This window comes from Haemorhous mexicanus, chromosome W (assembly GCF_027477595.1).
Source record: "Haemorhous mexicanus isolate bHaeMex1 chromosome W, bHaeMex1.pri, whole genome shotgun sequence".
In the NCBI taxonomy this organism is placed as follows: domain Eukaryota; kingdom Metazoa; phylum Chordata; class Aves; order Passeriformes; family Fringillidae; genus Haemorhous; species Haemorhous mexicanus.
In genome coordinates, this window is record NC_082380.1 from 2,818,033 (window position 1) to 2,890,121 (window position 72,089).

The 72,089-nt window shown below is 43.7% G+C and overlaps 1 protein-coding gene and 1 long non-coding RNA gene across 3 annotated transcripts; one reads left to right on the forward strand and one right to left on the reverse strand.

Moving 5' to 3' along the window:
- Positions 1 to 13,139: 13,139 nt before the first annotated feature.
- Positions 13,140 to 42,991, reverse strand: LOC132341453 (mothers against decapentaplegic homolog 7-like). The gene is made up of 4 exons (XM_059873039.1): positions 42,280 to 42,991; positions 41,702 to 41,755; positions 36,514 to 36,585; positions 13,140 to 14,980 (listed from the first exon to the last, which is right to left on the reverse strand). The coding sequence occupies exons 1-4, from the start codon at positions 42,788 to 42,790 to the stop codon at positions 14,442 to 14,444; spliced, it is 1,176 nt and encodes a 391-aa protein (XP_059729022.1). The 5' UTR covers positions 42,791 to 42,991; the 3' UTR covers positions 13,140 to 14,441.
- Positions 42,992 to 43,907: 916 nt separating this feature from the next.
- LOC132341454 (uncharacterized) lies at positions 43,908 to 48,051 on the forward strand. 2 transcript variants are annotated; one of them, XR_009490218.1, is made up of 2 exons: positions 43,908 to 44,395; positions 45,375 to 48,051. It is a non-coding gene; the product is annotated as an uncharacterized LOC132341454 (long non-coding RNA). The 2 variants fall into 2 exon arrangements; XR_009490217.1 differs by having other exon boundaries at positions 47,772 to 48,051.
- The last annotated feature ends 24,038 nt before the right edge of the window (positions 48,052 to 72,089 follow it).

The following is a 72,089-nucleotide window of genomic DNA, read 5'->3' on the forward strand; positions in this document are numbered from 1 at the left end:
TTTTTTTCTCATTTTAGCTGCTGGAGGGGAATTCATAACATGGGGATGAAAATTTCGAGTTTAAGGTTATCCCCTATTGAGAGAGATTTATATTTACTAATCCTAGAAATCTTATCTACTAACAACTTTTCCTTATCACGTGGTAAACTTTCCAAGACTAACCTAAAAAAATTTATAAAATGGATACTTTCTCAGTTTCCTGATACTAACACAGAAATAATTACAGAAAATTCTTTTTGGGATATGATTGGGAAAACAATATATAACTTACAGACTAACCAGGATTTTTCTGTAATGATATATATGCCTCCTTTTCATGTTATAACCAAAGCGGTGGAAAAATCTCACAAAAAGAACTTTGATTGCATAACAGAGGTAGAGGCTCTTTTACATGCTAATGAACCTGATAACCATCTAAATTCTTCTGCGAAAGCTGTCTTACAAACTTCTCCCCAGCGCGCGAATTCCTTGCTTTTTCCCTCGATGGCGAAACAAACCAGCTCTACCTCTCCGGGGGAGGCTGAACCTCTAGCTTCCTCAACCGGGGTTCAGCTCGCTGTTGCGGGGGCCCCTGTTTTCTCTCCTGTTTTTATCTCGGCCCCCCAGACATCTGCCCCTCCTTCCCTCGCGCCAGAGCCCACTCCTCCACCTCCCCCCCCCCCCTCCCCCCCCCCGTCGCCCCTCTTCCTGTTTCCCCCACTCCCGGCCCCGCTCCTCTCCCTTCCCTCTCGGTTTCGGCGTTACCGATTCAAAGCCCGGTTTCATCCGTTCCCGCTCCTGGAAATGCGAGTTCCCTTCCTGCTTCCAGCCTTTTCATGGGACAACCTTCGGGGCACAGCCATGTATTCCAGCGGTCGCATACCAATTTGGCTGCACCTCCGCCCCCGCCCCCGTCTGCTTCTTGTCCCCACTCTCATGTTACCCAGCCCTCCTCCCATTCTCAATGCAACCCCTGCGTTATCTCTGGGACCCCTCATGGTGTCACCCCCCCCCCTCATGTCTGTGTTTGCTGTGATGCTACTCCAGTTTCAATGACTCCTGCCAATACGCCTAGTGCTTCCTCACAAAATACAAAGCTTTTGAATAAACCCGCTCCAAAATGCTACAAAAAGCACAGGCTACGGTCTGCCCGCCCTAACTCCTTATTGGAGAATAACAGCAGTTCTAGTGATTCGGACTCTGATTCTTTATAAATTGATCCTTGGGCTTTAATTAAAATAGAGGCGACCAAGGCAGGCGATTGGCAGATGGCAGAAAAGATAAACGCCTTTCAGGTGGAATACAGACAGGGGAGGAATGGAGGGGAGTCTGCAATTAAGACGTGGAGACCTAACTCAAATAAGGAACTTGTACAATTAAGAAATATAGCTAAAGAATATGGCAGAGGCTCTCATATTTTTAGAAATTTCTTAGAAGCTATGTTCTCAGCACATGTTTTGCTTCCACACGATATTAAACACATATCGCATTGCCTGCTTTCGCCAGCTGAATACATGTTATGGGAAAGGCATTGGAAAAAACAATTAAAAACATTATCGGACTCTTATTCAGCAGATGCTGATAAAACAAATTTTACGGTAGAACAGCTGGCTGGGGAAGGCGAGTTACAGAAACCAGCTGACCAGCTTGAAACATTGAATAACGATGCTCTCCAAGATGTGGCACTCGCAGCAAAACCTCTCTGTTAATTATCAATGATGAATCTATCCCTACGTTGCATTTTTCTACTATTAAGCAAGGAGCAGATGAAAGCTTTATCAAATTTGTGGACAGACTTAAAGACGCTTTGGAAAAACAGAGAGTCCAGAGGCAAGAAAGGAACTCTTATGTAAGCTTGCCATGAGTAACTCAAATGAAAAATGTAAAACAATCCTGAGGTCTCTACCTATAGATACAGACCCTACCATAGAGCAAATGCTGGAATGTTGTACACGCCACTTGTCCACTGATAATACAGTGGCCCAAGCTGTTGCTAAGGGCAACAGCTAAGGTGTCTCTGGTGCATATGCAGTAATAGCCGCTAAAGAACAGGCTCGATGCCATCACTGTGGTAACATAGGTCATTATATTAAGGATTGTCCAGGAAGGACACCTCGCCGGTATCCTCGTTACACCTATCAAAGACCCCAATAGCAGCACCGCTACCAACAGCGTCCGGGAAACGCCTCGCGCAGCCCGGTGGAGCCCCGGGCTATGACAACAAATCAAAGGCCACCCAGACCCAACCACGCTCCATCCCAAGAGATCCAGGACCACAGGAGGAGGTTCCGACAATCTTCGTGATCCAGATGGGAACCCGTCGCCAAGTGGTAACTGCTTTGTCTATTGACTTTAAAAATGAGAAGGTTTATCATGTTCCCACAGGCAAATATGGACCAAAAGGTAGTCCTTCTGACATCTTAATTATAGGTGATGCTCTCAATAGCCCAAAGGAAATTTTTGTTGTTCCAGAAGTGAAATCTGTGCTCCCAGGACAAGAGATTCTTGTCCGGGTGTGCTGCATGGACTTACCATTTTATCTTTCAAAGGGAACTCCAATCGCGCAAGCCTTTCTACTCCCAAAAAATCACAGGGAACAGGTTCCTCTCAACCCTACAGCAATGTGGGCACAAGTTGTGGGTCCGAGCAAGCCTACCATTGAGTGCGGTCTTAACTACAAAGGGGCGAGGGTCCACCTACCGGGTATGATGGACACCGGTGCTGACGTGACTATCATCGCTCGCTCAGACTGGCCTTCTCACTGGGACCTACAACCCGTCGTAGGCATGATTTCGGGAATTGGTGGGGCTACTGTATCCATGCGAAGCAAGAACAACATCCTCATTGAAGGACCTTAAGGCAATTTGGCAACCATCCGCCCATTTGTGGTAAGGGCTCCTATCACCCTTTGGGGCAGAGATGTTCTATCCCAGTGGGGTGCTACCCTTCACATTCCCACTCTGGATTTTTAATTGGGGCCACTGAGGCACGTGCACTGCCAGAGACTCCTTGCTTAACCTGGAAACGCCATAAACCGATCTGGACCCCTCAGTGGCCCCTCTCTGGTGTAAAGCTGCGTACATTACAAGATCTGGTAAAGGAACAGCTCGACAAAGGCCACATTGTAGAGTCTACCAGCCCTTGGAACTCTCCAGTTTTCGTACTACCTAAACCTGGAACGGGCAGGTGGAGGCTGCTCCAAGACCTTCGCAAGATCAACGAGGTCGTCGAGGACATGGGTTCTCTCCAGCCTGGCCTGCCCTCCCCATCCATGCTGCCCAGAGACTGGTCACTTGCTATCACTGATATTAAGGACTGTTTTTTCAGCATTCCGTTACATCCTAATGATGCTGAAAAATTTGCATTTTCTGTACCTTCTCTCAATAAAGAGGCCCCACTCAAAAGATATCATTGGCGTTTTCTCCCTTAAGGTCTAAAAGTCTCTCCAGCTATATGCCAGTGGTATGTTGCTCACATATTGTCACCAGTTCGGGAATTACTTCCACGGGCTATCATCTACCACTATATGGACGATATTTTAGTTTGTGCAGCCGATAAGGGTTACTTAGAGGAAGCGATCAAAACGACCATCGAAACCATAGTAAAGGCAGGATTTGAGATTCGTGAGGACAAAATTCAGTACACCAGCCCATGGACCTACCTTGGAGTCCAGATCCGGGAAAGGACCATCGTACCCCAGCAGCTCTCCATACGAGACAACCCAAAAACCCTGAGAGACTTACACAGCTTATGCGGATCTATCAACAGGGTTCGTCCTTTGCTGGGTTTAACTACAGAAGATCTTGCTCCTCTGTTCAACCTTCTGCGTGGCAGCAAAGACCTGGACACTCCTTGCACTCTCACAACAGAAGCCCGAGGTTCCATCATCGAGGTCCAGGAAGCCCTATCCTCACGCAAGGCTCATCGCTTCGAGCCCAGCCTGCCTTTCCAGTTTGTTGTCCTGGGAAAAGCACCTCAATTCCATGGACTGATTTTCCAATGGGACTCTCAGCTTCGAGACCTTTGTTGATCCTGGAATGGATTTTTACCAGCAACCAACCTACAAAGACAATTACCACCTAGCAGGAAATCATGGCACATTTAATAAAAAAGGCTAGAACTCGCCTCTGCTCTCTTGCAGGGTGTGACTTCAACTGCATTTACTTGCCAATAACCATTGAGGACTTGGAGGATTTGCTCCAAACCAATGAAAGTCTCCAGTTTGCCCTAGACAATTATACAGGCCAAATTTCAGTTCAGTTCCTAAAACACAAACTTTTTAATGAATCTTTTCATTTGACCCCAAAATCAGTTCGAAGTAAGGAACCTCTCAAAGCTCTAACCATCTTTACAGATGGTTCAGGGTCATCCCACAAGTCTGTTATGACGTGGATGGACCCCCCAATCACAAAAATGGGAGTCTGACATACAAATAGTGGAGGGATCTCCACAAATTGCGGAGTTAGCAGCTGTTGTCAGAACCTTTGAAAGATTCAAAGATGAACCTTTTAACCTGGTTACAGATTCAGCCTATGTTGCTGGTATAGCTATGAGAGCAGAACATGCTCTTCTCAAAGAGGTTTCCAATCCAATATTGTACCAATTGATGCCTAAATTAATATACTTAATTTCTCACAGAAAGCAACCTTACCATATAATGCATGTGAGGTCCCACACCGACCTCCCAGGTTTCACTGCAGATGGGAACAGGAGAGCGGATACATTAGCCATGGCAGTGCAAACTGCTAATGTTCCTAACATCTTTGCCCAGGCAAAGTTGTCACATGCATTTTTTCATCAAAATGTACCTGCCCTTGTTAGAATGTTCAAACTTTCAAAAGATCAAGCTAAAGCTATTGTTGCTACATGTCCGAACTGTCAAAGATATCAGATACCATCTATGGGGATGGGGTCAATCCCCGAGGTCTGAACAGTTGCCAGTTGTGGCAGACAGATGTGACTCATTTTACACCTTTTGGAAGGTCAAAATACGTGCATGTATCGGTCTACACGTTTTCAGGAGCAGTATTTGCCTCATCGCATCTAGGAGAAACGGCACAGCACACAATAAAACATTTTCTCCTTGCCTTTGCCACCCTAGGGGTACCAAAGGAGATCAAAACAGATAATGGACCTGCCTATACTTCTTGCAAGTTAAAGGACTTTTTCAGTGATTGGGGCATAGCACACAAAACAGGCATACCTGTAAACCCCACAGGACAATCCATCGTGGAAAGGACACACCAAACCTTAAAAAGGGTCCTCAATCAACAGAACTTAGACATGAGTATCAAATCTCCAGTAGAAAGACTTTGCAAGGCTCTCTCTGTCATTAACTTCCTGAACTGTACAGCATCAGAGCCTGACCCGCCAGTATTTCGCCATTTTGCTAATTCTACACAAGCAAAGCTCACTGAGAAACCACCTGTGCTCGTGAAAGACCCTGAAACACACCAAATCTCTGGACCTTTCCAGCTAATTACCTGGGGCAGAGGATATGTGTGTGTGCAACTACCCTCTGGTCCAAGATGGTACCCAGGAAAAAATATAAAACCATACCTAGGCACTGCAAACACGACAAAAGATGACAAGAATTCTCCTGAGACAAACACAGATCCTCCGAAAAATCAAACCAGTTCTGCCTGGAGACGAAGACGTCGCCGAATACCCACAACCAGAAGAACAGACCGCCCCATCATGAGACAGCAGACAAAGAAGATAGCTGAATAACATTCTGCTGCGTTAAACTGTTGATAGCCTGAAAACAAAAGTGTACTCTGAACGATATGTTGTTACCTCTTATATACCTCAATAACCCTATTATCCCCTTTCCTTGACTCTTTTTCAATACCCCTTAATCTTATCCCTCTTCTTTAGCTTAGAAAAAATAAAATGGGGGGGAGGAGGGAAAGGAATAGTGAAAAGAACAAAGGAGTTAGCCCTCCCCTCCCACTATAAAGATAACAAATTTTGCTTATATTCCCTATCAGAAGCCCCAGTCCTGTCTAAAGATGAAAAATATCTCCGTTGGTGCTGTCCTCTCTGCTGCTTGGATGTGCTTCACCCTACCGCGTGCCTTCGGCTGGATTAGTCCACAGCCTAGCCATAATGTTTGGGTAACCTTAGCAAAGACATTAAAACAAGATAACCTGTGTTTATCCATGGGAAGCATTGATAACCCACTTTCCACATGCCTAGTAGGGATTCCCCTTGTAGCAGATGATTGGCCTGTCTATAACTCAGAGCTTCTCCGCATCACAGGTAAGAGACCCAACCTGGCAGATACTTGGGACGAGTGGACAAAAATGCTGCCCAATGCTCTAGATGAACCCCAAGAATTGGATCTGCTGGGGTCCTCCAAGGCCGCATACTGTGTTAAATTTTACTTTAGACGCCCGAAAAACAATTGGCCAGAAATTGACCAGACAAAAAACACATATCGAAAAGACATATCACCAATTAACAAAGCCTATAACTATCCCGACTGGTGTAATTTCACTGCTCGTGTGATATCTGTGTCCTCTCTCCACCCTAAAGTATTACCCAAGGGTACATTTCTCATCTGTGGTGACAGAGTTTGGGCTGGGATCCCCTCCCGACTCCAGGGAGGTCCCTGTACACTTGGAAAACTTTCTACTCTCACTCCAAACATCACACTGTTACATAATTGGAGAAAAGATAGTGAATCAAAATGCCACAAAAGATCCTACACTGAATTTGATGAAAATGGCGATCCCAAACTATACGATTGGAACAAACCCAAAAAGATTGCTGTCTCCCTATTCCTACCCTGGGTAGCTGCAGCTAAAGCCCTCGGTGAAATAAATCACTTTGGGTGCTGGCTCAGTAAACAAGCTAACGCTACATCTGCTGCCCTGAGCGATCTCCTAAAGGAAGAAGAAACCACAAGACATGCTTCTCTCCAGAATCGAGCTGTGATTGACTTCCTGCTGCTTGCCCATGGACGTGGTTGTGAAGACTTTGAAGGGATGTGCTGCTTCAATCTCTCTTCACGGTCGGAATCCATCCATGTGAACATCCAGAAACTGAAAGATCTTGTGAAGGACTTGAAAGTAGAAAAAACCCCAGACTGGGTTAATGACCTTTTTAGTCAATGGGGATTAACTGGATGGGTTGCATCTTTGGTTAAGGGGATGTTGTGGGTTCTCCTTGTAGTTGTTATTGTATTAGCTATGTTTTCATGCCTTGTTCATTGTTTTAAAAGAACCATAGGAAATGTCTTTTTTCTAAAAACAGAAAGTAGAGTTGTAGCAGGCGCAGGGCCGGCTACGGCTCCATGGAGGGATGTTTAGAGATAGGTATTTGCTGAGTCATAGGAATTGAACCAGGAGTCCTCACTCTGGTCCTCCAGGCCTGCTTATCTCTCTGTGACCCCATAGGCTAGTTTCCCTAACCCTTACAATTGGTCAGTTTTCAATCCTCCCTAACCCTATAAAAGAGGCTGTCTTGGCCCATTTCTTTAGAAGAGCAGCTTCAAGACCCTTCGCGAGACCCTCAGAATAAACCATCGTGGAACACTTGGCCGCCTTCTCCTCTCTCTTTCGTCTGCCTTCCAGAAGCCACGGCCAGCCACAGCCCCTACAAGCAAGCTAAGAGCTGAAATCATAAAAGAGCTAATTTTCACTAAGAGCTGACAATCACTAAGCTTGCTAGGGGTCACGGCTGTGCCGCAGTCTGGCCTAGGGCACCCCAGCCTCCATAGGGCTGAGGTATCCGGCCTTGAGACTGCTTGCCTGGGGCGCTTACCCTACGAGGGACCAGCTATCCGGCTAAGAAGCTAGCCCCGGTGGCTTCATTTTATTTTACACATTGCCAGTGAGATACAGAAGACAAAATGAAAATCCTAGGTGGGAACCTCTGGATCATCAGATCATCAAAGATTTATCAGAAGCTGTGAAAACCAATTGCCTTGACTCACCATATTTCAAGCAGCTTCTGAGAGGCATTTTCAACAATTACGACTTAGTGCCTTTTGATTGTAGGTACATTGCCTTGACAATTTTTACAAATTCACAACTCCTGCTGTAGGATTCGAGATGGCAAAGGGCTCTCACTCAACTGAGAAACAAATATGCAAGAGAGCCACACGCAAGTCTCACATTGGCTCAATTAGCAGGAGGTGAATTCCATTATAGACCTGAAGATCAGTCAGCTGAGTTGCCTCGAGACATGAGTGCAGACATCAAAGAGGCAGCACAAAGGGCAATTTTGCAAATTCAACTAATTGGAACTCCAAAAAGTATTTACTCAGAAGTAAAGCAAGGTCTCTCCCAGCCTTTCACTTCATTCATCAATTGTCTCACACAAACAGTAGACTGACAAGTGAGTGATGAAGCAGTAAAGCCACATTTGCTTCGAAGTCTCACTTTTGCAAACGCCAATGCAGAGTGCAAATGTATAATTAGCGCCATGCCTGGTCAACCAACCTATAGCAGGCACAGACCCTGCTAAAGCTCTGTGGAGGGCTGAGGCCTAGAGAGAGAAAATGCCAAGTCATTGTGAAAAAGCCAGAAGCCCCTCTCTTCCGCCTTTCGGACCCCAGTTTATCTCTCTGTAACCCCATAGGTCACTTCTCCTTAACCCCTGCTATTGGACAATTTCTGATCCCCTCTAGCCCTATATAATGGGCTGCTTTAGCCCATTCTGGTCAGAAGAGCTGTCTCTGGAACCCTTCACAGACCCCCCCAATAAAACCATCACTGTGGAACTCCAGGACAAGTCTTCTCCTCTCTCGCGTCTGCTTCCTGGCTAATCTGGGGGCCTTCGCAAGCAAAAGAGCTGAAATCATAAAAGAGCTGATAAATCACTAAAGAGCTGATATCCTTTAGGCTTGCTAAGGTTGCCTTCAGCTAAGAGCGGCTTGGGTACTCGGACAGTCTGTCCCCAAAGGATTAAGCTATCCGGCCCCATGCCGCCTGCTCGGGGGCAAACTAGCCCAACAGGAAGCCGGAATACCAACCAACCATGACTGAAATGATAGAAGCATACAACAAGGTAGGCACACCTCTGCACGTCGCAGCCATTCAAGCAGTCGTTTGGACGGAACAGGTTGGAAAAATTCCTCAAAAGCAGCCCGAAGAATTCTCTAAAATGCTCGAAACACTTAGCCCAGCTCTTCAACAGGCCAATTTCACAGAAGTGATGGCAACAGCATTTGCTGGAGGACCATGCTTCAGATGCAGAAGATAGGGACATGTGAAAAAGAACTGTCCAGAATCAACGAAAAGTGCGAAAGCGCCAGGCCTTTGCCCAAGATGCAAAAAAAGGGAATGCTATGCAGATCAATGTTATTCCAAATATGATATAGATGGAAATCTTTTACTGTGAAAAATGCTTCCCAGGGAGGGAAACCATCATGTAAAGATAAAAATATTACTAATGATTTAATTACCCAAAATATCTCTGAAGACAGAGCATTTGAGAAATGTCAATCAGATCCTATCTGTGGAGTCATCAGCTGATTCCCCAACAGTTCAGAGTTCTAGGGATTGTTAGTATTGAGTTTGTAACTTTTGTTATTTTTGGTTTTTATAGGTAATACTGATAAATAGTGATTGTTGTTAATGTTATTTGAATGCTTTTAAAAGGTTGTCTTAACCCCTTCCTGTTAATAAGTTGATTATATAATGTGAATTCTCAGATTTTTATAAGAATTATTATTAAGGTATTGTTGCAGTATTTGCAGCTGGCTTTTATGTGTTTTACTATCTCTTTGTGTGATCACCTACAAGACATATGTCTCTTCAGGATCCTGCCTTTTTATTTCTTAACTACTCATATGTTTTTGGGTTTTTTTAAAATCCAGAATGCCAGTCTCGTGGTTTTCTTTAGTTATTATTACAGAAGTACTCCAGCAGAGAGTTCAGTTGTAACATTTTTTTTTTGAGTTTCAATTTTGTACTAAGTAATCAGTCTTTCATTCAGCTGCACTTCCTCCACTCTCAGTGTCCAAATCCAAGCTCACAATCCTGACTGTGACCACTTTCAAATCTCTGAAGAAGAGATTTGCTGTGTTTGAAGAATCTCTATCCTGAAAAAAAACTTCTGAGGGATTCAATTACTTAATGGTTTGATTAGTTTTTAACCCTAAGGTTTCTTATTCATAACTGTTATTTTTAAGAGTCTTGTTTAAAAATGTGTTAAGTGATACCTACCAATTAGAGTTCAGGTTCTGGCCAAGCTCTAGCTTTACTTAAATGGAGTAATTGACAGTCAACCCAAATGTTTTCTACATCAAAAAGTATTCAAGTCCTTTTGACTTAGCAATTTGACCATATATGACAGCTGAGCCTATTTTCAGAGACAGTTTGAAGAAACATGAATCCGGACATGATTTCTCCAATTTTCTCTTGTTTTAAGGTTTATCAGCTGTTGCAGACTCTGAGATGACAGTTCAGTGTTGTAATGCTTAGTAATTGTATGATTTCACATGTGTTATTGATTACGTGTATTATCTAATTAATTCCTAATTGCTGTTAGTTTCTTCTTTACTACATGCATTGTTTTGCTCTTGATGCTTTCTCCTGTTCATAACCAAAGAATGTTAGTAATAGCAACTTATGTTGATAGCTTATATTTCTCTATGCAATTTTGCAAAACAGAACTGATCAACGTTTTATTTTCACATCAAAACCCATTCTTCACCTCCAGGATTTTAAGAAAATCCTCCAGTCCCTGCGGGGACATAGATTTGTTTGTGTTTTAACAAGTACGAAGTCCAGGTAAATTTCAGTGAAAAATGAAACTCTATCAAGTGCAAAAAGCCACTAACCACTCCACAAGCAGAGAAGAAGACACACAGATGTGGACTGCAAAGATTCCAACCCTTGTGTTTCGCCCACAGAAGATTGTGGACTTTAGGTTTCTTCATAAGTGCGTAAATCAGTAATGTTGCAAAATTTTTGTTAAATAATAGCTTAAGAGAAATGTGAGGTGTAGTCAAATGTGTGTCTAACAAATAGTTAACAAAGTTATCAATGCAGTATTTATAGTTCAAACAAGAAGGGGAGTTTGAACCAAATTTCTACCTGAGGCTCTTTATGAACCTCAAGAACTGGAAATTCTTGGCTCAGTGAAGATGATTTCTGTAGAGTATTTAGTCTTCCTGGGTCAAAACAAAATAAGGACAAAATAACAGATGTAACCCCAAATCACATTATATATAGAAATGCGACATCTTGGTGCAATTTCACAGCAAAGATGATCACACTGTCCAACAAGGTTCCATTGCAGTTACCTCAAGGAATCTTTTTCATTTATGGGGACAGAATTTGGCCTGCCATCCTGTCCAATGTCAAAGGTGGTCCATGCAGCATTAGGAGACTTTCTTTACTGACACCCAACATGACAATGATAAGAGAACAAAGATCTAGAGGGAAAAGATCTGTCAGTTGATTCAACCCCAATTGTGATGACAATGTTAATTCATGGAAAAAAAGGCCAGAAATTTATAACAGCTCTGCTTCTGCCACAGGCATCTGCAGGAGCGGCCTTGAAGCAATTGGATCAGATAGGATATTGGTTGAGTAAGCACTCTCATGCTACCTTTCTCGCACTGAGCAATTTATTAGCTGATGTTCAAGGTGTGAGGCAGGTGACTCTGCAAAACAAAGCGGCAATTGATTATCTTTTGTTAGTGCACGGACAGAGATGTCAGGAATTTGAAAGAATGTGTTGCATGAATTTGTCTGATCATTCAAAATCTATTCATGAAAGCATACAGCAATTAGAAGATGGAGTGGCCAAACTCAGGAAAGAGAATGAGTCATGGCTAAATGGTGTGTTCAGTTGATTCAATCTTACATCAGCATGGAGAGAATTTTTGAAGATAGGTGTGTACGTACTGATTAGTGTCGCAGTCCTTTTAATATTTGTGCCATGTCTACTTTAGTGTATCTGACAGATGATGGATGAGGCTGTCAAAGGAGTGTTTTTGGTTCAAAGATAAGGGGGAGATGTGGAAACCCAGGGCACCGGGAATATTTCTCTGTCTGCTCTGGGGTGCTCTGACCCCCAGGGGAACACTGACTTTGACCCTCATTCATGGAGAAAGTTTCCTAGACTTCAAGATAGACTAGAATCCACAAAAGTGTGAAATAGATTAGAGAGAGTAGTGTAGGTGTACCACTTGGTGAGAAATTTAGGTTTTGGGATTTTTAGTATGTTGTGGATGGAAGCAAGATGGAGGGCACAGGGTGTCATCCTGGGTTTCTTCTTCATGCTTCGTCTTTCTTCTTCATGGGTTTGGGTGGCATTTTGTAATTGGGCAGAAAAGTCTGCATTGCGGGCTCTTTGGGATCAGTTATTGGGTTAAAGGGGAAAATAATCTAGGTGTCATTTCTTAATAGGATAGTTTACTCTTAAAAGCCCTTGTAACAAGAGATTGTTAGCCATTTTCTGCCTTCTAATGAAAAGCTGCCGAACTCACAGTAGTGAGACTGTTTTACTGCTAAGAAATAATAAACACTTGAGTCTGAACATAAACTGCCATCTCAAGTGCCTTCAATCCAGACACAGAGAAACCGACAACTAGTACCCCCACACTCCCTGACAGAGGCCATGTGCAAGTGGGATGTGGAGCAGTAAACATCTGAAGGCAGGCCAAGGGGGCAAAAGGAAAAACAGCCTTTATTTCCAGTGGCATGGGAGATGAAGGGGGCAAGAAATAGATTAGGAAAACCTAGAGGACTGGCTTTCTACTCTTCTCAGATTTTCCTCTTTGCCTGGTGGCATGGACAACTCATGTTCCAGCACAGAGCAAAAGTTTGGCCTCCCCCAGTACTTCAGGGACTGGGACAGGGCCAAATGGGAGCTGGGTCCATAGCATGGCTGTTCTTTTAAGTTGAAATTATGAGAAACAGGAGTAATAACAAAAATAACCCCAGCAGATTTTGGGCAGCCAGACCCTCCAGACTTGAGCTGATGGGATGCAACCATGCCAAGGACCCCAAAGCCACATGCACCACACCAGCTCAATGGAGACCAAAGCTCAGGATGACCCTATGTGGGTGCTACCCACACCAGAACTGCTGACTGGGGGGGGTGCCCCCACCATCAACCCCATGTGGTACCCACTTTGAGCAGCATGTCTCCTGCCTGCCTCATCCCTGCCACTAAAAAAGACACGGCACAGCCTGGGATCAAGTGTACATTTTTATTTTTTAATGGAACATAAGCTCCTTTAGAAAAAACATTCATCTGGATGATAACACCCATAGAAAAAGCCAGCAATTTCATGCTCTTTTGTTTTTTTTTAAATTTAGCATTTGTTATTTGCATTTATATTAAAGCAAAGTGCGCATTTCTTTTTTTCTCCCATTTATACACATTGCACAATACATAAATAATGGTGCTTATAAAACGTCTTTATATTTACAAGTAATAATATGTTTATATATAACACAAAATGCATTTTTTCTTTAATAAATCTCAGGGGGTCTTAAGGAGTCCTTTTTTTGTGTGTATTTCCAAAGCACTACAGTGCTAAAGTTCCATTGAGAATGCTCTCTTGTTCATTTAAACCTTTATATATAGAAAAATAGCTTATGTTAAGGTCTAAACATGCTCATTGAGCTAAGAAGAGTGTAAAAGTATCATACTAGTGTATGATTTCAAGAAGAAATGAAAGCACAACTGCATTTTCAAATTGAATGTTACTGGGATAGCCTGATCTAAGAAGTTACAACAGACCAACTATTGTGAACACTTTTTCTTTTTTTCTTCCCATTTGTTTTTTATTTGTTTAGTTGGTTTTGCTTTGTTTTGGTTTTTTTAGGCTTAGGCTTCTGTTGCTTTACATCTTAGCTCAAATTATAAAGCACGGTCCATGCAAGAGGTTTCTCTGCTGTTATTTTCTCCCCTTGCATCAATTCATGACCATACAAAATAAAAAAAAAAGCAGTAGAAGAATGAACACAGTGACAAGTTGTCAACTCAGCAACAAGAAAAAATAAAAATTAAAAAGGATGGGTAAAGACCTGGTCTGGAAGATTTTGCACCATTCCTTGGCAAAAATGTGGGGTTAGCACTGCTGGGGAAGAGGTCTTTGTGTCACCATCACCAGGGATGGGAAGGAGGTGCATAAAAAATACAAGTATCTTGTTCTTTTATCCAAGAGAAGGAACTGCAACATATAGCAAGTGGCTTCTGAATCCATTGATCACATAGGATAATCCTTTCAGAGGCATGAAATAATTATCATATGTGAGCCACACCCTTTTCTCACCCTTCTGAGTTATTGGTCATTTATACTTAAAAAAACTAGGTTTATCAAACTACCCCAAAGCACAAAAAAAGTATTTCCAAAGATTTTTGTCAAAACAAAGGGGGGGACATACAAACTAAACAAAACAAAACCAGAAAGTCTGCATGAATTGCAAGCACTCAGAAGGAAATATTAGCAGCAAAGTAATATAAATGCGTTGAGTCCACTCTGTCTTGAGTTATCGGTTATTAAAAATAACCTCCAACCAGCATGGGCAACTGCTGATGAACTGTCTAGTGTAGCATTGGCCCCAGCCTTTCACAAAGCTGATCTGAACCGTAAATCCTGTCCATGGCTGCTGCATGAACTCATGGTCATTTGGTCTCTGCAAGCTGTACGCCTTCTCATAGTCAAAAGCCTTGATGGAAAAACCTGGAAACACTTTGTGAACCAGCAACATCCTGGAGTCGGGGTTGTCCAGTGTGGCTGACTTGATGAAGATGGGGTAACTGCTGCGGTTGTACACCCACACTCCATCCACTTCCCTGGTGAGCTGGATGCCATAGCCAATCTTGCCACGGACCTTCTGCACCAGTTGGCTTTTGTTTTCTGAGTTGAGCTGTCCGAGGCAGAAACCATTCCCCTGAGGTAGATCATAGAAGATATCCAGGGAGGGCTCTTGGACAGAGTACAGCCGACCCACGCGTGTCTTCTCTTCCCAGTATGCCACCACACACCAATGTGACCGATTCCCTGGCTCCTGAAGAACTTGGGAATCTACAGAACAGGAGAAAAAAAGGAAGAAAAAGAGAAATTTAGCACCAAAAGAGGTAATACAACCCAAAAGTGAAACAATGCTGGCAGGTCATTGACTGCCAATGTGTTCATGATGCTCTCCACACACACACCAACACCCATGGCACATCCACCATTTCCAAAAGCAATGTTATTAGGACCATTTGAGTTGACCCAGATTTGGGGAATTCCTGTGCCATTTCAGCACCTAATTCTAGTTATAATTATGAGTCTTAAATCACCATGTCTACCTTCAAAAGTGTCTTGAGACCTACCAGCAGCATCCATGGTGCAGTCACCCTCACTCAAACCATCACCAGGACCACCTTCAGTGGCACTAGGAGAGATGAGATGCTCTAGCCAGCTGCATTTACCAAGACCAAACACCCTAAATGTCCTTATTTTCACTCACCAGATAGTGGATCCACTGTCGCCCTGATTTTTTAAGATTTTCTAAGCCTTCTGATGTTGACATTCTTGTAGTGAAGTTTCTCACACACTTTCTGTAAATAACTCATTGTTTTGCATTCTTTTATGGAGGAGGAGAAATTTGATGGACTGTTGGTTTGTCCAGTGTCATTGGAGAGGTGGCACTGCCACCCTCCAATCCACTGTCACTTTTGGAAAACTATAAATGTCGGAGTCAGAAAATAAACTTCCCTTTTTCTCTTCACCTTGAGAACAGCAGTGTGCGCTTGTGTTCTTTCGTGTCCTAAAGTGACTGATTCACTTCCATAAATAACTATCTACTCGACACAGATGCTGAGAAAAAATGAGGTGCTGCTAAGAAAACCACATTGAAGGTCACCCCATGGGACCAGAGGGGGCAAGGACTCACCTACTCTAGTTCACAGGACTTTTCTCTGCCTGTAGGTAGAGCCTAGGTGGTGGAGAGGATGGAGACATTGGATGACACCCCAACTTGTGGGAAGCACTGAGAGATGGTGGGGACCAAAAATCTCCTACTTCTTAACAAAAATGGCCTAAACCCCCCCGAAATTCATTCATGTAGCTTTTTTTTTTTTACTTCCTTGTACATAGCTATCCTGTGCAAGAAGCAGGGATACAATGTAGCAGGAAAAAGCCAAGGGGGGGGAATGTGAAAGGCCCCTTTTTTTCTCATCAAGGATCCCTAGCAGCCTGACACTGCTCAGACGGTAATTCGTTCCAGCCTTGGTAGTCATGTTAAGACCTGGGAACTATTCTACTCTGTAATTGCATTAAAAAAAAAAAAAAAAATCAAGCTTGGTATGCTAGTGAGTGCTACCAAAATAATCCCCTGCAGCATGGGAGCAGATATGGTAATGGGAATGGTGGGTAACCCAGCACCCCAGAGCTCTTTCTGTGGACCCCCAAACCCCTCTGCCCAACATAAGCAATGGCAGCAACATGTTGGCTGCCCCATTTTCTTTATTTTTTGGTATTAAAAAGCCCATTTCCCCAGTGCAGGCATTTTTCTTCTGTCTCTGAGCTGTGTTTCAAGCCCTGCACCGTGCTTTTAAGAGAACAAAAACAAAACCCAGCCACACACTTTTAGTTTCCTCATTTCTATCCCAGTGGGGGAAATATTTCTCCAGTTGCTGGAGGCAGCTACAAAAAGCGGGCTTTGCTGTGTATGCCCCAAAATAGGGACCGTCCCTCCCGGGTGAAAGTGGGGATGGGAGTTCTGGCAGTGGGGAGGTGGTCCCTGGGACAGCATTCATCAAGGTGCACCCCAGTTTGTCCTTCCATCTCCCCTTTTCAGTGCCTCCCAAGACTTTGTTGCCAATAATTTTATATCCTGCTGAAATCTGGCACCACTCAAGGGAATGAAGGGGGATAAGGTTTGAGTTACTTCTCTCCTAACCCAAATGGGGTGCCTCCAGTTGGTCAAGAACCATGCCCAGCACAGTGTTTCCTCCACCCATTAAGGAGGGTAATGCTCAGGAGATAAAGGAATTTGGGGGAATGCCCCTCAGTCCATAGGGGGGATACTACTGAACACAAGGGGAGAATGCTCCTTTATCTATCCTCATCTTGACCAGCCATCCCTTCCCTCCCTCCAACTGCCTGCTACACATTGAACATACTGAAATTCTTTTAGGTTTTTATTTATTTGGACATAAAAGCATCCCTTTCAGGAGGCAGCGGGGGGGGGGGGAAGCCTTTTTCGCTTGATATTTGTGCTTGTATTAGTGAAGACCACTTAACAAGTAGCTCATTGCTGCTTACAAAGAGGTATTTAATTGTCAGAACATTAAAAAAAACAAACAAAACCCCAAACCACAAAAAAAACCAACTGCCTTGGCAATGAATGAACAGACCTTTATGCAGGGCTGAATGAATTCCGCTAGGTTTTTCAATTATATGGGGTGACCAGACCTCAAGGATGAATCTTAGGTAATCCAGGATATTTTTTTTTAGGAGAAGATACCAGCACACAGTGTAAATATGCCAGAGCCTCTTTCATTTGTGGACTTCAGCTGTTGACTGGATGTCTAGTCAAAAAGACATGAGAATATAAGGGTTGAGTTTGGATAAGTAGGCTCAGGCCTCCCTGCCACCAAAGATGTTTTTCATGGTTGTTTGGACCCCAGCAGAGCTTCCCTGCTCCCACCTGCCTCCGTGATTCTGGCATCCACTGGGAAAAGAGGTGGGAAAAGCCAGTAGCATCATTTGGGCAGCAGAGGCAGGAGAGATGGAAAAAATTATGCAGAGATGCTTCCTACAGTGATGGACATTTTTTTTCCCAAAAGGCTTTTTTAGTGGCAATGAGCATGGATCTGGGCAAATGAAGCAGATAGATGGATTTTGCCCCAAAACATCCCATTGTGTTCCTCCTGTGCAACCTGGAGTCATGGCAGTGACCCACTATCCAACTCCCATCTCTGTCTGCTGCCAACTCTTACAAAAAACCCAGATCCCAGGAAATTCGCAGCCACATCACTCAATGCTTTGGGATTCTTGTTTTAGTTAAAAGCATTGTGTTTTACAAGCTCCCTGGAGCAAACACATCCCTTTCTAAATGCCTGGAAAACTCACAGCAAACAGGGAGTGTTCCCATATACCAGCAAACTGATAATGCTTAATGCTATAAACATCTGCACTATTATTTCATTATTAAGCATCCCTCCATTTGTTGCTGTCACTAGGTTATTAGGATTTTCCATGGTTTCACAGAATCAATTAGGTTGGAAAAGACCTCTGAGATCATCGAGTCCACCCTATAACCGAACACCACCATGTCAACTAGACCATGGCACTAAGTGCCATATCCAATTTTCCCTTAAACACTTCCAAGGATGCTGACTCCATCACCTCCCTGGACAGCCCATTCCAATACCTATCACCCTTACTGTGAATAATTTCATTATAATATCCAACCTAAACATCCCCTGGCACAGCTTGAGACTATGTCCTCTCTTCTGGTTGCTAGTTGCCTGGGAGAAGAGGCTGATGCCCATCTGGCTACAACCTCCTTTCAGGGAGTTGTAGAGAATGATAAGGTTCCCTCTGAGCCTCCTTTTCTCCAGATCAAACACCCCCAGCTTCCTCAGCTGCTCCTCATAGGACTTGTGCTCCAGACCCTTCACCAGCCTTGCTGCACTTCTCCGGACCCACTCTAGCACCTCAATGACTTTTTTGTAGTGAGGGGCCCAAAACTGGACACAGCATTCAAAGTGTGGCATCACCAGTGCCGAGTACAGGGGGACAATCACTTCCCTGGTTCTGCTGACCACACTATCTCTGATACAAGCCAGAAGGCCATTGGCCTTCTTAACCACATGAACACACGCTGGCTCATGTTCAGCCAGCTGTCAACCAGCACCCCCAGGTCCTTTTCTGCTGGGCCACTTCCCAGCCATTCTGCCCCCAGCCTGTAGCCCTGCATGGAACTATTGTGGCTAAAGTGTAGGACATGGCACTTGGGCTTCTTAAACCTCATGCTCTTGGCCTCAGCCCATCTACCCAGGTCCCTCTGCAGGGCCTTCCTACCCTCCAGCAGATTGACACCCTCTTCCAACTTGGTGTCATCCCCAAATTTGCTAATGGTAGATTTGATCCCCTCATCCAGATCATCAATAAAGATATTAAACTGTACTGGACCCAACACTGATCCCTTAGGGGGCACTGCTAGTGACTGGCCACCAATTGGATGTGACACCATTCACCGTCACTTTCTGGGCTTGGCTGTCCAGCCAGTTCTTAATCCAGCGAAGAGTACACCTGTCCAAGTCGAGGGCTGCCAGCTTTTCCAGGAGTATGATATGGGAAACGGCTTTGCTGAAGTCCAGGTAGACAACATCCACAGCCTTCCCTTCATCCACCTGGTCATAAAAGGAGATCAGGTTGGTGAAGCAGGACCTGCCCCTCCTAAATCCACGCTGGCTGAGCCTGTTCCCTTGGTTGTCCTGTAGGTGCTATGTGATCACACTCAGAATGATCTGCTCCATAACCTTGCCTGGCACTGAGGTCAGGCTGACAGGCCTGTAGTTTCCTGGATCCTCCTTCTGGCCCTTCGTATGGATGGACATCACATTGGCCAGCTTCCAGTCATCTGGGACCTCCCTGGTCAGCCAGGACTGATGATAAATTATGAAGACTGGCTTGGTGAGCTCTTCTGCCAGCTCCCTCATCACCCCAGGATGGATCCCATCTTGTCCAATAGACTTGTGAGCATCTAAGTGGCCCAGCAGGTCTCTAACTGCTTCCTCCTGGATTGCAAAGGGTCTATTCTGATCCCCATCCCTCTCTACCAGTTCAGTGGGCTGGTTGTTCTGAGGATAACCAGTCTTACTGTTGAAGACTGAGACAAAGAAGGTGGTAATTACCTCAGCCTTTTCCTCATCTTTGGTAACTATATTTCCCCCTGTGTCCAATAAAGAATGGAGGCTTTCCTTGGCCCTCCTTTTGTTATTAATGTATTTATAAAAACACTTTTTATTATCCTTTACAGAAGAGGCCAGATAAAGTTTTAATTGAGCTTTTGTCTCTCTAATTTTCCTTCTGCATGACCTAATGACATCCTTAAACACTAACACTTCCTGAGTTATCTACCCCTTTTTCCAAAGATGATACACCCTCTTTTTTCCCCCAAGTTCCTGCAAAAGCTCCTTCAGGGCTCTAGCAGGCTCCCCTCAGCATATTGTGCAAGCTTATTTTGAGATGATAAAAAAAAAAAAAGAAAGAAAAAGGAAAGGGACTGAAAGAAAAGTGACTCTGCTCTCAGGAATTTAGGGAATTAGTTGTATTGATCACTCATAATTGGGTCTACAGAGAATGGCCATCCGCAGCAGAGCGCAGTTCTGCACAGAGTGGAGAAATCAAGGCAATAACTTGATGCCCCCAAAGTCTTTGGGGTAACATTGCTTGGAAATTTGGTGCAGATGTTCATCACCAGCGATGCCCCAGCCCAACCACATTATTCAATTTTTTCCCATATGTTTTATACCCTCCTGAATTTTCCTAAATGGCTGACCTGATTTGACCAGTTATTTCCTAATACACCAATCAGTACAAGAGGTTGTGAGGCTTCCTATCACCTGCCTCAACTTTTACGAACATCAAATCCTGCCCAAAATCACTCAATAAAAGGCCACAGTCAGGATTTCTCTAGCGTTGAGCATGCTCATGTTGCCTGTGGGCTTGGAGCATCATCTTGCTCTGGGCAGAGATGCTGCAGAAACTGCTACATCCATACAGAAATCCTGGAGGATGAGACACCAAAGCAATAACCACAAAAAATATTAAAAGCTGCTGAAACCAAAAAAGTCCAGATGAAGGTGTGCGGGAGATTCACACCATGGAAACACCCAAATTTATCAGTAATAGCTCCATGCTTGGTTCTCCCAAGCTGTGGCAGGAGGACACATCTCCCATTAATTGGAAGTGGCAGAAAAATTCTGGTATGGCTTTTCTCCTCGACACATGAACACTTTTAAGATGATGAAACCATGTCATCTGTACTTTTTTTTCCAAGCTCCACCAGTTTTATTAGGAGTTTGGAAAGAAAAAGTTCTTTTTTTTTTTTCATTCAGGAAAAACCAAAGCATTTTATCAAAATGGAATAATAATAATAATAATAATAATAAAAATAAAAAAGCTAACACAGGTCCTGTCCCGTTCTCAGCTCTCAGCCTTGTCCTGGTGCCAAGTTCATGAATGTAGAGGGGAGGTAGGCTGGATATCTTTTGTTTTGCTTGTTTTGTTTTGACATAGCTAAAGGTTTTCCTGTAATCAAGGACCTTGAGAGAAAACATCAAGTTTAGCACACAGTGAGTTATCTCACCTGCTGGGACTACTCCCAGCCAATCAAGTCAAGAGCTGTCTAAATCATCATTGATATCTGCAATAATAACTTGTCACTGAAAATGGGAATAGAACTGTGTTCCTGATAAGGTTTTTAAATGTCTGTAATTGGATCTTTCCTCAGTGATATTAGGATTAGACACAAATTAAATTATCCAATTGCAAAAGTGTTTCAAACTATGAATTTATATATATATATATATATATATATATATATATATATATATATACACATTTATGGATTTTTTTAAGAGCACACCTTTGACCCAAAGCACCTTCTCATGCCTTTCCTAAACTTCTCACCATCTCACCCTCTCTTCTCCATTCCTCTGTGATCCCTAGGGCTGGATTTCCCACCAAACATCAACCCTGACACAACACTCACCATGGTATCATCTACCCATAATTGCTAAAAAATGTCTTCTAATTTTCATAGAACCATTGAATGGTTTGGGTTGAAAGGGACCTTTAAAGGCCATCTAGTCAAACCCCTCTACCATGAGCAAGGACACCTTCCACTAGATCAGGATGCTTAGGTTTTGTGGCACCCTCACCTTGGCCACTTGGGGAGGTGGCATTGCACACACAACCAATAATCCAGCATGAACAGGTAAAGGCAACATATAAATTACTGTAGATTTCCACCAAGAAATCATAGCACCAAAAGTAGATTGGTCTTATGGACCTCTCCTAGAAGGTCCAGGACCCAGATGGGAGCTCCTGGGGCAGCAAGGAGATCATAGCATCCTAGAATGGTTTGGGTTGAAACATAAAAATCATCTAGTTACAACCCCCTGCTATGGGCAGGGACACCTTCCTCTAGACCAGGTTGCTCAAAGCCCCATCCAACCTGGACTTAAACACTTATGGCGAACGGGTGTCTATCATCTCTCTGGGCAACCTGTGCCAGTACCTCACCACCCTCACAATCAAGAATTTCTTCCCAGTATCTAATCTAACCCTGCCTTTTGTCAGTTTAAAGTCATTCCCCCTTGTCCTGTCACTCCATGCCCTTGACTAAAGTCCCTCTTCAGCTCTCTTGTAGCCCCTTTAGGTACTGGAAGGTACTTTAAAGTTTCCCCAGAGCCTTCTCTTCTCCAGACTGAACAACCCCAACTCTCCCAGCCTGTCTTCTTAGGAGAGGTGCTTCAGCCCTCTGATTACCTTCATGGCCTCTTCTGGACTCGCTCCAATAGGTCCATGTCCTTCTTATGTTCCTAGGAGGCAGCTCTCTGCTGGAAAATGAATGCTGTGGGCACCACCAATGAAGAGAAGAACCTATGGTCCTTCCTCCTTTATCCATCAGCACATTGTGCTTAAAAAAAGTTGGTTTGACTGGTGTCAGTACGACGTGTTGTTTAACTGGGGCCAAAGCTGAGAGCAAGCTCAGCACATCTCATGCCCAGTAATCTCTTGGCTGACCTTAAGTGGCATTTGCAAGCCTGAGGCGGAGCCATGACTCCCATCTTCTCTACTTGTTGAGATGGAAGAGAAGGTGACACAAACCCCAGAACTTTTTATGAGTTTTTGCATGCTCTTCTGGACTGTTGTTAGGACAGTTTGTGGCATTCCAGTTGCAGTTTTACCCCTCATGCTACTGGCAAGTGCTGGTTTTGCAGGATCTCAGGAAAAACACCTCCCTGAATTCTTACTCAAAAGCAAACATCAAGGCAAGGAAAACACCAAGCATGATGTGCAACCACACAGCTCATCAAAACAAGGAAAAACAGGCGCAAGAACAGAAATTTTACTTCCTGTCTAGTTTCTCAGATAATTTGCAGGCTATTTGGGTGGGAGAACAAACAAAAAAAAACCCCAAGAAAAATCCTTAAAGACAGATTTCCAGGTATGCTTTAAAAAAACCCAACCAAACAAAAAAAATTCAAATTAAAGAATTTATCCTGCTGCAGAAAAGGATCTTTGTGCCTTTAACAGAGTTTGTGGCAGCCTAGAGATACCACCCATAGCAATATTTGCCCCAAACTTTTTATATCTCCCTACACACAAGGGCTAGACACTGTCACCTCCCAGCTTTTGATGGCTGGGATGGTTTCTGAAAAGCTAATTTAGAGGATGGGATGGTAATTTGTTAAGCTCCTGTTGTTTGCAAAGAAAATAAACCCTTACATACTGCAGGGATGCCACCACCCAAGGTGGCCCATGGGGCGCCTCTTCCACACCAACACAAGAGCCCCCAAAGAGCTGAGGCAGTCAGTCACATCAACATAGAGAGTCTTTAATCTGTGGACTATTGACATGATAGACCATAATATCTCTTTAGGAGCTATTACAGCCCATTGTGTCAATAGGTACTTATGGAGTCCTTAACCTGCAGATTGACAGGCTAGACCATAAATTGGTGTCTATGTCTAACTAGGCAGCTCTTATTACTCATCATAGTAGTCATGCAGGCTAAAGAGACTTAAGATTATTTGTTAAATTTTTTAACAAGTTGTCCACTCAATCATTCAAATGGCTCCTTGCTCCTAGCAAAATCAGTCAACCTTGCACAAAAATAAATGTCCAACTGATTTCCCCCCATGAATTCAGTTGGATGATATTTTCTAAAGACACCAAGATGTTGCCAATGGATTTGTAACCTTGCAAGTCCGATGGAAACAAAGAGGATAAAATGTGGCAGAAGCCAACAGGGGAAGGAGTCTGGGATTTCCTGATATTTCTAGGGAAATATTTCTTTGGTTCAGACTCATGCTAGTGGCAACCTACAAGCTTGGGAGTGCTCTGCTAAGTCCCCTTGTGACCCAACCAAGAACTTCCATCACCTTTACCACAGCTGGGAAACCATCTTGTGAAATCAGGACAAACACAAGGTTGGGTTAGACAGTGAGTAGAGATGACTGATCCTCTCAGGTTCCCACCCCAACTTGGTGGTGCCTTGAGTCAACCTTCTCCCAACCTGGAACCCAGGCCTGACCTTTGAGGGTAAATTTAGGGATAGGATAATATTAGCAAGAAAATAAAGTGAGAAAGGGTCCTTGCAAACATGTTGTCATAGACCTACAAAGCCTCACGAGTTGGCACGAGTATGGCAAATGCCAAGGCTAGCCCAGGAGGAATGTCCAAGATTGAAAAATATGGGGTGATTGATGTCCCCTGCATCAAAGGATGATTAAGAAAGAACCAAAGAGAAACCGCTGATTTCATGGAGTCCACCAAACCAGAAATTTGATTCATAAACATCTTATTAGTCACTGCTACTGTCTAATTATGGTGATTAATCAATTACCACAGCTAAAAACAACCTGAGAAGAGAAGAACCTTTTTTTTTGTGCCAGCCAAGTAAAGCTGGAGCTACAAGGTGAGGCATAGAATACACAGGCACACACCAAAAATGCCTGTCTGCCTGTGTCCAGCGGTTAGAGAGGAGCCAGCTGACTCCAGTTTCCTCCATACCAGGCTTTGGGCCTCATCAGTTATGCAAATTATAGAGTACCATGCTGTCTGAAGGACAAATTTTGACTCAGCCCAGAGGAAAGCCTTAGAGGAAGGGTGGGGGTAAAGTTGCCTGCTAAATCCACTCATAATATTTACAGTAAATGGGCTTCTTTGCTGTTGTTTAGTATACAGTCAGTCTAATTATTTTTGAAGTTTTCATTTAAAGAACCTTCTATATCTGCATCTCCTTTTATTCCCCTCAAAGGTGTGGGAAAACTTTTCCCTTGTTTCAAAAAAGCAGTAGGACAGGAATCCCTTCCCCAAGCCTCAACATGGCAATCAGGTGGGATAAAGGGATTCTTCAAGAGGGGACACCCTTCCAGAGGGTTGCTGCTAGCATCCACAGGGGTTTTTAAGATTCCTGGACCACCCCAATAGGCACAAGGGCATGCAGATCTATGTGGAAAATCCCCAAAACTCCTATTTTGATGCTGAAGCCACAAGATGCCACCAGGTCATGCCAACCCTGGGGTCACAGCCCCCCCTCAACGCAGACATCAAGCTTGGGTTTAGAGCATGAAGACCTTAAAAAGCTTTTGAAATTAAAAATAAAGCTCCACTGTCACAAGGTTGCCTAGTACCCAGTTATGCCCTCGGGAGGGCAGGGATATTGTCCCTAGGTAAGCCACAGCTCTCCTCAGACATATAACTGTGTGGGTGGCAAGTTAAAAACCTTGTAAAGACCTTAATAAAAACTGAAGCAGAGCAGTCTAAGATATCCAAACTGTCATGGTTATAGAGAAAAGGGATGGAGTTTCTAGCACTGTTTAATTCCATAATGCCCACATCATGGTGGCAGCATGGTTTCAGCAGGAAAAAGCCAGGGCAGAAGGGTAGTCATCTTTTTTTGGGCTCAAGGGAGGGGTTTACAGGTTTTGGGGTCAGCCCGGCATACCTAGTCCCTCTCTGCTACCAACAGTCCCTTTCCTGTTTCTCCAAGCCATGTTTTTTTCTGGTTTGGTGTTGAAAGACAGCACTGGTGAGCCCAAGATGCTGCTCTGAGAAAAAGAAAAGGGAGCGAGCAGCAGCAGCATGGAGGTGAGCCCAGCCAAGCTGTGTGGACCCCAAGCTGCAGCAGCTGCCATAGCTGCAGCCAGAGCCCAAGCCATAGACAGAACCACCAAGCGCTCCAGTCCTGCTCCAGCAAAGTCAGGCCCAGGAGAATGGTCTCCTGACCTGTTTCAGAGCCCTGTCAGGTCCCACCAGGTTTTGTCTTGTCCCTGTTTCTTCCATTGTTTTTGGCTAGGGTAAGAAAGCTCAGTAGCAAGCCTACCCAACATTTTGTCTTCCCATACACCACATGGCTCAGCAGAGGGCCAGTCGCCATTTTGCCTTTGTCTGGGAAACCATGCCGGGCGCTGTCTTTGAGAAGCGTTTTTGTTTGTTCAGCGGTGAATACCCTTTTGTGGGTAAAACACTCTTTCTTTTGCACACTCTTTTATTAATATTTTTGTTGCTATTATGATTTTTCAGTAAATTGTGATTTCATCGTATAATCTCTCCTAGTGTTTCCTCCACTATCAGAAGGGGGCAGGGGAAAAAGGGCAGCTTGAGTGGGTTTGATTTTCCCACTGGGTTTTAAACCAAAATACAAACTGATACTTAATACACAGATGTGTGTTAGGATTCCCCCCCAAATGCGTTCCACGCAACACACATGGCATTACTGCCAGTCTTATTTCAATAACAAAAAAAAAAAATCTCTCTGCTCAGTACACCAACCAAGAATTCTTCCCAGAGACTGAAAACAGACATAAAAACCCTCCCACACCAAAAAAAGCCCACCTCCCCCATGCTGCTCCCTGTGAGCAGCTTCCCTCACAGGGATGTAAACACATGGTAAAAGCAGGGTTGGAAAAAAGTTCTTCTCATGCTTGTTGTGCCCTGATCCATAACAATTATGAAAACTGTTTAGCCAGGCTGGCATTTGGAGCATTTACTGCATTCCTGCCAATAAATTCCAGTCATGAATCTGATGAAAAGGTCTCCCTGCCACCCCCTTCCCCCTCCCTCCCTCCCTCCCTCCCTTCCCTTCATTCCTCCTGGCTTTCTTTACAACCTAATATCCTGTTGATGCAGGGCCAGGGCCTACTTAGGGGGGAAAAACACCCAGTGCCAGACTGGAGAAAGCATGCAGACTGAAAAAGTTAATAATTACTTGTTTGCTTTTATAATCTAATCACACCTATTCCTAAAATCAGGCAGTGAAGCACTTTGGTGTACAGGCAGGGTTGCTACCCAGGGATGGACCAATGGACAAATAGCATCAGCCCCTACCCAGGTAGGGAGAAAGGAAGGGATGGACAGACAGAATGGACAGTGTTTGGATGGAGTTCACAAGCTTGACCATGCACACATCCCTCCCCTCACCTCTCGCTTTGCTCTGGATTAAAAACATGTAGCAATTATAGCGAATATTTCATTCATTAACTAATTAACCCTCCTGATGCTCTGTCAGAGCTGGCACCCTCTTTTTGCAGATAGAGGCCGGCAGAGGTTTGCCCTGGGCTATAAATCAGGGCAGGTGGGCAACACACGGATTAAGAAAGAAAAAAAACAACCCAAAAAGCTCTTTGTGGCTCATCCCACCCCACTTTTGGGTGCAGCAGCTGAGGTGTGACCCAGCCATGGACTGTGGCACTGCCAGCCAGGGTGGCACCACCGAGACCCAGCAGCATCCTCCCATGGTGTCCTAGGGTGATGTTATGATGCTTGTATCCCCATTCGTGTGTTCTGTTTATTCTGGATATTATGTTCTGTGCCTTCAAGACTGGCTCTGAAGAGTGAATGCTTTGTTTTGGTTTTCTTATCAGCCTACTCCCCCACGACTGGCGGGACACAGAGACAGGACAGTACATAGTGTGGCTTTTGCTTTTTGCTTGGCTTTTTGCTTTGCTCTTGCTCTTGCTTCTGCTTTGCTCCTGCTTTGCTCTTGCTTTTTGCTTCTGCTCATTAGTTAGTTTAGCTAAGCAGTCCAAATTTTTCCCTGCACTGTTTTTCCTTTCCCTTTTTTGGGACTACTCAAACCTGCTCCGGACTGGGACCTGGGAAACACCAAGAGTTTGCACCTTGTGTCCTGCAGCAGCTGCCCCCAGCACCAGAAGGACTGACAACAGAGCGACCACCCCCAAGAGAGACTTTCTGAATTTGTCATCTTTTTCAGAGTGGTGAAAGAGTGGTGTCATCCGGTATTGTTCATTTTCTGTGCTGGGGTGTGTTTTGCCTGTTAAATAAACAGGTTCTTTCCACTTCTCTCTGAGGAATCTTTCCCGAACCAGTTGGGGGGAGAGGCCATGTGGGTTTGCTTTCTGGAGGGGCCCCCTTTTGGAGGTTTTCCCCCAAATTTGTTCTAAACCAGGACACATGGGGGCAAAGATCAGGTAATTTGGGGTGTCACCAACACCCAGCAGCATCATCCTGTGGAGCCCCAGGGATGTGGGCATCATGAACACCCAGCAACATCATCCTACAGGGACAAAGCCCCAGGAGATCTGGGGCTCAGCACCACCCTTCAGCAAACCCAGCACCAATCACACTGGCTGCTCCAGAAAATAACCTTAGTGCAACATCTCAGGTAAGCCAAGGCTTCGTGCTCTTGACACCCAGGATACATTTTCTATGCTTGGCTGTGACAAAGAACAGGAAAACTACAGGTCACTGTGTATGACTTATGGGTTTGTTCCTTATCGTGAGCTGAAAAGTCTCAGCCTGGCTTACAAAACAAATTAATTCATCAGTTCAAACACAGTGATGTAACTTCAGGGTCCCAACTCCTTTTCCAAATAAAACTCCTGTCATTTTATTCCCACTCAAATGATGATTTTATGGAGTTATTTACTCTGTCTACTTTGCCTGGGAAGGTATTGCCAGAGCCCAGCCACAGGGTCATTGGCAGCTGTCCTGTGTGGGCAAGTAGGACCTCATCTTATGGTTTAATTTCTCAACTATTTTGTCATTTCCCCTGCTTTTCTACTCAAAATCTCACCTTGCACACCAACATGCAGACATACAACCCCTCTCGAATTACTTTGCATCACTGGCAGTGATCCCCAGCAATTTTTAGTATCCATAAATTCAACCCATTGCTTTCCATCACTTAAAATCATTAGATCCAGAGCCAACTTCACTGGTTGTAAAACTGAAGGATGTTTGAACTTCCACCACCTTCCCAACACCTGAATTTCTCCAACACAAAGCAAACTCTTATTGATGCAGATTTGGCAGCTCTACAAACAATATCTATTCAACCTTTATATGTATTATATAGAAATCTATAAAAATATATAATATTTTCAATATACAGTGAATATATTTAATATATTCAACCTATATAAAATATATATAATATATTATATACTGAATATACCTATATATTCTATATAATTATATATATTGAATATATTTATATATATATATATATAGGCTGAATAGATTTTGCTGACTATATAACCATCCATAGTCTCATTCATTATGTACACATACAGGGACATATTTGCAACAAAGCTTAACAGCCCAGGTGCTTCTGAATTATTCATTTAATAGCAATATTTGCCTTTCCACCTGCTCAGGAATTCAGGGAAAAAACAGGAAAGTCCATGGGAGCCAGAACTTTACCCCAAAGATAGCTCACCAAACCTCAGCACTCCACCAGGCATCTTACTTCATCCCCAAGGATGGGGCACAGAGCCGGGTATTCACCACTGCACATGGAGAAGCATCACCAAAAGCCCACTGGGCATTTTACTTCATCCCCAAGGGAGGTTGAGGAAGGACCACAGAGCCAGGTACTCGCCATTGCACATGGAGGAGCATCAATGAGAGCATCATCAGGACTTCCTGCAACCACCCTACAGTGCTTTGGCATTGTCAGCACAACCCAACTGGGGAGCTGAAGCCAGGAAGTTTTTTATACAGAAGTTAAAAGGATAGAAAAGGACTGAGACAGCTCTTACAGGGTGGGGATTTTTTCCCCTTGCAAGTTAAAACCAAGATAATGATACGGTGTGTGGACCAATTTGAAGGGCTGAGCAGCCAAACCAAAATTAGTCTCCCAGCCGAGAGCTTCCTAAGCCTCACAGTTTAGGAAAGAAAGCTGAGAAAAAGCATGAGAAAAAAAAAAAAGATTCCTTGGGAAGCTGGAGTTCACACTCAAGCAAAGGTGATCCTGCTAGTCAAAGATTTTTCTGGCATAATAAAAATAAAATCAAGTGCTGGAGCAGCCTCCCTTGGAAAAGCAAGGCCCATGGGATGTGGTTTTCCTCCTTTTCTTTCTCCTCCTCCCCCAGCATTTTCTTTCACTAATAGCTATATTTTCTTGTATTTTCTTTTTCTCGTCTCTTTTCTCCTAAAAGACTGATGCAATTTCCTGTCTTGTCCCAATGTTTCCTGTTAATTAACAGGGTAAAGGTTATCATCAGGCATTTAAATGACTACCCAAAAGAGGAAGGGAAAAAACACAGGAAAAATAAAGAAAAAAGAAAAAAGAAAGGGGAGAGAAGGACTGTCTATTAGCAAGCACCATGTCACATCCCCAACAGCCCAAAATCCCCTGGAAAAAAAATTTTGGACCCAACAACTTGAGTCCATCAACAAAGACCCCCCCAGGAGTTGCTGCCACAGCAGGTCTGTGTACAGGGGATGTGAGCCCCCACTCTTCCCTGGATGAGAATAGAAAATTCCTGCAATGCTTTCCCAGAAAAGCTCTTTTCTTGCATTAGAAGGAGGATGAGGAGGAAGAGGAGAAGAAATGAAAAAAAAAAAAGAAAATAAAATTAAAAAAATAAATAAAATAAAGTAAAATAAAATGCAGAGAAAGAGGCAGCTGGCAACATCCAAGATGTTGCTTTTATTAAAAGAAGTTAAAAGAATAAAAACCAAACAGAACAAAGTGAATAATCCAAAGCAAGGGAACAGAAATCCTGGGAACTGCTGCACTCCTTCCCTTCCTTGACTTCAGCCCCATGCAGGATCAGGCCACTGTCTCTTCTGTGCCTTCCTGTTCCTCAGCAGCAACTGTGACTCAGCCAGTACCCCGGCAGCATCAAAGCCAAGCCAACAGCCTCGGCACGCTGATGGGGGGTGAAAACAAAGCAATTTAGGCAAAAAAGTGAGGGTGGTTAGAACAGAGACCGTGCCTCAGCAGTTAATATCTCAGTGCTGAAAATAAACTGGAAAGGAAGCTCCTTTGCGACAGTAGGCAGGCGGCCAGGCAGGGGATGGCAGAAGAACCTGGCACCCACCCATTGCCTAGGCCATCACCCTCCTAAAGCACCTGGTTAGGGCTGGGGAGGGAGTACTTACACACCATTTATTCCATGTGCACCCGAAAATGGGGTGTATCTTTTTTAAAGTCAGCATGGAGGTTTATGATCTTGGCTGCTGCAGTTCAACATAGACATTCCCCATGCCAGCAGCAGGGAAATGCATGTGGTTAGTGGTACTGGTTCCTCTAGGGTAAGTAATATCCACTGGCAGACAGTGGAGATGGAAACAATACAGCCCACATCCCTGCCAGCCTGGGGCTGCTTCTCTACAAGTGTTTTTGTCCCATCGAGTTTTAAATGTCCCCAATGATCTAGTTGCCAATGTTCATGGGGACAGCTTTTGCAAGCAGAGTGTGGTCTGGATTGGCACCTAACCTCCAAAATTCACCTTTTTATTCTCATTCCTCTCCAAAAAGTGTCGGGTTGCAGGATAAAACACGAGTGGTCCCCATCATGAAGGACTTCCTAGTGGTAGGGTCTTCTTCTGCATTTTATTGTCAGCTTGTCTCAAAGGACCATTTGGTTGGGAAAATCTATTAGTATCCAGAAAAATGGATTTAATGGAGCTATACAGGGATGGATTGAAACACCCAGCATTTAATGGGGGGCACCACCTCTGCCATCATTTCTGTTTAAAACCCATCATAGAGGAGTATCTAGGAAAGGTTCAAAAGGCCCTAAAGCATTTAAAAAGTAATTATTAAATGGGTCCTATTTGCTTTGGGGGAATTTTAATTGGCGAAGAGCCCGGAGCTGGCAGGAGGATAACCTCAGCATCCCCACAGCAGCACAGGGGTTATTCCAGGGTATTCCTGGGGGGGGGGGTCACTGCAGGGCGAGAACCCCCTTAAAAAAACCTCACAAGGCTGAAGGAGCCAGAGCGGGTCACCAAGCCAAGAGTCCCAGGGTTGGTGCCAAGCTCCCAGCTCCCTCCTCCCTGTCGGCCACAGTCAGATGATGTGCAAGGTAAGTTGAGAGGTTCCTGGTCTAACCCCTGATAATTTTGTCCTTTCCAAGACAGGATGGTGGGTTTTTAGGTAAGCAGGGAGGAGAGGTCATCTCTCCAATGAAGCTGGGAAGGAAAGGCTGCAATGCCCTGTGATGCTCAAAACAAAGCAAACAAACAAACAAACAAACAAACAAAAAAGAAAAAAATTAAAAGTATGCATGCTCAAAAATAAACTAAGAATAAGTGACTTAAAAAAATCCCCAGCAATTGTTTATCCCTGGGACAAATATGCAATCCTAGTTCCACAGGAAGATATCAATTTCAGATTATAATAGAATGCCAATTTGTAAAAAAAGGCATTTCACAGGTGGTTATAAACTCCATACAAAAGGGAGGTGGAAAGAGGGGAAATGGGAAAACACAGGCAGGGCTCTGCCAGAGAAACTGCATGGGATCCTGTTTACATGGGGATATGTAACAAGGAGCCACTTTGGAGCACAAATAGCTCTGGATTTGGGCAAGGTGCTTCTTCCCTAGTGAGCAGATACCAGCAGGGATCAGAGCCATAGTGAAACATTTCTGGCCTGTCTGCAATTTTGAAATGAAATATCATTCAGCCAAGTGATCCCTTAAACCTGATGAGGTCCCACCACCAGTAGAACCAGAGAAGGGAGTGATGCTGATGCTTCTCCAGACTCCAGAGGTCTTTTCCTGTCTTTTTGTTTCAGAAGAGTTGGTAGGGAGAAACTGAGGCTGGGCTTGCTGCAGAAGAGCCCCATGGGTCTCCCAGCCTTGAGCCTTGAAAAGCCTTGCTTGGTCCAGCATCCACCAGGCATTGTCACTCAACATCCACTGGCTCCAGGAGATTGTGGGGAAGTTCCAGAGTCAGGAAAAGTCAACAGGATTGGGCTGAAATCTGGGTAAACTTCAGGGTTTGGTATTTTATGAATAACCCCTAAAGTGGAGGTGGTGAGGACATAAGCCAGCTCATCTTGCTTTCCCTCTGTGATGGCCAGGTCTGGGCTTCTTGGAGAGCTTCACTTTGCCAGCAGATCCAGCAGTATTCATTTATCCTGCAAGAGAGACATCTTCTCACCCACCATGAGCACCATAACCTTCCATCAGCCAAGAGCCATCAGTCTCATGCCATGCATGGGTCAAGAGGAAGGTGTCCAGGGCTGAGTGGAGATCATAGCATGGAGAGCCAGCATTGACACAATTAAGCACCATCAGCTCACTTCTACCCTTGCAACAGAACTTTCTCCTTGGGTCATATGGGAATTCGTCCCCGACTAATCCAATGCCTCCAGACCACAGGCCAGCCACGTCCAGGCTCTCCAAGCATGACTTTACTTGTTTGAAAGAAGAGTCATAACCAAAGACATCTGCCAAGAATGAGTCAGCTTAAAATACAGGAAAAACTTCCCTCTGTCTCCCATTTAGAGAATTTATTTTTATTGACAATGGGATACTTTTGCTTTTTTTTTTAACCACATTGAGGATAGAAAGTACCTGGGCTGAGCACAACCATGTCAGTGGGAGACACCATGAGCGAGGAGTCCTTACCTACCCACAGAGTGACCACCAATGAAAATAAATAAAGGTAAGGATAAGTGGAGCCAGTGCCTCAGGGATAGCAAGGGGTACATCAGCTGGAGAATGGGATGGCTGGGGAAGAGACAGGAGAGATGGGATGAGAAGAGGACACCAGCACAGCATGAAGGACTATCCAATATTGCATTCCTGGGCCAGTAGAACAGAAAATAGGAGGGGGAGGAAAAGAGCAGCTCAGATCAGTTATTGCAAAGGAGAAACACTCCCCATACATACCCCTGGCTTCACTGCTCCCCCTCCCAAATCCTCCAGTGCCTCTGGTGTCCATCAATGAAACTGCTTTCAGCCTCCAGACAGAGATTGAGACCCCAGTAGTGGCTGGATCTCAGACTCCTGGTCATCAAAGGAACTTTGTGGAGAGCTGCAAGGGCACTCTGATCCCCTTTTTAATGCTCCTCTTGTCATCATTCCCTCAACCCCCCCCCCCCCCACCATGTGGTTTCCCTGACAGAATGGCTATGATCCCCAGTCTGGCTGCATTCCCAAATTCTCATTGCTGAGAGCAATCTGCCTCACTAAATCGTGCCCTTCCAGCTTCAAGACATTAGAGGTCTACTGGCCTTGAACATTGCTACTACACCAGCATCCACTGCCCATCACTGGTGGTCAAAGCCTACGGTGGTATAGGAACCCACTACCACCAATCACCCATAATGTCTTCTTCCTCGGCCACCTACTCCAGTTTCCAAATCTACCAAAATTGTCTTTTTTTTTTTGCTTTTATAAAGCCATCCTTTAACCAAGGAGCATCAAGAAGAGTGTACAGCCCTGGTCTGGAGAAGATGAGGGATGCTGGATTCTCCAACCGGCATTATGGATCCCCATCTGCCCAAACTAGATAAGCCCAAGCCAAAGCGCTTGCCACGTACCCTGCCAATAACTCATTAAAGCCCTCTTCAAATACACTCTTCTGCTAACTAAAATATGCAGGAAGGGATAGAAAAAAGCATGAGAAAGTGAGTTTTGGAGTATTGCTGCAAAGTGCATTTATTTTCCTTTCTTGACTGGATCTCTCCAGTTGGGAATTTTCAGCTCTGCACTTCTGCATGCAGAAGGGAGATGTCAGTATATCAAAGCAAATTAAAAAGAAAATTAAAAAGAAAATGCTCGTTCAGCTTTGTTTCAGGGCTTCGGTTGCTAACTGTATTCCTTCATGAGTCAACTCTCCTATCAGCTCCTCATTAAATTAAATGGCTACAATTACATTTGGAGAGGAAAAAAGAGCAGGCAATGATCGCAAATAGTTCTGTTTCCAGACTTGGTGGGAAATGAACATTTCATAAGACCAAAAGAAATGCAATCCAATGAAATTATAAAAATAGAATAAGTTTTAAAAGCATTTTCAGGGCCAAATGTTCTTTCTTTTGGGGAGAAGGCTTTATTGAGGAGCTGGAGGTTCCCTTTCCAGAGGCCTTCGGGAGGTACCCAGAACAAGCCATGTTATTTCCGGCAGCCCAAGCCCCCACTTCCCACCTTCCCTTTGGGAGCAGAGCAGCCAGACAAGATGTTATCAATAGGTTAACCCTTATAGAAAACTCCCTTTTAAAACTGTGTACTTCTTTTGCGTATTTCATGTGCTATCCTGTGGAACGGAACTCTCTCTTTTGCAATGAGTATATTTCAGAAGGAAAAAGGAAAAAAAATCTAACAACATCCTTATTGTATTATTTTGCTTCTTGCCCTTTTTCTTTTTACAGTCTCTTTTTTTTAATTCCTTAAAGCTATAGGCTCCAATAACAACAAAAAAAAAAACCCCTCAAAACCCAAAAGTCTTCTGTATTAAAAAAAATAGTGTCAAGTTTCTCTGTTCCCTCTCCCCCTTCTTTTGATTAGTTCTCATCAGGGCATTTGAGCAAACAATATGCTCTTCTCTCAAATAACAGACAAGGCATATATTAGACCCAAATAAAAACAAACAAGACTCACTTAAAGACATCCACACCAAACGCAATTCCTGAAGAGAGGCAGGGGCAGATGCGTGCATGCAGTCACCAACGACCTATTTCTGAAATTTGTTTCAGGGCAATGAATTAAAATAATAAATAAATCAAGGAGACATCAGCACAAAGAGAAGGACCTTCAAACATCAGTGAGTACATGCAGGTACATGGTTTCAAACACTCTAATCCTGGTAGAGACAGAGCCCATCCACCAACTTGGCCCATCCAGGATGGAACATGAGGTGCTGAAAACATCACACTTTGGACAAGGGGTGGGAGTTGGACTAGATGACCGTTAAAGGTCTGCTCCAACCGAAAGCCCAAGAAGGGTGGGGAAACCACCCTCCAAACCTCCATCCCATAACAGCACCTGGAGGCTAAAGGAAATGGCAAACAGGAAAATTATTAAAACCATAGAGTATCTAAAGTTGGAAGGAATCCCTAAGAATCATTGAGCCCAACTCTTCTGAAATGTCCTCTGCAAAAAATGGGGTCACCTTTCCTTGCCAGGTACCATGAGCCTCACACATTAGATCCAGGATACTGGTTACCCTACCAGGAGCAAAGCTCAAGCACAGCTCTCATCCCAGAGACAAGAGGTGCCACCACCACCAAGTCAGAGACACCTTGATACCACATCCTTCTGCAAGGCACAACTGAACCTGCTCCTATAATCCATGTATCTGAATAAATCATCAGCCAACATCACTTAGCCTTCCCCAACAGGCCTCTTCCTGCCTCAGTACAAAAATTAATGGGGCGTAAGTCTGGAATTCAAAGGAAATATGGGCTTTCGGGGATGGAAAACCTCGCCTGGGATTTCAGCACATCCTCTGCATGAGAGGTATGCGACTGCTACTGAAATGAAACCTAATTTCCCCTTCAAGCATGCCTTTCTCAACAACACACATCCCCAAAACTCCTCAGCATCACTTCGCCTTCTGTTGGGACCCTTGGTCAACTCAACCCACATCCAAGATCAAGAAAAAAAAAGAGATGTCTTACCTGAAAGCCTCCTGGGGGCTAGACAATTAGTTCTCCCTGTTTCAGTGGAGGAAGGCACAGAATCTGGACAATCTGATGGAGCAGAGGCAAAGAAAAAAAACCCCAGTATATAAGCACTTCTTCACAGATTCCCAGCAATGCCATGAGCAGAACACACATTCCAAAGGGCTTAGCAAAAAACAATTACTAATTGTCCAGCACAGAGACTGTAGTTCATCAAGAAGCATCCAGCCTAACTTGTTGCCTCAGTCAAGTCTGTACACTGTGCTTCCTCACCATCCAACGCTGATTATAGACTGGCAAAAATTACAAACTGGCTGCCACCTCTCCGCCCAAGTCACCAGGTAACAAGATCAAGGTTGTCAACATTCTGATGTAAGCAAGCTCCCAAAAATGTTTAAATGCATTAGATACCTAAATGTATAAATGTTTTACGCTTCCAATTTAGTCAACACCTGTAACTCACCAAAATGGGAACTAAAAAGGAAATGTATCATTGCTGCACTTTTGCAGCAAACAGTCTACATTTGCATTTCTGCACTCCATTTTTGTAACCACCAGCTGCCGGTCGATCTTATACCCTGCTGTCACCTCCTAAGACAGATGGGCAACTGGATCTACTCCTCCATGGACCACCAAAGGGCAGAATAAGATTGCCAGCCCTATTAAAAGTTTCTCCTGGTGCATGAATGTAGTTGAGGTCTGTCGCCCTGATTTTTTAAGATTTTCTAAGCCTTCTGATGTTGACATTCTTGTAGTGAACTTTCTCACACACTTTCTGTAAATAACACATTGTTTTGCATTCTTTTATGGAAGAGGAGAAATTTGATAGACTGTTGGTTTGTCCAGTGTCATTGGAGAGGTGGCACTGTCACCCTCCAATCCACTGTCACTTTTGGAAAACTATAAATGTTGGAGTCAGAAAATAAACTTCCCCTTTTTGTTCTTCACCTTGAGAGCAGCGGTGTGCACCTGTGTTCTTTCATGTTCCATAGCGACATCGGTCAAGATTTGGAACTTTGCATCCCAAGCCTGTTCCTCCAGATGAGAACAGCCAGAAGCCAACATCAATCTCCTTGTCCTGCAGGCAAACTTGAACTTTTTGGTCACTACCATGTGTGGGACAAGCTCAAGGACAAACCTAAGAAGGCCTGTGAAATTTACAAAACCTTCTGCTCCTCAGCAAGTTCCCAGAGACTTTGGGTTTTGTCAAATTTGGGCTCCCTAATGACATCACTTTGCTCACAGCTGTCTCAAAGCAAGGGCCACCACCAGGAGTCAAGATAATTTTCTCCCTACTGATAAAGTAATTTTTCAAGATTTCATCCCTGAAATCCAAGTGGACAAGAAATTCCTGTCTGTATAACCTCATTTTATCAGAGTAAAGCCCTAACAGGAATATACAGTTTAACAGGATAAACTTAATCAAACCAAAAACAATAGAGGAGACAGGAAATGGACTTACTTGCAAAATACTGTATACGATGCCTTGTCATGAGAAATATGGGTGGTTAGTTGTGTTGGTTTTTTTTTTTTCCCTTTGTTTTTTAGGGTTTTGAACCCTTTCTATTCCAGGCAGAAGATTCCCCCTGCCCCTCTCCTGGGACGGCTACATCTGCTTGGGCAACAGATGCTTTCTGAATGCAGGCTGGACCACCCTGCTCTGTACTGGGCTCCTGCCCCCAGCTACAGCTTCCTGGAGAGTCCCTGTGGGATAGAGGACATAATTTGTCCTTTCCATGTTGTCTCGTTCTAGGGATCATATGCAACCAGGTCCCCTGTTAGCACATCAAACGGGATGGCAGGAGAGAATCCTATCCCAACTTAAAATGCATAACCCTAGCAACGGGGTGAAGTGCTTTCATGACTTATCAGCTCCTTTCTTGTATCTCATCATCCACAGTCAGTTCTTCTCATCAATGAATTATCTTCTGAAGTTACTTTAGAAGATGCAATATTTCTCACAATATAAAACCATTGCAGAGACATACAATTAATCCTGGTGGCCACCAGCATAACTTTGCAACATGTCCAATAGCTCCTGGAAGCTGCCTAACCTTCAGCTTCCCTGAAATTCAAGGCCACAGGAAGGCATTCAGCTCTTCAATGACATCTCAGTGGGTTTCCTGAACTCTCATACTCCAGCACCACCATGACTAGCCACCCAGGAGCATGATGAACACAGTGATTTGCAGCCCCTTGTCCCACTTAATGATGGTTCAAAATGCCTGCTTGAATTATTTGGAGGCACTGCTGTCCATATCGCTTCCAACACAGCTGGAAGCAGCAGCTCCTGCAGGGACATCAGGGATGCTGAACGCCCACATGCCTTCAGGCTTGCAGGGTGAGACTAGCCCCGTGCAAGCCACTGTCACCCATGCCTGCAAATGTCCCATGTAAGGAAGAGGGGAAGTCCTCTCCTTGATGAACGTCCTCCCCATCCCTGGAAGTGTTCAAGGCCAGGATGGATGGGGCTTTGAGCAACCTGGTCTAGTGAAAGGTGTCTCTGCCCATGGAAGGAGACTTGAAACTAGATGATCTTTAAGGTCCCTTCCAACCCAAACCATTCTAGGATTCTATGAATGAGCAAGCCAGCCTGGACCTCCAACCTTCCCGCAGGTAACCTGGCCATCAAAGGCAGATCTTTCCACTCTGCCAGATCTAGTCTGCCAATGCACAAACTGATGTGGCATTTCACTGCCTGAAGGAGACCCCCAGCTTCCTGTCCATCCCTGCTTTCCTCCAGCCAGTGACACAGCCTGTATCAGCCTCCATCACCTCCAAAAAAACAGTGGAATCCCCATCATAATGGTTCTAATCTAAAAGAGGGGAGATTCAGACTAGATAGAATAAAGAAATTTTTTACAATGAGGGTGGTGAAACACTGGCACAGGTTGCCCAGAGAGGTGGTAGATGTGCCATGCCTGGAAACATTAAAGGTTAGGTTGGATGGGGGTCTGAGCAACCTGGTCAGGTTGAAGATGTCCCAGATCATGGCAAGGGGGTTGGACTGGATGAGCTTTAAAGGTTCCTTCCAACCCAAACCATTCTGTGATTCTATGATCATGGGCACTGGTGACCACTTTAGGAGCCCATATTGGTCCTGGTATTCCTGTCTGTCTGTCCATATCAAACACAAGACATGGCACTAAATACTTAAATATTTTTGTTGCCACTATCACACTTGATGGAAAAGCAAAAGTTTCTTGCTGAATGCATATTCACAGCTCTATCAGCAGATGCAGCTGCCCAAGTCTAAATGGAGAGACCATCCTCCCCCTAAGGTCCCAGGGGAGAAGATGGCTGAGACAGGAAACCCTTGGTCCTCCCCAGAAGAAATGCCAAGAAACCCTGAGCTAGGAAAACCCACCTGCAACAACAGACTTCCAGGCTCCACTTCAGCCTGTTGCAGCCCAGTAAAGAGTTCAGCTGTAAAACAGATTTTTCTTTCAAAAAGGAAAAAAAAGGAGGATTTTTTTTGTGAGTAACCCAGTTGTTCCTGTGTTTCTGATAGGCAGCATTAATCACTTCCTACTGGCCAATAGGAATAACTTTTCCTTTCAAAATGGCACATTCATGTTCTGCAGCTTTTCTGTTTACACACGTTTTGCTACTTTATGTCAACACTTGCTGATTAATAAATATATCACTGGGCTAACTGAAAATGAGGTCCTGGCAGAGGCAGATTGGATGTTTAAACCCTGCTAACAGATTTACCTAACATCTTTTCAGGAAACTAAAATCAAGCTTTAAACCTTATCTCCTGCAGCTCCCAAGCTCTTTATACCCCATGCAAGGATCATTGGTGAGTAGAAGGAAAAGCAATAAAGGCAGAAGAAATAGAAACTTTTGGGGAAGCACTGCAGGGATGCAGGCAAAATAATGCCAATCTCACACAAACCCACAAAATTTCGCAACTTGGCAGACCCTCAAAGTCTATTACAGAGCAACCATTCTGCATACCAGCACATGCTCAGGATGTTGAACCTACTCCAGATATCCTTCTTTCATTCATGACTCTTTATCTCCTGGCTTTTTCATGCTGAAGCAAAATAGTTCATGCTTCGTGACCCAATTTTGAGTTAAACATCTTTGCTTATTTCCACAAGTCATAAAAGGACTTATAAGTGTTTCTTATAAAGTGTGCAGAGGGGGGAAAAACAACAATCCAGCCTCCAAAGGAACAGTAGGCAAGATAGGCAAGATGGGACCCCACACAGTACCAAAACAACCTCAAGGCTGGGGTTTCTTTTAGTCCCAAAAAACTGATGAGCAACAATTTAACCAAAACTGTTCTTTTGTCAAAAAAAACCACAAAAAACAAAGAAAACCCAAAACAATAACTTAGTATTGGTCTTCTTTGCCTCCGTGTACCACCATGCCCTTCCTGACTGCCATGGCCATGGGACATGATCACAGAGACCACTGTGCTCCAGCCAACACTCCAGATCCACTAATTTTGAGGAGCCAGGAGCCGCTCCTTCCTGACCTGCTCCCCTTTCTGATTCTCCCCACATCTCCTCCTTCTTCCAGACAGATTTATCTCACACCTGGCAAGCTCACTGCCAACCAAGTGTTTATGCAGACAATCACAAAAGAGCTGGTGCCAGCCTCAAATGGGCTTCTCCCCTGGCACCCTGACATTCAATTACAAGCAACAGGCATGCAAAACTGTGCTAAAAAATAATAAAAGAACAAGAAAAAAACCATTTCAACCCCTTTTCCTAATTTTTTTCAACCTGACAAGGTGGGATTAAATTCCTTTAAAAAGACAAAGATTTCTAACAAGTCCATTTATCGAGGTTCATTTGGATTCCCAGAAATCAGGGAGATGAGGTGCTGGTTCCTAGCATAAATCCCTACAAAATTCACCTAGGGGTGCGGGAGCACCCCCATTTCCAACTGGGCCCCATGATTTTCCTGGCTGATCCGAGCAATGCAGGCCTGTGCTGCAGTGCAATCCCTCCTAGAGTTTCTTGTCAAAGTTTTAAAATCCTACTTTATGCAGAGGGTCTCTTAGATAAATTATATGCTAATTATATGTTAATTCTTCAAGGAGTAGCAGGAAGCACAGAGGCAAGCAGCCCAAAAGCAAAATGCATGACAAAGGCTGGAGATGTTTCCCTTAGCTAAGAAAGGGGCTATTTTCCCTTTTATCTGTAGTCTGCATTGCAAAAAGTCCACTTACCCCTTGGCTTGAGAAAATCCATTGAATATCTGGAGTAGGGTGGAGGGGGAGACTCTGGAATTAGAAAAGTACAGAGAAAATAAAGGCAGAGCCATGAGAAAGAAAAAAAAAGAAAAAAGATGGGAATTTATGATAACAGTGGTATTCTTTTAGCAAAACTGTCTTAACTCTGGGGGTTGGAGGCAGGGCAGAGGCGGTGATTGCCTTGATATTTAGCTGTCAGATAAACAAAAGGGGCCGTCTGGCGCCAGCCTCCGTGCTATCTACTCGGGCTGTCTAAGCGGAGCCTCCTTGGCTCGGCGGAGCCGCAGCAGCGCTTGGCCCGCTCGGCCCTTGATCCCCAGCACCGCGCGGAGACGGAGGAGAGACTGCTCCGCGGAACTCACCCCCTCTCCTCTAAACAGAAAAAAAAACCCCATAAACCAAGGCAATGGAAATGCGGTTTCGTGTGTTGGTTTGTTGGTTTGTTTTTTTTTTTTTCCAGAGGGGAAAAAAAATTGGTGGGCCGGAAGGCGAATGGGGCTTCATCCCTCCATCCCCTCCATCTTCCCGTACCCCTGCTCCCTCCGCCGCCGTACCTAGCTCGCACAGCCGGCTGAGGTGGTGCGGGTTGCAGCAAACAAGCTCGGAGTGAGCCTTGCTGTAGGATTCACAGCAACATAACCGCTTCACTTTGGAGCAGTGGCGGAGGTCGGGCCAGCGGAACACCTTGCAGAGCAGCATCGGCAGAGGGTACCAGTGCTGGCCCAGCCGGGAGTCAGCCTTGGCGGGCAGCAGCAGGCAGGGGGTCCGCGCCCCACCGCGGGACTCGACGGCGTGCAGCAGCTCCTCCAGCTGCCGCTCTTTCAGCCGCTTCAGCACGGCGTGGATCAGCGCCTTCAGTTCCGCCTCCGCTCCCGCCGACGCCCGCACGCCGCGGCCCGCCTTGCCTGGGCAGCACCCGTACCCCCCGCCGCAGGCAGGCGCCCGGGCCTCGGCCTCGGCCACGGGCGCGCCGGACTCGCCCGCCGCCGCTTCCTCCTCCTTTCCGCCGGGTGCACGGCTCCGCCAGAGCCGCCGGACGAGCACCGAACGTTTGGTCCTGAACATACGGGACGAGAGGAGGGGGCTCCGGCTACAAAACGGGCATGTCGTCCGCCGTGCATGAAGGGGCCGGGAGCCGAGACGCTGCGGCGGCCAGCGGCGGGCGGCGGCAGGGCCAAGGCGGGCTGTGACATGCGCCAGTCTCCGCGCTGGGGCCGCGGGCCCCACCGCCTCCTGCGGGGGGCTGCACCGGTCGCGCCTCCGCCCGCTGCGAGGGCGCAAGAGAGGAAAAAAAATCAAATTCGGAAAAAAACGGGGGGGGGGGGGGGGGGACACACCGCTGCTCGCCTCGGCTTTACACTTAAAACAAAAAGAAAAAGCCCGTCTAGAACCTGCGGCGCCCGACACGGGAAGAGGGGGGCGGAGGCTGTCGGCGCCGCGCCGCCCTGTGAGACGACGGAGCGCGGCCGAATCCGCGGGAGAACCTTGGCTGCCCAGGGGCCGCAGTGCCCATCAACCCGCTAGCCGGGGAGGGAGTGCGGGGGGATAAGGAGGCAGGGATACGGCAGCGCAGAATCAAAGGATAAAAAATAAAAAGCGATTCAAAAGGGTGTGTAGAGAAAAAAAATTAGAAATATTAAAAAAGACCTGAAACACTAACCCTAAGGTTTGGACGTCGGTTTAAGCATGTCACAAAAGAGACGAACAAGCGCATCCAGTGTTGTATCCCTTTTTAAAGCCCCGGGTCGTCTTGAGGGAGTGTTCGAGGTGGACTCTTTTCCTTCTTTTTTCCAAAGATTTTAATCCACATGGACACATCTTGATCCGACTACTACGAAAAGGGGGGGGGGGGGGAAGGAAAGTGGGGCTGTGTCCCCTCCTCCTTGCCTTCCCCAGTAGCGTACCGCGGCGGGGGCAGCCGCGTCGAGCCAAGCCAGCCGCCCGCAACTCCCGGCGGTGCTTACGAGTGAGGGGCTGCCCACAGCCTGGCGACCCTCTCCTTGCTGCCAGCCCCTCTGATTCGGTGTTTAGGGTTTTTTCCGCCTGTCTCCTCCTTCCTGCCTGCCTTCCTTCCCCCCCTCCCACTTCTTCCTCCTCCTCTTCCTCTTTGTCCTCCTCTTCCTTTCTTGGCTTGGGTTGTTTTTTTTTGTTTTCCTTCCCTCCACTCTCTGCAACGAGCCTCCATCCCCGCACGAGCGCCTCCGTATTGTCCTTGCTGCCGGAAAGAGGAACCCCAGCGACAGAGCGGGGCACGGCGGGAGCGGAGCCGACGGCGGCGCGATGCCTGCGCCCCCTCTCCTCCGCTCAGTCCCCCGCGCTGCTCCCCCCTTGGCTCCGGCGGCGACTCGCAGTGCGCAGCGGCTCGGCCCGGCCTCGGCCCCGGCCCGGCCCCGTCACGTGGGCGTCTAGACACCGTGTCGCTCCAGGGGAAAAAAAAAACCCTATATATTATATTTACCTCCAACCGCCTTACACAATCGACGACTGGGGTTGCTGAAAGGTTGTGGGTCCCCCCCTTCCCCTTCCCTTATCCCAATCTCCATCCGTGCCCCAGGATGAGGGGGCCCCCTCCGGGAGCACGGCGAGGGTGCGGAGCGGCTGGTCTCTTCCCTACACCCAGCGGGGCAGAGCAGAGGGAGCCTCCGGGGCCGGGGTGTGACGAAGCCCACTGTAAGTATTGAAATATTAAACCAAATCAGTCAGAAAAAATTAAAAGTTTATTTATATATATATATATATGGTTCTGGGCATCGAAAGAGGACACGGCACAAAAAGCAATAATAATAATACTTTCCACTTTTACACACTGATCGCCAAAGGATGGGAAAATATTTCATAGAGGGTTGGTACACTTCAATTCTCACCAAATGCAAAGCAGAAATGATCAGCACATAGCACTCTGATATTCTCATACTACTAATCATAATAATCCCTTGCACCCTGGGAGCTCTGCAGATCCCACATTCCAATTGTGGACCTGCAGAGTGTTGAGAGCTTTTTGCAAGACAATGGACATATGCAACATATGCACAATCCAGCCTTCATAGAAACTGAGTAAGGTCACCATGCCCTTGAAGGACACGAAAGGAGAAGAAAACGCTCAAAAGCAGACAGTTCAGGATGTAAAGGCAGACAAGAAAACTGCAGCAAGACGCATGAAGAGGAAAGACTTAACTAAAATTAACTGAAAGCTTAAAACGCGTGCACAAAAGGATTTAACCAATCATGTATTAGCTTGAGGCGTTGTTGTAAATGATCAAATCGGCAGCCAAATTTATAAAAAAATTTTATAGATTTATTAGATAGATAAGTAAAAAATAGAATATTTTAAAACCGCCACAGCCAAGACAGCGTCAACCCCGGACTTTGACGCTGGGTGAACCTGGGTCAAACTGACTAGTGTCAGCGTCTCCCGAAAGTTTCACACCAACTGCTCCAGGTAGCCAGCTTATATACAGTTTATTCTGCCTGAAGCAGAAATTACCTAAGATTTCTGTAAGTCCCTACATATGTATAACGGGGACTATACAGATTCAGTCCCGTACAAAAGTCAGTCCATAGGTTTGGATGGCTGTCTGGGCTCCTCGGGATAGTCTTCTTTTCAGTTGTAGCCAGGACCTCACCTGTTCCTTGATGTAATCTCTTCCAGGTGCTGTTCTGTGAATGTTCTGGACATTCCTGGGAAATGGTCGATGATCACCCAGGAAGGACTCATTCATTCGTTAATAGTCATGATTTTATCTGGGCGAGTCTGGGAAATCTTTTGAATAGAAAGGAAAGCCCTGCTTCTGGCCATGTGGGTCAGAGGCATGGTTGGATCTTTATAATTTTTATACAGTTACAAAGCATGAATTATCTCTATCATATACTACAGCGTGAACAGTAGAACACAATATAAATATAGCTTGCTTTTTGCAATAAATCGGCTTCACTTCATCATATTGATCATGGCATGATGTCCCGTTCGTGATCCTCCGCAGCAGAGGATGGGGAAACTGAGTCACCAAGAGGCTGTGCAGCTCTACCGGCCCTGCTGCACTCTGTGGCAGAGCTGAGAAGTCCAGATAGACTTCCTAGCGCCAGGTTTCGCAGGGCAGAAGCCCCCAAGGGTCCCCATCCCACATGTACTCCCACAGAGGTGTAGCTCCTTTTTCATATGATAAGTGCAGGTGCATAAGTTGCTTCAAGGTCACTCAGTAAGTCAGTTATCACATTGGAAAGGAAAGCCAAGGCTTAAATCATGGCTGCTGAAAGCTAATCTAATTCTAAAACAGTTGCACCCAACTAAATGGCAATACCAGCCATAAACCACATAAAACTAATACACCATGCAGGCAGGGCATCCCTGGGGTGCCTGTCCTGAATACCTGCCTTTGGTGCTGGCAGGAGAGCAGGAATAATTTTAAAGCCCAGTCATGCAAACATTAATGTGAGCAGGTCAGTGGGAACAAACAAAGAGAAGCTGGAAAGAAAGGAACCAGGAAAGAAGGAATAGGAGAAAGGCTCCAAGAGCAGGAGGTGCAGTTAGTTCAGATTTTGCCCCAATCTCATAGGGGAGGGGTTCTTTACCAATGAGTGAGATAAAGAACAGCTTTAAATTAGATGCTGGTTTTTGGAAGTCTTTTTTCTGTTAGCTGTAATAAGTGGTAACATCTGTAGTGCAGAGGAAATTAGCTTGCCAGGATGGCATTGGCAGAATATGTGGCTTACTTGGGCCAATGCTACTGGAGCAGATTCTTTTTGTTTATCCTTAGCCATGCCCTGAGATCCTTTTCGCACATGTCTAATTGGTATCCCAGTGAGTAATTTTACTGGTTTTGCAAAGTGGGTAAGAGCTAGAGGAAAGCCATATGTGGGAATAAATAGATCAAGTGCAGAGAATCATTGGTGCAACATCACCAAAGGTAGTACAAAATTGGACATATGCTAAAGGCTGGGAATTAAGCCAAACGGCGAAGGCTTCCAAACAGGTATGATAACACAATCACTGAATGAAACTGGACTAGAACCCAAAGAACTAGACCTGTTAGGATCAGTTCCTGGGAATTATTGCTTGTTTTTTAACTACTTTCTGGACCCAAAAAGGACTAATATGAGCAATTTTCTAGTCCCACATCCCAAGAATAATAGTGTTGTTCTTAATCCCAATTCTCCATGGTATAAGAACATGGCCAAATACTGCCACAATTGGACTTACCATGGCAGTGCTGGTGCAAATGTGACTGTAAGAAAGCTTCCACCAGGTATCTTTTTAATTTGTGGGGATAGAGCCTGGCCTGCAGTTCCAAGTAATCCATTTGGTGGACCTTGTTACTTAGGAAAACTAACCATGTTTGTCCCTAGCATGTGAGAGATGCTGAATCAGACTATCTGGAGAGCAGGACATAGCAAAAGAACTAAAAGAGCAATCACAAGCTTAAGATCTAATTGTAAGATCATGTAGAGCTTTGGGGTGCTCCAGCAAGAATCATAGCATCAGTCCTTGCTCCAGGTGTTGCGGCTGCTCAGGCTTTGACTACATTGAATAAGTTGGGATGCTGGACAGCTAAGCAACTGAACACAACTTCAGCTATTCTAAATCAAATGCTCACTGATGTAGGTAGTATTAGACATGGCACACTGCAAAATAGAGAGAGCTGCTATAGATTTTTCATTGTTAGCACATGGGCATGGGTGTGAGGAGTTTGAAGGGATGCGTTGTATGAACCTTTCTGACAATTCTGCATCCATTCACAAAAAACTCAAACAACTACAAGATAACGAAGAAATTGACTGTGAATGACTGGGGTTTGGATGAATGGTTCAAGGGATTGGGAATAACTAGATGGTTGAAAGATATGGTAAAGGGAACTTGGTTAGTTTTAGTAGTTATTATTTTATTGCCTTGCATTATTCCATGCATAATTAAGTTGGTGACCCTTAGTAGAGAACACAGGAAAGAGGGTCTGGCTGGTGCAAGAAGAAGAAGGGGGAATTGTAGCAATGTATCTGAACAATTTAGGCCTCAGTGTGCACCAGCCATACCATCTGTAACTGTTCTTATCAGAATTTCCTCAGGGCACCGTGGAATTCATGAAGGTTGCTAAGACATAAACTGTGCTAAAATAAGAACAAAGAAGCTGAGAGACTGCATACCAAGATCGCAAGAACTAGATAACAGAGGACTGTAGAACACCTGCACGGTAACCAATCATGGATGCTGAGAAATGGAGGCAGAGAAGGAGGGAACAAGACAAAGGCACCAGTCAAGAAGTGTGATCTTAGTAGTTTGTAGAATCTATAAAAGTGTGTGTAATGTAAAGAATAAACAGCTTCTGCTTGATCATGTTGGTTAGTTGTTCAGGAGTCCTGGTTTACCCACAATATTTACCTAACTGAGTGGTATGGGGTAGGACAAAAGGTGAAGAAAACTGTGCCATAATGCCCCATCCATCCTGGAGAGGAATTTGCCTCTGCATTTAAATTTGCCAAAAGGTTTATGTAAGGTTGTGTGCTGTGATTTCCATCAAGTTTAATGGTGTTTAAAACGTAACTGCTCCAACAGCAAGATGCTGCTTGGTGAATTTTATGCTGAAGGTTTCCATTAAATCCCTATAAACAGGGGTATCTGCAATTTCTGTAACTGTTTTTCACACTTGCAACTTAAATACCAGAGTTGAGGCATAAAGGGATGATCCCTCAAACTACTACCTTGGATTTCAGAATTCATAATGTTAACCCTGGAGATTGGGTAATAATCAAGTCATGGAAAGAACAGGTTCTGACCTCTCAATGGTAAGGTCCCTTTCAGGTGCTACTCACTGTGGAATTGGTGGTGTGAACTACGGAGCGGGGATGGTCTCGTGCCTACAGAATTAAGGGTCTGGTGGAAGAACCAAAGGAATGGACCATAACATCCAGACCAGGTGAGACGAGATTGACTTTTAAGCAAAGACTGAAAGGTAATCAGAAAGGCCCAGGACATCCAAGAAATAAGGTCAAGCTTCGACCAGCCATCTGAAGGACTGCTTAGATAACGCTTTGAGTGGGAGATTTGGATTTTATTAGTCATTGATGTAGTCATCCTATTTAGTGGATGGGGATTGCTGGTGTCTGTTGAGGGGAAGTACATGGGAAACAGTGGGAAGTGCTGGGATGATTCGCTTGGGAATTGACAAGTGGAGTACAATGGGAGCTGGAGGGCAAGACCGGGTTGACCCCTGTGCTCGCCACTGAGAAGATTACATAACTCTGCTGCGGGCAGCAACCCTGTAGGCATGGTAGGTGGCAGTAGAAGCCATACCAGACCTCTATCATTCCCTTTCTGTCTATTATTCCTTAGTTGTCTTTTCCCTCCTGGAATCCAAACAAGTTCTTGACCAATCATTTTATGTGGGTACTCTTTTCACTGCTCACACTATTGTCGATTTGCACTGTGTCCTGGATTGCCAAGCAAATTGTATTCTATTTGCCATCTGTATGGCAGTTGTCTTCTGTTAAGTGGGCAGTTTTCCTTATTTCTTCCACAACTAATCCTCCCTGGGGGGAGACATTTGCTGATAAGAGGCTATTGAATGTCACTGCAAGACTGATAAGAACTATAGCATCCCATTGTTGTTAGCGTTCAGGAACACATAATCACGAGAAATGATTATATGCAGGTGCTTTTATTGAAGAGCTCTGGGTGTCAGGGGTAAAGACTCAAATCTGACTCCGACATAGGTTAGGGATGGATATGCTTTTATATTCTATCGTTATATAACTTTCATGTTAATTATTAAACTTACATTGTTCTATAGTATACATAGATTTCAGCCAAGCATGGCCACCTTAGACTAGGATCATACAGTTTCTCAGTGTTCTTCTTATGATTATACAATAATTATTTTAATCACTAAACAATCATTTCAGCTAGCAATTATACTACTTACGCAGGTAAAACACAAGGCTTAACATTTCAGAGTTTATCTTAGCATTTACCAGGGCGCCACTATCATTATCCCCCCTTTGAAAGCATTTACACTTCACTATAGGTGTAAATGTTTTCACTTGATACAGTCCTTTACTTCTCAATTTATGTTTCATGTTCTTCAAATCCAGGGTTGATGTAAAAGTTGTCGTGGATGCTATCATGGGCTGGAGAAATAGAAGATAGTGGGCGTGGATCTCGTGACAGTACTTTTAATATTTTTTGGTTCCAGGACGTTTTCTTCTGTATTTCTCTCCTTAAAATGCTGTAAAATAACCAAATTGCTAAGAATACAATTAGTAAGATTATCACACTCTCAATGATAGATTTAATCTATGAACTCACATTCCACTTCAACTCTTTAAAGATTTTTCTTAACTAGCTTGTCGTCAAATCTTTTTGCTCTTCTTGTGCCTCATGCTCTACTTGTTTCAACTGATTGATGTCATATCCTACATCTGCAGTTACATTTGGGATGTGAACGCAGTAATGATCAACTCATCCCTTTAAAAATCCACATACTCCATGCTCTTTCAGGAGTAACAAATCTAAGGCTAATCGATTTTGCAAAGTCATTTTTGGGGTGGCTTGTAATTGTACGTTTAATTCTTTAAATCCTTCCCGGGTGATTTTTGCTAGTCTATCTACTTGGCCTGTAAGTTGGTACAGCATCTCTCTACTCTGATAGTTTGCAATAGGACCAAGTAAAGACTCTAGGGCCCACCCAAGTTTCACTCCACTAGAGGGTTCTTGCCAAGTGTCATCTGGATTTTCATTGTCTAGAACTCCTTGTCTTGCTTTTATCTGCAGAAGTTCACGTTTTCCATTAAATGGGGACTTTTTCTAAATTGGACATAAGGTTGGGAGGCCCAAAGTAATTACCTTTACTTTCCCATCTACAGGCAGATGTGTTGTCCAGGTACCATCGCTTGTTGCCCATACAAATTGTCCTGGACTTTTAATTGTACTCTTGGTACATCTTATAATCACTTTATAATTCATTTTGCCTTGTTTATGTTTGATCTCTCTGCAAGCACAACCAATCTGTAGGGCTATTGCCTGGGGTGGCATCTGTTTTATCTCTGCATCATCAGAAGTGCAGTCATAAGTTTTATTGCATGCCCACCAACTTACTTTGTCTGCCCACGTTCTGCTACTAGTGGCAGTGTATGTTACTGCTGGATCTGTTTCACTCTCAGAACCTTCCCACTTAATACACCAAGGGGTGTTTGCCATATATTGGAATTTTTGAAGTATACTCACAGACCACGCACTGTCCCAAGGCTCTATCTGATCTTTCTGATCCTTGGCCTCACACTTCTATACCAGAGTAGTTTCTGTAACATTTTCTATGATCCTTTTATAGTGTGGCAAATAGCATTGACATTGTGTGGTGCCTCCTGACTGTCCCAAAGGAGTTCCTAGTATGCCATCACTTAGAATACAGTCTTTCTGGCTCATAGGTCTCATCCATGTTCCTACTTTCTCCCAAGTTTCCTTGACCACCTGTCTCGGTTCGAGTACCTGTTTGCATGCAATTGTTTTGTTCTTTTGTATTTCAGGTAGTTTTGATGTTATGATTCCCCAATTTACTGGGTCTCCTGCTGCCTTAGGTATTGGCAGACAGGCAGTTATTCTACTGGTGTTTTGTATTTTGGCAAAATCTTTGACTAATCTAATCATTACATTCTCAGCTTGAACTGCGTTAGAAATTTTTATCACTTGTGTTTCTGCCTCTCTCTTCATTCTAGAATGAAGAGTGGTTAGTTGATCTTTTTGCATCTCACATCTCAAAGACATTAATGACCATAACATTAGCACAATTACTAATAACATTCTCAAAGTAATTAAACACATCTTATCTGCAGTCTTGGTTCCACAGTTTACACAGTCTGTGATCTAGGATGGACTTTCTTCACTCGGGTATAGTGAATCCAGGGGTCTACACCGGCTACTTTCACTGCTGTAAAGGTGGTCAGCAGTACCTGATAGGGTCCACTCCACTTTTCTTTCAGCAGTTCTTCGTTCCAGTTTTTAATGTACACCTCGTCTCCTGGAAGTATGTTATGAACTGGGTTCTCGAGAGTTATTGGTCTATTCCACACAAGGATGCTCCGGAGCTCAGTTAAAGTTTTCCCAAGAGACAGAACATAATTATACACTTCCTGTTTTCCTGTAATGTGTACATTAGGGTTAGGTTCAGGAGATTCATATGGTTTCTCATACAATATCTCATACGGACTGACTGACATCCCGCTCCTAGGTTTTATCCTAATCCTCAACAGTGCTATTGGCAAAGCCTGGGGCCACTGCAGCTTGACCTCTTGGCATATTTTACTGATTTGCCTTTTTAGTGTCTGATTCATCTTCTCTACCTGTCCACTTAACTGGGGTCTCCACGGTGTGTGGAGGTCCCAAGTTATCCCCAGCAATCTACTTACTTCTTTTACTACTGTAGCTATGAAATGGGGCCTCCTATCTGATGATACTCTTAGGGGTACCCTGAACCTGGGAATAATTTCCTGTAGTAACCACTTAACTGTTTCTTTTGCTTGGTTTGTGCGACAGGGAAGGGCTTCTGGCCATCCGGAAAATGTGTCAACCCCTACTAACAGGTATTTGTATCTTTGAGTTTTTGGCAATTCTACGAAATCTACCTGCCAATAGTCTCTTGGCTCTATTCTTATCTGAATTCTTCTTAGCTGTGCCTGTTGCCTAGCCACTGGGTTATTTTTCAAGCAGATATCACATTTTGACATGACTGATTTTGCCATTGTTAATATCCGTACCGAAATTAAACTCTGCTTTAGCAATTTTACCAATGCCTCTGCACTCCAAGGACATTTGTTATGTTTAATTTGTAGAACTTCTCTCATTATTAAGGGGGGCGTACCACTGTTTGTCTTTGTGCAGTCAAATACCATCCTTCCGAGTTCTTTTGTGCATTTAGTAAACGTGCCAGTCTCTCATCTTCTACTGAATATCTTGGTTTTGGAGGCAGATTAAATTGGGATATATTGAGCTTTGAAGGTATCAATGCCATTGTTGTTTGCACTTCTCGAGCAACTTGTCGGGCTGCCCAGTCTGCCTTTAGATTTCCTTCACAGATTTTGGAGTTTCTTGATTGGTGTGCTTTACAATGTATAATTGCCACTTGCTCAGGTTTTTGTACTGCTTTTATCAATTGCAGGACTGCATCTTGGTGTTTAATGTGTGTACCTCGAGAAGACAATAATCCCCTTTCTTTCCACAGTGCTCCATGTACATGCATCACTCGAAAGGCATATTTTGAGTCAGTCCATATATTTACCTTTTTCCCTTCACTTAATTCTAGTGCTCTGGTTAGAGCAACCAGTTCTGCCTTCTGGGCAGATGTATTTGGTGGTAATGCCTTTGCTTCCACTACTGTGCTGACTGTTGTTACCGCATATCCAGCGTATCTGGTTCCGTTTTCCACGAAGCTGCTCCCATCTGTAAATAGCTCCCACTCCGGCTGCTCTACCGGGACGTCTTTCAAGTCTTCTCTTGCTGAATAGGTGTACTCTATTACCTCTACACAGTCACGTTCCAATGGGCCTTTTTCAGTTGTGGTACCTAGGAACAAAGCTGGATTCAAAAGGTTAGTTGTTTTTAATGTGACATCATCCTGCTCAGTCAGGACTACCTGGAATTTTATCATCCTGCTTGGAGATAGCCAATGGCCCCCCTTCTGTTCTAAGACAGTGGTTACCATGTGTGGTACATAGACATCTATGTGTCTTCCCATAGTAAGCTTCCTGGCTTCTTGTATCAGCATCACGGTGGCTGCGACCGCCCGCAGACATAGAGGCCACTCGGCACTTATGTTGTCAAGTTGTTTGGAAAAGTATCCCACCGGCCTTTTCCAGCTTCCCAGACGTTGGGTCAGGACTCCTAGTGCTAGGCATAGCCTTTCATGTACAAACGGCTGAAAATCTTTAGACAGATCAGGTAAACTTAATGCTGGAGCAGTCGTCAGTGCCCCTTTTAGTTTTAGGAAGGCTTCCTTCTGTGGCTTGCCCCAGGTGAATGGCTGCGTCCTCTGAGCTTCTTACAGGGGTTTCGCAATCAGTCCATAGTCCACGATCCACAAGCGACACCATCCTGCCATCCCGAGGAAGACTCGCAGCTCATGTAAGTTCTGGGGCTCTGGAATAGCACAAATAGCTTGGATATGGTTAGTACCTAGTTTTCTTTGCCCTTGTGAAATTTCACATCCCAGGTAGATCACAGTCTGTTGGGCAATTTGTGCCTTTTCTCTGCATACTTTGTAACCTCCCATTCCCAAGTGGTTTTAAAATTTCAATGGTTACCTTTATACAGGTTGTTTTTTCTTCTGTAGTTATTAGTATATCATCAACATACTGCAACAATAGGTATTGGTCTCTTGGTACTTGCCCATTTTCATTCTAAATCTCCAGCTCCTTTGCCGGTTGGTTTCTGAATAGGGTTGGCGAGTTCCTGTCCCTTGTTGTGTCCAGGTGAGTTGGGTCTTTCTTCCATTCCCTGGGTTTTCCACTCAAAGGCAAACTGTTTTTTACTTTCTTTGTCAATGGGGGATGCAGAAAAAGGCATCTTTTAAATCAATTACAGTAAACCATTTATATATCCCTTTTTATGGATGTTAGCAATGTGTAGGGATTTGTTACCACTGGCTAAATGTCCTTTGTTATTTTATTTATTGCTCTCAAATTTTGCACTAATCTATATTCACTATTTGGTTCCTTTACTGGAAATATTATGTCCTAACCTATTTTACAAATTCTATGTCTAATCAGTTGCTATCGCCTTGGTAACGTTTTTCTGCCGTAACTGATTGCCCTGGTGAAACCTGTCTGGGCACTCTCGTTTCCAATGCTCTTCTCGCTTGCAATACGCACATTGATTTAGGCTTAACCTTTGCATAACTGGTCCTTTACCACGACTACTTCCGCCACGTCCCCTGAAACTTGGGTTCTCTTTTCCTTCTACCACTGCCAAAGATTTGGCTGCTGCCTCCCACCAGTAGTTACTACAAGAAATTATTCCCAGGTTTAGGGTACCCCAAGGGGTATCATCAGATAGGAGGCCCCATTTCATAGCTACAGTAGTAAAAGAAGTAAGTAGATTGCTGGGGATAACTTGGGACCTCCACACACCGTGGAGACCTCAGTCAAGTGGACAGGTAGAGAGGATGAATCAGACACTAAAAAGGCAAATCAGTAAAATATACCAAGAGGCCAAGCTGCAGTGGCCCCAGGCTTTGCCAATAGCACTGTTGAAGATTAAGATAAAACCTAGGAGCGGGATGTCAGTCAGTCCGTATGAGATATTGTATGAGAAACCATATGAATCTCCTGAGCCTAACCCTAATGTACACGTTACAGGAAAACAGGAAGTGTATAATTATGTTCAGTCTCTTGGGAAAACTTTAACTGAGCTCCGGAGCATCCTTGTGTGGAATAGACCAATAACTCTCGAGAACCCAGTTCATAACATACTTCCAGGAGACGAGGTGTACATTAAAAACTGGAACGAAGAACTGCTGAAAGAAAAGTGGAATAGACCCTATCAGGTACTGCTGACCACCTTTACAGCAGTGAAAGTAGCCGGTGTGGACCCCTGGATTCACTATACCCGAGTGAAGAAAGTCCATCCTAGATCACAGACTGTGTAAACTGTGGAACCAAGACTGCAGATAAGATGTGTTCAATTACTTTGAGAATGTTATTAGTAATTGTGCTAATGTTATGGTCATTAACATCTTTGGAATGTGGGATGCAAAAAGATCAACTAACCACTCTTCATTCTAGAATGGAGAGGCAGAAACACAAGTGATAAAAATTTCTAACGCAGTTCAAGCTGAGAATGTAACGATTGGATTAGTCAAAGATTTTGCCAAAATACAAAACACCAGTAGAATAACTGCCTGTCTGCCAATACCTAAGGCAGCAGGAGACCCAGTAAATTGGGGAATCATAACATCAAAACTACCTGAAATACAAAAGAACAAAACAATTGCATGCAAACAGGTACTCGAACCGAGACAGGTGGTCAAGGAAACTTGGGAGAAAGTAAGAACATGGATGAGACCTATGAGCCAGAAAGACTGTATTCTAAGTGATGGCATACTAGGAACTCCTTTGGGACAGTCAGGAGGCACCACACAATGTCAATGCTATTTGCCACACTATAAAAGGATCATAGAAAATGTTACAGAAACTACTCTGGTATAGAAGTGTGAGGCCAAGGATCAGAAAGATCAGATAGAGCCTTGGGACAGTGCGTGGTCTGTGAGTATACTTCAAAAATTCCAATATATGGCAAACACCCCTTGGTGTATTAAGTGGGAAGGTTCTGAGAGTGAAACAGATCCAGCAGTAACATACACTGCCACTAGTAGCAGAACGTGGGCAGACAAAGTAAGTTGGTGGGCATGCAATAAAACTTATGACTGCACTTCTGATGATGCAGAGATAAAACAGATGCCACCCCAGGCAATAGCCCTACAGATTGGTTGTGCTTGCAGAGAGATCAAACATAAACAAGGCAAAATGAATTATAAAGTGATTATAAGATGTACCAAGAGTACAATTAAAAGTCCAGGACAATTTGTATGGGCAACAAGCGATGGTACCTGGACAACACATCTGCCTGTAGATGGGAAAGTAAAGGTAATTACTTTGGGCCTCCCAACCTTATGTCCAATTTAGAAAAAGTCCCCATTTAATGGAAAACGTGAACTTCTGCAGATAAAAGCAAGACAAGGAGTTCTAGACAATGAAAATCCAGATGACACTTGGCAAGAACCCTCTAGTGGAGTGAAACTTGGGTGGGCCCTAGAGTCTTTACTTGGTCCTATTGCAAACTATCAGAATAGAGAGATGCTGTACAAACTTACAGGTCAAGTAGATAGACTAGCAAAAATCACCCGGGAAGGATTTTAAGAATTAAACGTACAATTACAAGCCACCCCAAAAATGACTTTGCAAAATCGATTAGCCTTAGATTTGTTACTCCTGAAAGAGCATGGAGTATGTGGATTTTTAAAGGGATGAGTTGATCATTACTGCGTTCACATCCCAAATGTAACTGCAGATGTAGAATATGACATCAATCAGTTGAAACAAGTAGAGCATGAGGCACAAGAAGAGCAAAAAGATTTGACGACAAGCTAGTTAAGAAAAATCTTTAAAGAGTTGAAGTGGAATGTGAGTTCATAGATTAAATCTATCATTGAGAGTGTGATAATCTTACTAATTGTATTCTTAGCAATTTGGTTATTTTACAGCATTTTAAGGAGAGAAATACAGAAGAAAACGTCCTGGAACCAAAAAATATTAAAAGTACTGACACGAGATCCACGCCCACTATCTTCTATTTCTCCAGCCCATGATAGCATCCACGACAACTTTTACATCAACCCTAGATTTGAAGAACATCAAGCGTAAATTGAGAAGTAAAGGACTGTATCAAGTGAAAACATTTACACCTATAGTGAAGTGTAAATGCTTTCAAAGGGGGGATAATGATAGTGGCACCCTAGAAAATGCTAAGATAAACTCTGAAATGTTAAGCCTTGTGTTTTACCTGCGTAAGTAGTATAATTGCTAGCTGAAATGATTGTTTAGTGATTAAAATAATTATTGTATAATCATAAGAAGAACACTGAGAAACTGTATGTTCCTAGTCTAAGGTGGCCATGCTTGGCTGAAATCTATGTATACTATAGAACAATGTAAGTTTAATAATTAACATGAAAGTTATATAACGATAGAATATAAAAGCATATCCATCCCGAACCTATGTCGGAGTCAGATTTGAGTCTTTACCCCTGACACCCAGAGCTCTTCAATAAAAGCACCTGCATATAATCATTTCTCGTGATTATGTGTTCCTGAACGCTAACAAGAAGAGCGCACATTTGTTTTCAGACACTGCACTCACTCCTCCACATTCCTGCTCCTGGACTGTGTTGTATGTGGATGGACAGACAGCAGGACAGAGCTCTCCTTTGTTTTAGTTCGTTTTAGCTTGCTGAAGCAAAAAAGTTCCCTAGACTGTGGAGTTTTTTCCTTTTTCTTTGGACCTGTTTAAACCTGCTCTGGACTGAACACCCAAAAGAGCACCGGCAGCTCACACCTGTAGCCCATCGGGCCGGGCCTGGGCCACAGCATTTCCAGCACCAGAGGGACTGATAAGAGACTGAGCGAGCTGAGCTGCGACCCAGGGAGGGGACTTTCTGAGTTTGTCATCTCTTTTGGAGCAGCAAGGAGTTTTATTGTTTAATATTGTTTAGGTTTTATTGTTTAATAAACAGGCATTTTCACACTTTTCTCCAAGGAGGTATTTTCTCCCAAACCGGTTGGGGGGAGGGGCCAATTGAATCTGCTTTCCTAGAGGAGCCCCTTTGGGGTTCTCTCCCAAATTTGCTCTGAACCAGGACACCCCCTGAAAGAATTTTCTACCAATGTTGTTGACATAGAAACCAAGAAAGAGAGAAGGATGAATAAGACAAACCTTCAAGTGTTTATTCCAATAAGCACTTTGTCTTTCCTGATCAATGAGTAAAGTGTAAACTTATGAGTTCTGTAAGAATGTATAGAAAGCATGAATGCTATCATAAAACCAGGTTTGAAGCCTTCTGAAAATGGAGTGTTGCTTTGTATTGTGACTGTCGCAACTAAGACAACCACTGGGTGCAGATCCTCTGTAATCCTGCTAACAGCTCTTAGGTCCTGTACTACTTGATGTTATCTATCAGTCCTTTTAACAGGTAAAATGGGAGTATTAAAATTAAATTGATACTCTTTTAATAGTCCAAACTGCAAAAAGTTCTCATTTGCTGGCCTAATCCCTTTTCTATCTTCCTTTTTCAAAGGGTACTGCCTGATCTTAAATGGTTGTTTTCCTTCTTTAAGCTTAACTTGCATAGGAAGTGCATTCTTTACCCTCTCTGGTATGTTAGAGGCCCACACCCCAGGAAACACTTGAGCCATTATTTTTTCTAATTTCATCTTCATTTTCAATTTTGGTCTCACTAATTGTTAACATTAAGCTTAGTATGTCTACATATTGTTGATCCTTTACCTCCAAAATAATCTCCCTGTCTTTAAATGTGATCTTTGCTTCTAGCTGCCTAAAAGTGCCTTTGTAGAGTTGGGCATATACAGAAACCTGTGAATCTCCACTTGTTTTCTAAGTTTATATTTTGATGGTTTGCAAAAATATGATTTTTCAAATTGGCCAGTTGCTCCCCTTACTATAGCATAATAATTTGTCATAGGCATTAAGGCTTTAACACCGAGTAGGTTGCCACTGTGTCTACTAAAAATAAACAAACTTGGGGTTCACAAGGATAGCCCTTCAGACAAGCAACTGCTAATAATCTCAGCGTCTTCTGATTTCTATTTTTATTCATAGGACACTTCAGCTACTTATTTCTCACTCACTCTACTTAAACTTTGCTTCACAAAATCTCCCAGTCCTTTCTTAGTTTTCTTCTCACACAATCTAATCTTGAAAATGAGCTCAATTAAAGCGTTGTTTCCACTTACACAGGGCACACTCACTTTGTTGCTTTGCAAGATAACAATAATATTGTCTTGCACAAACTCCTAAAGATCAAGTCCAAACTACTGAGGTAAAGGGACCCCTTCAATCCATCTAGCCACGGTTAAAACAAATTGCTCTCATACAAAAGGTTGTCTCTGTGACAGTAAAAACTCTCATATGACCATAAACACAACATAACCCCCCTCCCCTCCCAACTTCACAAGAGTCAAGGCTAAGTTGCAGCGGGAGGGAAATTCCTGGAATTCCTTTAATTTGTTTTAATGCAGTTTAGCATACATAAATCATCACACTAGTTTTTTCCGCATAAAATGCTGCACTTGTTGCAAACAAATCTCAAAATTTCTACCAACACAACTGTACAGTCCCGAGAATTAAATTACCGCAATTCAGGAGAAAAACTACACAATCCCCTTGTATCCCAAATCCTGGGAATCAGTTATAATAAGCTGTCTTTATTATAGTTCTAACAGCCCACAAACACCTGTTCAAGCTAAAACTCTTCTAGAAAGGTTGCCTAAATGGCTGAACCCTTTAAACTCAGGCTCAATCATAACACACAGCTAACAACACAGCTGACACAAAACAAAATTACTATTTTGTTACAATTATAACTTCTACAAATAACCAGTAAAATCTCACACTACACTAGATGAATCTAAAGTAATCTTAAGTTGCAACTTTGCAAACTCCACAAGGAGAGGGACCACAAAGGCACCGTGTTACAGCGTTCAACTCTTGCCTCTCAGGTTCCACAGGCAAAGGATTGGTTAATACTCAAACACAAAGCATTGACGAGAGACTGTTTATACTCAAATACTTGGTGTCACAGGGAATACAATTCTTCGCAACTAGAAAGTTCACACACGCAAACTCACTGGGAAAGGGGTGTCCCTTAAAGTGCTCACTTTTCTCAACACAACACACAGCATGCAACACTTCATCATCTACCTACATGTCTTGGTTTGAGAGGAAGTGAGTTTTTAAGATGCTGTAGTCAAACCAATAGGTGCTCAGATTTGAATATTGGCACCTGGTGTGGCCACTGAGGACATAGATACGCCTCTGAGAACACAGGGGGGTTAAAAGCAGAGAACTCCCAGGGGGAAGCTTGTCCGTGAAAGAAGTCAGACCTCCCCTGCCCAGCTGCAGGCTGGGTGGGGGAGGGGAAGCCACAAGGTCTGAGTGAAGTAAGCCGGAGCCTTAGACAGAGAAGAGAGGTGAAAGCCCCTGCAAGATAGAAAAGTAGAAGAACCCTGAGAGACATCAAGCAGCCCCCCCAGAAAGAGAGAGAGAGAGAGCTTGTGCCACCTTGAAATTCGATATCATGTGCTGGCAGCACAGCCAAGAAAGTGCTGTGATGTGATGTGAAGGAGTGTGTGAACAGAGACGACAAGTGAAGAAAGTAGTTAGTGCCCTCGATCTTCAGTGAAAGAGAAGATCTCTGTTCTCGAGACCCCTCGGCCCCAGGGGGTGAAATTTAAGAGAAGACAGATGTCCCGAAAGTAAGAGACTGTGCTCTTTTTAAAACTGCGCAAAGCAGCCTTAAAAAGAAAACCCTAGAAGCAGCTCTAGTCCATGCGCAGTAGTGAGAGCATTGGACATAGAAAAAAGATATCACAATAGCAAATGTTCTCCAGGCGGTGCCACGTGCGACATAGAAACACACGAAGTTTCAACTGTGTTTCCTGAAGAAGCCCATAGTGCAAGAAAAACTCCTCTCTTCTTGATGAACTGAGAATTAATTATCTGAAAAGTAGTGATAGACTGAGAGTTAGTGATCTGAGAAGTAGTAACTGAATTAAGAATCCACAGTTTTGTCTTACTGTGATGTGTTAGAAATAAAGCAGGGAGAAGAATGTTTAAAAAGTTTTCATCCTGAGTTCTGTGTGTTTCTTTTATATATTGTAAGTTAATAAAGTTTTTTTTTCCCTTTTATTCCTAGGCTAGAACCTGCTTTGCTCTATTTCTGATCACATCTAACAGTAGACACCAGAGAGAATGTATTTTCATAGAAGCGCTGGCATTGTGCCAGCATCAAACCATGACACTATATTAGCATCTTCTAACATTCACACACTCTGGACACAATCAAAATAACAGTACACAGTCAAATAGCAATAATACACTGGAATTTGCCTAGTTCACCCCCAGAAGGGCTAGCATGTCCCCTCAACACGGCAAATTACCCTTTAGCTGGCAAGTAAACCCTACAATGTTTGCAAGCAACCCTATGGGCCCTTGTTATGCACAGGGTGTCCCCTTGTAACTTACCAACTGCCCCCCTCAGCTACACGTGCATACGACTTACAAACTAATTTCTATAATTATAAACATATCCTTTGTCTGTAATGCTAGCAGTCTTATCTGCCCCCACGATGAGCAGACGGGCAGCGGAGGTGTCTCTAGGAATAAATATCCTGGTCGTGCATAGAGGGGTCCACTGCCCAACTTGGTCTCACAGTGAACAGAGAAGTCCTGCAGTGGTTGCCAAAATGAAGCATGGACAGATGACTCTTCAACTACCTTAAGTTGAAAAGTGGTATGTTTATTACAGCGCCAGGTACAAGCAGAATAATTTCTAAAGGTATGTGCGCTCTTTGAGAGTCAACTCTCCTTTTGTCCCTTGTTGTATATGCATTAAGTTTCACAATAGGTTCATGCATGTTTGTCGCCATTGAGTTAGGAACGGCTAGAAGAAGACAACATTGACTCCAACACTCATAAGGCATAAGGCAAGGTTTATTAGGAACTACACATATTTATAGATGGGATCGTTCACCCAGAACCTGATTGGTCCTTAAACAACACCCCTCACACCATTGGTTAATTAGGAGCAACAGCTTCTTGTAAATCTCATTCCATAAACATCACGTCCAAACATTCCACATGTTCACAAACACCAGGTGCAGAGATTAAGATAAGAATTGTTTTAATTCTTTCTCTGAGCTTTGTCACAACTTCCCCAGGACAATGCCTGGGAAAGTTATCTGTTTCTCTTTTTGACTAAACTGTCAGCATCCACAGGTCCCCCTTTTTTGTTTAAAGTGGAAGGTGGCATTTATAATCCTCTTCAGGGCCCATTGCAGAAAGGAGAACAAACACAGCTGAAGAGGTCCCTTTAGCAATTTGCCAGTTATCAATCAGAACCTCAATCAGATGCTGACTTAGAATGGTCAGGGAGATTCTCCAACACATACCATTGAATTCTTTACAATCACATCCTTTTACCAACATCAAGCCTTGTTGTTCCTTCTTACAAGAAATCCTTACTAATTCTAATACAGTAAGAAAACGTTAGTCTGCTCAAAGAACTGGCAGTCTAACTTGCCAACAACCCTTTTCCAGAAACAAAGATAAAGATAGAATGCTCATTCCCTACTTGTAGAGGGACCATCTGATTGATGATCGGCATCTTGATCATTGTTCAAAGGTTGCCTGTTGGCCACATTCTGCTTTTGATGTCGCAAGTCGGGGCGAACACACCTTGCAGATATCCACCATACCCCAGTATCTGTGGAAACACATGCATACTTGCGAGCCCAAGTGATAAGCTCGCACGGGCCCTCCCACTTATTAGTGGTTAGGTCCCGTATCCGGACTTTCGCTCTAGGCAGGTGCGTCTCACCTGAACACTGCAATGAGAAAAAGTGATTTAAATTGACACGGTTGTTTGAATTTTGTGGCACTGTAAGATTATTGTATATAGAGCTTTTTCCAATCAGCTGTGCGGGGTTTCTCCAGGCATACCCCTTTTTTGTTTTTCCAGAACACGCTTTAAAGTACCATGGGCATGTTCAACAACAGCTTGATCAGTTGGAGCATGTGGAATACCAAGTTTATGTGAGACTCCCCATAGGTGTAAAAACTGCCGCGTCTTCTGTGAGACATCGGCAGGACCATTATCAGTTTTCATAGAAGAAGGTATACCTAAGATTGCAAAAGCCATCCTCCAATGGGCAATCATGTCCCGACCCTTTTCTCCAGTATGAGCAGATGGCCACATAGCAGAGGAGAAGGTGTCAATAGACACGTGCACATACTTAAGTCAGCCAAATTCGGCAATATGGGTGACATCCGTTTGCCAAAGCTGCAAGGCTTTTAGGCCTCTGGGGTTTGTTGCATTAGTATTAATCAGGTTATAATAAGCAGCCCAGCTCAGGTCCATGAAGCAGCCTCTGGGCTGACTGACAGAAGCTCACAGCCAATGGGAACTCTCCTAAGATGCAGACATTGTATTGGTTCAGAGTCTGGGGGCACAAAGATAGACCAATGAGCTATCTCGACCCGGGTGTTTTGAATAGGCTATAAAAGGTGCCAGACAAAATAAACGATGCTGTTTGCTGATGACCAGAGGGAGTTTTATTGTGTGTTACATCTCAGACATACCAACTTCACGGATTCATCTGTAATACGTGGTGACCCCTGCTGGTAAAGGTGCAGCAAGCCCATGACAGTCAGCACAAGAACTGACAATGTCATGAGCCTCAGTTGGCATTAAATGAAATTGTTTCTGCAGGGTATGTGCACTTTGATGGAAAAAAATCATGCAATGGTTTAGCTTGAGCAATCTTGTCAGGCTGAGGCCCTACCAATGCAGGGTTAGCTAGCCTGTCAGCCCTGGCTTTACCTTCTGTTATGAAACCTGGTAAATTGGTGTGACTCCGAATGTGCAAGATGTAATACGAATGAACTCGGGGCTGAATTGCACACCACAAGGTTTTCAATAACTGAAACAAAGCTGCATTATTGACTTCTTTCAGAAGTGAACAATCCAAACATTTGGTTATGTCTGCGACATAAGCAGAATCAGTGACCAAGTTCAGAGGCACCTGAGAAAATTTCTGGAATGCCATGGCAACAATCTTTAATTCAACCAACTGGGTCAAGCCTGATTCATGGCCTTCCAGCACTTGCCACCCAGATTCATCTTTCCAAGTAACAATGGCTTTCCCTATTTTTCCTGAGCCATCAGTGAAGACGGTGGGTCCTTGCATGGGCACATGACTATTTTTTGGCCACAAAGATAGATTGGTTAATTTTGCCAACTGCAATAACTTATGACTTGGCAGATGATAGGCAATCTGCCCTGAAAAGTTTTGCAGCACACTTTGCAAAGGAGCACTGTTAATGAAGCTCCATTCAAAGACTTCCTTCTCTATTGGAAGAATAATTTTTGTGGGATTAGCTGCCATTAATTGCAAACACCGTTGATGGCATTTGATTATCAAATGAGCGATCAATTCAATCAATGTGGGTGCTGTCTTTTTTGGTTGATGGGGCAAGAAGACCCATTCCAAAATGTGCAAGGGATCAGACCATTTTTCACTCCATTGGCCAATGATATCTGTAAGATGAAAATCTGGATTGGTAATGAAAACAGTGATATCAGTGGAAAGATCTACTTGATAAACCTGATGAGCAGAAACAGTTTGTTGGACTTCCTCCAGCACTCATCGCCCCTCAGGAGTCAATTTCTGAGGTGAATTCAGGTCAGGGTCCCCCCTTAGAATATTATACAGTGGGGACAATTGCGTCATGGTTAGCCCTAAATAAGGACGTAACCAACTGATGGTACCCAGCAATTTCTGGGCATCATTCAGAGTCTTCATGGAATCTGTGAATTGCACTTCTTGATGCTGAATGGTTTGATCCAGAATTTTGACTCCTAAATATTTCCAAGGAGGGTGCTGTTGAACCTTCTCCGGAGCCACTTGCAGCCCATAAGAATGTAGAGCAGTGAACAGCTGAGGCTGTATCCTCAGCAACTCATCCTGGGTGGATGCTGCCACCAGGATGTCATCCATGTAGTGATAGCGATATGCGTCAGGAAACTGCTTGCAGACTCTGGACAAGGCCCAAGCCACATACCATTGACAAATAGTCAGGCTGTTTCTACAGCCCTGGGGCAAAACTTTCCATTGATATCTCTGCGCAGATTCAGCATTGTTAATTGAAGGCACTGTAAAGGCAAACTTTGGTTTGTCATCAGGATGCAAAGGAATTGTGAAGAAACAATACTTTAAATCTATGATCAAAATTTCCCGTCCTATAGGCAGCATGGTGGGTGAGGGCATGCCAAGCTGCAATGCCCCCATACTTTCTATCACTGCATTAATTTTCTGGAGGTCCTGTAGCAGCCTCCATTTCCAGATTTTTTTTTTATCACAAAGACAGGAGTATTCCAGGGACTAGTAGAAGGCTCAATGTGTCCCTGTTGCAATTGTTCCTGAACTAATTCATGAAGGGAGACCAATTTTTCTTTTGTCAGGGGCCACTGGTTCTCCCAAATGGATCTGCTCACTAGCCACCCTAAAGGCAGTGTAGAATACTTTGCGCCCTTCAGCACAGTGACCCCAATCAAAAATGTGTCCCAATCCGTACCCTCCAGGCTGCCAACACATCCCGCCCCAATAGGTTGATTTGAGCTGCAGTGACATAGGGCTGAACTGCAGCTGTCTGCCCATCTACGTTTTTGATCAGCACAGACCATTGACTTACAAAGGTCTGTGTTGCACCCCCCCATCCCTTGGATGGCCAAACCTATGGAAACCAAAGGCCATGTAGGAGGCCACGCAGAGAAGGAGATGATTGTCACATGAGCCCCTGTGTCGATCAAACCTCAGAGCTGGATCTGAGGCCGGCTGGCACCCGGTAGAATCAGGGTACCTGTCATCTCTGGTCGCTGAGCAGGAATATCTGCAGACCAGAAGACTTGTGGCAGTCCTGTGGATCTGAAGCTGCCATCTCCACAAGTCCACTGGTCAGTCCTGGGGACTCATGACTGAAAAGGCACAAGTTGAGCAATCCGAGTCCTTGCCGGAATAGTGATGAGGGGGGTGGGTGTGGAAACCATAGCACAAATTTGACCTATTGTTTTGGTTTAGGGTAAATTTGGGAGAGAATTTTTAAAGGGGCTCTTTTAGAAAAGCAGGTTTAATTGGCTGCTCCCTCTAATCGGTTTGGGAGAAAATACTTCTTTGGAGAAAAGTGGAAAAAACTTGCTTATTAAATAATGAAGCCTAAACAATATTAAACAATAAAACCCCTTGCTGCTTTAAAAGAGACAATAAATTCAGAAAGTCCCCTCCCTGGGTTGCAGCTTAGCTTACTCAGTCTCTTATCAGTCTTTTTGGTGTTGGAAATGCCATGGTTTAGGCCTGGCCCGGTGGGCCACAGGTGCGAGCTGTTGGTGTTCTTTTGGGTGTTCAGTTTAGAGCAGGTTTAAACAGGTCTAAAGAAAAGGAAAAAAACCCCCACAGTCTAGGGAACTTTTTTGCTTCAGCTAGCTAAAACTAACTAAAACAAAGGAGAGCTCTGTCCTGCTGTCTGTCTGTCCGCAGACAACACAGTCCAGGAGCAGGAATGTGGAGGAGTGAGTGCAGTGTCTGAAACAAAACTTATTATTCAGCATAAACAGAACAAGACGATTGGGGATAAAAGCATTATATAGTCAACTCAGGACATTCTACTTCTTATATTGTCAGCTTACTACTAAAACTAATATATATTTAGACTTTACAAACACATATATTATACATCTAATATACAGCTATACACAGACAATAGCAGTAGTATTCAGCAAACAGTGATATTAACACATAGTTCTCAACAATTAGATCATTTTGAGGTATACATTGTGGGTTTTTATTTTTTTGCATTATTTACTATGTGCAACTTGGTTTTTGAGTAAAAACAACTTTACAAATGGGTTTGTATTTGAGGAAGAATTGATCCAAACTGTCTTTTCTAACAAACTTTTGATATGTACTACTGGGACTTTGTCTCTATTTACTTTATGCAAAGGCTTAGATTGGGTAGGGCTTACTTGGTTAGTAGAGTTTTGGGTGTTAACTAGGTGGCTTTTGTTAGATGTTGCTCTTAATTTTTGAAAGATTTTTTACTTAAGGCTTTTAAGGTGGTTTTTATTGGTTTGTTTTATCTTTCTACTTTGTTTGTAGTCAGTGTATGGCAGGGAATATGGTACACTTGCTTAATGCTATGTTCCCTAGCCTAGGTGTTGATAAGGTTGTTTTTGAAATGAATTTTGTTGTTTGACTTAATTTTTTCAGGGGTACTATGTCTTTATAGGATTTGTTTTTTGAGGCTTAGGATGGTGTTATGGGTTGTAGCATGAGATACAGGGTAGGTTTTTAATTATCTTGTGGTGGCCTTTATTATGGTCAGCACAGAGCTTGCTTTGGCATGTCTGGGGCAGTGTGATGTAGTCAATTTGCTAGGCTTTTCGATACTTGTACTTGGATTACTAATTCAGCCTCCTGCTGAGTTCAGGGTGTCTCCAGCAGGCTGCATGGGTCCGGATAGCTTAGTCCTCTCCGGGACAGATTGTTCAATTCCCAAGCAGTTCTCAGCCACAAGCAACCTTAGCAAGCTTAAGTGATTTTAGCTCTTTAGTGATTATCAGCTCATTGTGATTTCAGCTCAGTTTGCTCGGTGCCACAGGCAGGCAGACACAGGGAGAGAGAGGAGAAGGCCGTGTAGAATTCCACAGCGATGTCTTTATTGAATCTTCTGAGGAGGGTTCCAGTGACAGCTCTTCTACCAGAACCAGGCTAAAACAGCCCTTTATATAGGCTAGAGGGGAATCAGAAATTGTCCAATAGCAAGGGTTAAAGGAAAGTGACCTATGGGGTTACAGAGAGATAAGCAGGGGTCCAAAGGCAGAATAGGGGCTTCTATTCACCATGACTTGGCATTTCCTATCTTTAGGCTTCTGCTCGCCATGGGGCCCTTGCAGACCCTGTGCCTGCTACAGATTACTGCTTACTATACTATAGGGGCTTCACTTGCTTGGCTTGCTTGATGGCAGTACGTCTCACAGTCGTGGATAATTTGAGAAATACTGTCTATGGTTAAATCTACTCTTCGGTTTCGTGCTCACTTATAGGTGGCATTTTTACTTTGATGACTTGAGGTATCATGGGCTCATCAAGTTAGGAATAACTCTTCTTTGTGTTGTTAATTTAAATCTACCTTTGACATTTATTTTTGTAGCTTGGTTTACTTGCTTATTGTTTTGGTGCTTTTTATTGGCTTTATTCTTGGGGACATGGACATTTATATGGCAGACTTTTACAGGTAGCTTTTTTACCTTGGTAGCAATGTCTTTTTACTCATTAGCAGCTCAAAATGTTTTTTTTTTTTATGTTGCTAATTAGCTTTTTTCACTTTTTTAGCTATCTTTACAGAGTATTGGCTACTATTTATGAATTAGTGTAGAGGTAGAGTTTTGGCTACTTCTTTTTTTCAGCAATATCTAGGGCTAGTTGAATAGCTTTGAGTTCAGTAAGTTGGTTTGATTTACTTTCTTTTTTGGTGGTTTTTGCCCCTTGTCATGTGGGGCTTTATACAGCTGCTTTCTACTTTTGTTTTATTTTTACAGTGTGGCAAGAACTCTCAGTAAAAAGAGGGTATTGTGTTTCTTTTGCTGGAAGTTGGTTATATGGTAGTGCTTTTTTAGCAAGTGTTACTTTCTGGTTTTTTTATTAGTGAGACTAAAGTTTTTATTTTTTGGCTAGTTTGTAATTATTTTTAGAATTTTAGGGCGATTCACTTTTATAATACAGGCTCGTTGTGTGATGACAGCAATTTATTTGCTCCATGTAGCACTGGTGGCATGGAGTACTGGTAGTCAGGGCACCAGGAGGAGTTGGGTTTCAGCGCTTATTACTTTTGAGGCAGTTTGGACTTTTTTATAGGTTGCTAATTTTTTTTTTTTTTTTTTTTTTTTTTGAGTATAGTTGCCTTAAGATTCTTTGTAGCTTTGACTACAAAATTTTAGTGGTTGGCTTTGAGTCTTCTTAGGCACTTTCTGCTAAAGGTTCATAGGATAAACTATGGTTCCTGGCTGCAGAGTAGAGTACATTTTTTTATATTTGGTTTTGTTTTGACTGGGTTAAGGGCTACCACATGAGTGATTTCTTGCTTAATTTGGGTAAAGGTTTGTTGCTGTTCAGGGTTTTAGTGGAAAGTGGATTTTTTACGGGTGATTCAGTAGAGAGGGCCTACAATTTGACTGTACTCAGGAATATACATTTTTTAAAAACTTATGGCCGTTAGGAAAACTTGTGGGTTTTTTTTGTTGGATGGTGGAGACATTGCTGTGATTTTGTTGATGACATCGGTGGGTGTCGGAACCCAGGAAATTCCTCTGGCTGCCCTGAAGGACTCGAGACCCTGCCCAGGGGGGCTCAGCGACCTTGGCACAGAGCCCAAGACCCCTGTGCCTTTGATTTAGCCCTTGGAAAAAACAATTACCAACCTTATATGAAGAATTACAAGCCACAAAAGTTTAAGTAGAATGATAGTGAATTTATCACAGGGTGAAAAATAGGTTTTTGGGGTTTTAAGAATGGGGGTTCAGGGGGCAAGATGGAGGAATCTGAGGGTGTCCAGCCTTTCTCCTTCTTCACCTCCATCTTCTGCTGTGATGTTGGCACTTTTAGATTGGTTTAGAGTAGAAGCTCACTGTCTAACATAGGTAATAGGTATTGGAAAGTAACTGTAAATATTGTACACATAGTTTTTAGTACAAAAAGATAACACCGCCCTGGGGGCAGGCAGAGTGCTTCTGACTGTCTTGTTGAGTGGACCTTGGCAGGTCAGGAGAAAGAATTTTATAGATAAGATACAATAAACAACCTTGAGACGGAGAAATGAAGAGTTCTGACTCCTTCTTCGACTGCCGGGCTGGGAAAAGAGACTTTCTAACGTATCTCGGGGTCACTCTGACCAGTTAGAGTCCTGAGAGGTGGGAATCTGACGGCGTCTATTTTGTTACTTTACTCTCAGAAATTGGATTTTTTGAGCAGGTCTCTTGACTTTGCTCTTTTTGATGGTGAAGTCAGCTTTTAGGAGAATTTGGATGATTTTTTCTCTTTTTTTAAACACTTTTGTTGTTTTTTTTCTACACAATGATGTCATCAATACATTGTAGATGTTTTGGAACTTTACTCTTTTTTAGTGCACTATGGATCAGTCTATGGCAGATGGTAGAACTGTGCTGCCACCCCCGGGGCAGTCGGTTTTAGGTGTACTGCATGCTTTTTAGGTGAAGGCAAACTGAGACTTGTATTTTGTTGCTAGAGGAATGGAGAAAAATGCATTGGCAATATTGATAGTGGCATACTACTTCGCTGCTTTGGACTTTAGTTTGTATTGGAGTTTTAGCATGTTTGGCACAGCAGCGCTCAGTGGTGGAGTCATTTTATTCAATGTACAGTAGTCTACAGTCAATTTTTATTCTTTTCAGATTTGCTTACAGGCTAAATGGGGCTGTTGAAGGGTGAGTGGGTCTTGCTGACCACCCTTTGGCTTTTTAGCTCACAGATAATTTTGTCGATGGGGATTACAGCATCTGAATTGGGTACTGTCAGCGATGTACTGTTGAGGTGGCAATTGGTACTCATTGTTTTTTTACTTTTAGGAGTCTAACTGCAGATGGGTTTTTTGATAGTCTAGGTAAGGTGTTTAATTGCTTGACGCTTTTTGTCTTTATAGCAGCTATTCTAAATGCTCATTAGAGTTTTTTGGGTCTTCGAAATACTCACTTCCGAGGAAATCTATGCTTAAAATGCATGGGGTCTCTGGGCTAGTCACAATAGGGTGTTTATTTTACTCATTTCTAGTCAGGCTTACTTTAGCTTTTACTAAAGTAAAATCTTGTGATCCCCCTGTCACACTAGCAATAGAAACAGATTCTGCCCTCACATGTCTTGATGGGATTAATGCGCACTGCGCACCAGTGTCTACTAAAGCTTTATATTTTTGTGGTTCAGATGTGCCAGGTTATTAATTCACACAGTCTAAAAACCACAGTTTTCCTTAGCCTCTACTTGGTTAGAGGCAGGGCTTTTTTTAAGCTTGGTTATCCTTCTTTCCCTGGGCATATGTCTTGGAGATTTTTTTAAGGGGATTGAAAATATTGTCATTATCAATATATATGGCAATTTGGTTACCGGTCACTGGAGCTGCTTTTCTTTTGGAACTTCTCTGAGTCTTTAGTTCACACACTTGTTCTGCTAGAGCAGCAGTAGATTTCCTATTCTATTTCTTCATCATGTTTTTTCTGCAATTGCGTAGGAAGAACTATAGCTCAGCTCGTGGGGTGTACCTTCTCTCCCTATCTGGGGAACGTCTGTGTTGGGTACTAGAATCTTTGATTTGTACTCCTGAGATTTGGAGAAAGCCTTCTTTAATCTTTTTTTTTTTTTTGAGTTTCTTGTGATTCTCCTCCATCTTGTCTTCTAATTTTTGCAGACGTATTTCTACTGCTGCGATTCTGGCATGTGTTGGGCTATGTACAGTATTTGTATATGCTCAGAGCTTCTTTGCCATATTAAGTACAGTCTTCTTACTGGCATTTTGCTTCATTATTGTTAAAGTAGAAGCATATTCTTGTGGCTTAAGTTGTATAAGTTTTCGCTACATCATGGATGTACATGGTACTGTGAATAATGCCAATCACTTGTTTTTAAATTTTAAAAGTTTAATAGCAATAAAATGGTTCTAAAAATAATAATATAATTGGAGTAATAAAAACTTGGACAATTAGGATTTAGGACAATATGAGACAATAAAAAACAAAGAGTTACAGATGTCTGGGTACCTTTTTCTGGGCAAAATAAGCCCGAAAAAGGACACGAGTTAACAGAGGATTAACCCTTAAAAACAATACCCTGTTGCATATTTGTATAACTCATACATGATGCATAAATTCCATTCAAACAAAAGATTCTGTCTGGTCAGTGTCAACTTCTTCCTCTTAGTCCTAATGGCGTCTTAAGGGCTGAGCGAGATGAGAAGAAGTCAGTTTCTTCTGATAAG

What these genes read in the sequence shown, in the direction of transcription:
- LOC132341453 (XM_059873039.1), bottom strand. Translation starts at nt 42,790, where the DNA reads ATGTTCAGGACCAAACGTTCGGTGCTCGTCCGGCGGCTCTGGCGGAGC. An exon ending in CAGCCGGCTGTGCGAGCTAG is followed by an intron (nt 41,756 to 42,279) that starts GTACGGCGGCGG and finishes TTCTAATTCCAG; the next exon opens with AGTCTCCCCCTCCACCCTAC. An exon ending in AGCCCCCAGGAGGCTTTCAG is followed by an intron (nt 14,981 to 36,513) that starts GTAAGACATCTC and finishes CCTGTTCTGTAG; the next exon opens with ATTCCCAAGTTCTTCAGGAG.